Source organism: Vigna unguiculata, chromosome 1 (assembly GCF_004118075.2).
Source record: "Vigna unguiculata cultivar IT97K-499-35 chromosome 1, ASM411807v1, whole genome shotgun sequence".
Lineage (NCBI taxonomy): Eukaryota > Viridiplantae > Streptophyta > Magnoliopsida > Fabales > Fabaceae > Vigna > Vigna unguiculata.
Window position 1 is genome coordinate 26,608,993 of NC_040279.1, and position 72,089 is coordinate 26,681,081.

The 72,089-nt window shown below is 33.7% G+C and overlaps 6 protein-coding genes and 1 long non-coding RNA gene across 14 annotated transcripts in view; 2 read left to right on the forward strand and 5 right to left on the reverse strand.

The window, feature by feature from the left end:
* LOC114190439 (protein PHYTOCHROME KINASE SUBSTRATE 4) overlaps window positions 1-952 on the reverse strand; it is a 1,692-nt gene extending 740 nt beyond the window's left edge. The window contains exon 1 of the mRNA XM_028079327.1: window positions 1-952. This exon is cut by the window's left edge and continues 740 nt beyond it. Within this exon, the coding sequence (XP_027935128.1) occupies window positions 1-715 (715 nt within the window). The 5' untranslated portion in view covers window positions 716-952.
* Window positions 953-8,248: 7,296 nt separating this feature from the next.
* On the forward strand, window positions 8,249-10,861 carry LOC114179957. Its single transcript, XM_028066478.1, has 3 exons — window positions 8,249-8,712; window positions 9,814-9,961; window positions 10,269-10,861. Exons 1-3 carry the CDS (start codon window positions 8,326-8,328, stop codon window positions 10,493-10,495), a joined length of 762 nt encoding a protein of 253 aa, XP_027922279.1. The 5' UTR covers window positions 8,249-8,325; the 3' UTR covers window positions 10,496-10,861.
* A 573-nt stretch (window positions 10,862-11,434) lies between these two features.
* LOC114191213 lies at window positions 11,435-23,124 on the reverse strand. 5 transcript variants are annotated; one of them, XM_028080456.1, is made up of 14 exons: window positions 23,003-23,124; window positions 22,105-22,357; window positions 21,371-21,413; window positions 20,751-20,777; window positions 20,546-20,635; window positions 19,780-19,940; window positions 19,154-19,319; window positions 18,945-19,067; window positions 13,229-13,348; window positions 12,864-12,884; window positions 12,601-12,659; window positions 12,376-12,466; window positions 11,993-12,091; window positions 11,435-11,802 (listed from the first exon to the last, which is right to left on the reverse strand). In XM_028080456.1, exons 2-13 carry the CDS (start codon window positions 22,332-22,334, stop codon window positions 12,041-12,043), a joined length of 1,182 nt encoding a protein of 393 aa, XP_027936257.1. In that variant the 5' UTR covers window positions 22,335-22,357; window positions 23,003-23,124; the 3' UTR covers window positions 11,435-11,802; window positions 11,993-12,040. The 5 variants fall into 5 exon arrangements, with proteins under 5 accessions (XP_027936257.1, XP_027936213.1, XP_027936417.1 ...); XM_028080412.1 differs by having other exon boundaries at window positions 22,105-22,365; window positions 23,003-23,122; XM_028080616.1 differs by having other exon boundaries at window positions 23,054-23,072.
* Window positions 23,125-28,124: 5,000 nt separating this feature from the next.
* LOC114173895 lies at window positions 28,125-29,852 on the reverse strand. Its single transcript, XR_003602630.1, has 3 exons — window positions 29,762-29,852; window positions 29,571-29,647; window positions 28,125-28,429 (listed from the first exon to the last, which is right to left on the reverse strand). It is a non-coding gene; the product is annotated as an uncharacterized LOC114173895 (long non-coding RNA).
* A 1,064-nt stretch (window positions 29,853-30,916) lies between these two features.
* On the forward strand, window positions 30,917-33,191 carry LOC114168410 (probable aquaporin SIP2-1). The gene is made up of 3 exons (XM_028053249.1): window positions 30,917-31,322; window positions 32,485-32,745; window positions 32,843-33,191. Exons 1-3 carry the CDS (start codon window positions 31,038-31,040, stop codon window positions 33,005-33,007), a joined length of 711 nt encoding a protein of 236 aa, XP_027909050.1. The 5' UTR covers window positions 30,917-31,037; the 3' UTR covers window positions 33,008-33,191.
* A 6,748-nt stretch (window positions 33,192-39,939) lies between these two features.
* LOC114173988 (magnesium-protoporphyrin IX monomethyl ester [oxidative] cyclase, chloroplastic) lies at window positions 39,940-42,302 on the reverse strand. The gene is made up of 5 exons (XM_028058706.1): window positions 41,771-42,302; window positions 41,457-41,521; window positions 41,031-41,358; window positions 40,772-40,870; window positions 39,940-40,526 (listed from the first exon to the last, which is right to left on the reverse strand). The coding sequence occupies exons 1-5, from the start codon at window positions 42,293-42,295 to the stop codon at window positions 40,263-40,265; spliced, it is 1,281 nt and encodes a 426-aa protein (XP_027914507.1). The 5' UTR covers window positions 42,296-42,302; the 3' UTR covers window positions 39,940-40,262.
* Window positions 42,303-43,759: 1,457 nt separating this feature from the next.
* On the reverse strand, window positions 43,760-49,412 carry LOC114173996 (probable protein S-acyltransferase 4). Of its 4 annotated transcripts, none has more exons than XM_028058726.1 (6): window positions 48,688-49,402; window positions 47,848-48,036; window positions 46,921-47,229; window positions 45,894-46,109; window positions 44,548-45,116; window positions 43,760-44,161 (listed from the first exon to the last, which is right to left on the reverse strand). In XM_028058726.1, the coding sequence occupies exons 1-5, from the start codon at window positions 48,778-48,780 to the stop codon at window positions 44,583-44,585; spliced, it is 1,341 nt and encodes a 446-aa protein (XP_027914527.1). In that variant the 5' UTR covers window positions 48,781-49,402; the 3' UTR covers window positions 43,760-44,161; window positions 44,548-44,582. The 4 variants fall into 4 exon arrangements, with proteins under 4 accessions (XP_027914527.1, XP_027914543.1, XP_027914535.1 ...); XM_028058734.1 differs by lacking the exon at window positions 43,760-44,161 and having other exon boundaries at window positions 44,217-44,800; window positions 44,873-45,116; window positions 48,688-49,398; XM_028058718.1 differs by lacking the exon at window positions 43,760-44,161 and having other exon boundaries at window positions 44,217-45,116; window positions 48,688-49,403.
* Window positions 49,413-72,089: the final 22,677 nt, after the last annotated feature.

Consider the following 72,089-nt stretch of genomic DNA (forward strand, 5'->3'; position numbering starts at 1 on the left):
TGTGAGAGTTGGAATTGTGAAACCGTTGGGATTTCGCAGCCGCAATTGTTGCTGTTGCTGTTACTGTTACTGGTACCGGTAGCGATGCTGGTGTTTGGTTCAGAATCCACTTATTTGGTGCGATGTGATTAGCAACGTTGTGAAGTTCGTAATTTCTTTCTTGTTGTGATATCTGAGATTTGGATTCTTGAGCTGATTCTTTGATTTGAACTGATTTTTTCCCCGTGCAAGGACATTTTCTCCGTAGGAGCCAAATGGATTTGGAGTGTTTGCGGTTTCGAAGGTTTTTAGGGTTTTGAGGGTTTTGCATTGAGACAGGGATTGCACCGGGAGGGTGAGACAGCAGCCCGGTTTGGCTGTTCCAGCTGGCTTCTGAGGAAGCCGTTGGAGTTGCCGCGTGGAACGAGCGTGCTCTGTAGTTTCTGATGTGGGCGTAGCCGTCCACAGATGATGAAGCAGAGGAGTATCTGGTGGTTTCTGTGGCGATGACATCACCCCTCTCTGGAATTCGCTCCATGGGAGAGACTCTGCTGATGCTAACCTTTTGAATGTTATTGGTGTTGTTGCTGCCACTATCATCGTTGAAGTATTTGTGAGCATCGAATATGCTAAGCTCAGAGATGGCGTCTTCAACAGGTCCTGTAGTTATTGTTGCCTTGTTATCGGGTCTGAGATAGGGTGAGAAAGATGCGTCAGTATCTCTCACGGTCTGCATCACTGTTGCTCTTTCAATGCTATTAAAAAATATATATATTTTTGTGACTGATAAAAACTGAGCTGTTGTATTTGGAATTCCTTTGGTCTGATATATATGTGTTCAGGTCTCTCTGTTCTGACTTGTCCTGACACCGATTAATTATGATGAGGCTGTAAAAACTAGAAACATCGTATGCCCTTCTCTGTTTTTCTTTTTTCTTGCCTCTGTAATGAAACAAATTCCCCCAACCTATGATCTGACTCGCTCGCTTTTTCGATGAATAATGAGTAAACAACAAAAGTCTGAATTTTAAAAGCGGAATGTCCTGACTAGATTATGATATCTGTGGAGATAGAGTGATGGAATGGCCAATTATGTGTGATACTTCATCATTTGGATGCATCATGGCCATCTGTTAGTAGCTATCTCTGTCTACAGAGTTAATCATTGAGGAAAGGTTCTATGCCTTTAATATGTATCCTAAACAACAACTGTAGTTTGGACTATCACATTGCATAGTAAAAAGAAAAAAATACTACAAGGAGAATTTATGTTTTCTACACAATTTTAAAAGTGAAATTATGTTATTCTTAGTTTCATGCTACACAATTTTAACCTCACTTTCGACAAAGTTATTGTTCGTTTTACTTTTCTCCATTACATCCAGTAACTTACACACTTCTTTTTCTTTCTTCCCTCTGCCCTTCTTTTATATATATTTTGTCCAAAGTTTAAGTATAATTAAGATTTGTCCAATTTTAACAGGTGGTTGATTCTCCGTGTCTGTAAGGTTTTCTATCAGGTACATTTTATTCGATTAAGAGCGTGCTGCTTTTGAAATAGAGATGTGCAGATATTGTCAATGCTTCTTGGATTCCTAGTTGTACTACATATCAGAGTGTTATTTATATGTGCAACAAACAGGGTGCTACACCTTAAATCCAATGGGTAGGTAGAGCTATTATACATATATACAGTATGCTTTATCAAAATATAATTAATGTTACTTTAGGACTTTGCATTGATATATGACAGGCTCTTCGAATTAATTATTGACCTCTTTTATTGCTATAACTTGTCTTGGAATGACAGAAGAAAGTTAGGTGCATGCTGCATGCCTCCTTAAGAGCCTCATAAGACTCCAGAGTCCAGGACAATTAAGTTTACTATTTTAGAGACATAGAAATTGCTTGAATCACTTTTTTCCTTGATGGATTGTTTCCTAACTCAAGATCTGTGACTGTTGTTTCTCCTATTCTTTTCCTTATTTTCTAAGTAAGTTTCCTATTGATGTGGCTGCCTGATAAGTTTGGTAGTGCTGATTCAATAAAGTAGGCAAATAAGCACGTCCTATCTGACATCAAACATCAGCCAGGTAGCAACGTGAATGAGTGAGGGTCCATTGCATTTGACATTTAGAGATGAAGGTATGTCTGAACACTTGGGAGACCATAAAGAACTGTCTTTATGGGTTTACCCAATCAATTATCAGAGGTGGATTGATTTTGGAAACAGAGCATGGTGGGTCACCATTAACCTTCTAGGTAACATGGACTGCTTTATTGCCCGCCTTTATACAATTTATGCATGGCTCTTGAGCAGGTGGTGGTCCTCATTTTGCCTTAGGAACAAGATTTTGGTCACATCTTTCTATCAGATAATATAGTTTACTCTAACAATTCTTTAGCTCGTTATCAACATCTTTTACTTGGAAAAAAAATCGCTTGGTTGGTATTGGTGGGTGATGTTACTGTTCCTTTAGTGAGAAGGGATGCTGTCTTTTACACTTGACGCCAGATAAAAGCACTACTAATTTTTTGTTATGTTACTGTTCTTTCTTCTATTCTGCTTTTTTCTTGGTAATCCTGTTAGGCGAGGGAATAAGATTTTCTGAGGAGACTCATTGCAATGCCTAATGTATGTATAATAGGTGGATAGTGTGCCGTTTGTATGTAATATTGCAATTCTTAAATATTATTCTATCGTATTGATCTTTGCGGATTTGTGTTTTGTTCCATCCCAGCCTTTTTATGATGGAGAATTATTAGTTCATAAAGAAACAGGAAAGGGGGAAGGGGGCAATAGGTAACATGATTAAAAAAAGGAAGAGAGGGAGAAATAAAATAAGATGTCAGGGGCGTATAAAGAGTGTATAAAGCATATGCGATTGTGAAAGCCAAAACTCTATTATGATAGGCAAAAGCACTACTTTGTTGCAATTTTGACTTCAAAATTACATAAATGGTATAATCTTGAAGTCGTGTCATTTTGGTTGGTATGACTTCAAAATGGTACGATTTTAATTAAAATTTAAAAAAAAATTACAATGTCTCACCACATTGATACAAGCTAGTATGACTTCATTTTATTTTAGAGAACACTGAAAAATTATACTACTTTTGTAATTTCGTGGTCAAAATTATCTAGAGTTGTGCTTTTGCCTTTATGATTGGTTATGGTTGGTTAGAGAAAGTATAATAGGTTTAGGTTTACATGATAAAAAAGGAAGAAAGGGATGGAGAATATATATATATATATATACACGTACGTGTGTATGAATGAAGAGGGCGAAAAAAATGCGGGTGAGCAAAAGCTCTTTTCTAATGTCATGTCTTTTTAATGTTGATTAGCAAAAATAATTTTCTGTCTAGTCTCTACACATCTGATAGAATTTCCTATTGAGGTTACAGTTAACGGCTTCTAAAGTAGCTATAATTATGAGGTTCCATTAATTGATGATATTCATCAACGCCCAACAAGAAAACCAAACTAGATAATTTCTTGATGTTCAAATGTACATTTTCATGTCTCGCATGATAATTATATTTCCCACTTAACTCCCGCTCTGTCTGATGCTGGTGGTTGTAGTAGCCAGATTTTACACACAAATTATAGATGATTCTAAATAAAGAACTGTTTTGTGATATCAATTAAGGTTAAGGACTAAGTTTGATGCATCAAAACTAAAGATCAACATTTAGCTTAGCTCTGTTAAGGTTCTATGAGCTGTCTATTTTTCGTCAGAATAATATCATGCTGTATGGACTTGATGCGTATTGCTCGTGACGAAGCCACACGTGGGTGTGGAATATAAAGTTCGATGTGACGAGGGTGATAAGTTGAAGAAGTTAAGAATTTCATATATGGAGGGGAGCCAGATATTTTTTACTCTCAACCAGATCAGAATGCATTAAGAAAATAAGCTCATTTCTTGGTGGTTTTTTCCTATTCACAGCTCATTTCGTGGTTCAGTTTCACAAATGCTATCGGAATTAGAGTTTTCAGTTTGATTCTTAGTTACTAAATTTAATTTGTTTTTGGTTTCTATATTTTTTACTTGTTTTACTCAATTGAGTTCTTATCTATTGTTTTTAATTTAATCTTATTTTTTAACAAAAAATTCAATTAAGTTTATTTTTTTTGTAAAAAATAAAAAATTTAATGCGACTCTTCTCATTAAATGGATATTAGCATTCTAGATCACCTTTTACTTAGAAGATGATTTGACTCTACTTGAACCTAACCCACTTTACTTAGAATTGGTCAACCAAAGCTTAGCCAACTTAACATGGTTCCGAATCAATCTAACTTAACCTACACCCCACCTAACCCTACCCCAACATCTTTATTAATAGTAAAAAATTTACTATAGATATCAACGAAACAATTGTGACTGACATCAATTGAAAAAATTTAACTCTCATCCAAAAGAAAATACCATGACATTGGTCATGAAAACTTTAACTAATATGGAACAAAAAATAATAATAGTCTACAAAACAAGATCCTAACAACTTAAGTCACAAAATAACTCCTATTAATATTAATAAATGATTTGAGTTGACATCAACCAAAAAGTAGTCATTTCAAATGTAATATCCCATTTAATAGTGTAATACTACTAAATGAAGTTTTACATAGTTGATAATCCATAAGCAGTTAAAGATGAACACACAACTATACTATTACAGTTATTCGTAATACCATATTAGCATATAAGAGGTTCTACATCAATAACTTCAAGAAACTAAAAGCTAACCACAAAACTACAACCTTTCGAAAGATAAGAGCTAAACCTAGCTCCCACAATCCTATATCTATACAGTTGAATCAACATCTTCTTACCAAGGTAACCCCATACCTATTTCCTCATCTGCTTACACTAGTAAAGGTGATCATTGCAAAAGAAGAATGACAAACACAAGAAACACAAGCACAAGAGAGGGTAAACTAGTTTTTAAAAGAAATAATCATATAAAAGTTAAACTAATTACATCATGAAATAAAATATTCCAAACATTCATAAAAATATCAAACATACAATTACAAACTCTTTAGATTCAATTATCCTAATCTAGGCATTGATGTATGATCCTTGGTGGTTTTTGCACTTGTGGTGATAAAAAGAATATTGCTCGACTTGAGCTACTCTACCTAAGTTGATACACACAAGATCAGTCCCTTTAACCATCATAAGAACCCTGGGGTCATTCTTAATGACAAGACCTCCTTCCCCTCTCACCACATAACTAATTCTACTTTATATGAGTCTTGAATAGGTATTAAAGTATCAAGATAAACCTCCAATACTGATTCCTTACATCAATGCATACACTAAAGGAATTATGGCAAACTCATACTTTCATCCATAAACGTGATTCCACATCAAATTCCAAATACCAAACAATCACCCATTTATGTATTCATCCATACCAAGTAATATCATGTTTGTGATCAATTACAATCATCATATATTTCCATACATGATCATATCCATTAACAAGCCCATCATCATCACAATTTCATACATCATTATACACATGCACATTCATCAATGAATCCATCCAAGATTAATTCATAACCTCAAATAGGAAATATTTTTCACAAAAAGAGAAACCCAAAATAGGACAAACATAAAAGACTAACTTATCTAGCTACATACCTCTAATCAAAGATTCCACTAGTCAAAGTAGCAATTTATGTGTCTAGGATCTACTGTCAAAATTTTAGCTCGATCTAATGGTTAATGAAGCGAGAATCTCATTCTTCCAAGATGACACAGACCAGAAAAAATAGGATGGCGTCTAGTGCTGGAAAAGTGGTGCTCGACACTACAACCCACTGATTTGAGTGCGCCCGATGGTTCAAAAGTGGTGCCCAGTGTCCCCTAGTCAGTGGCCACTGTCTAAGTGGCACCCAATGACACTACAACGACACCCGATGATATACTAACAACGAAAACTTCCTCGTTGAGTTCTAATTGAGTAATTTGACACTTGTTGAGTTAATTCTCATTTAACAAACCTTTTAATACTTGAAAATTTCATGTTCCTAACTCAAGTAGTGTCAAATTAGCGCAATTCAAAGATCTCACAAAGGCATCCTTACAAAAACTCAAAACCAAAGTTTTCATACTGGTCACAATTTTACTGTCACAAATCAACAATCAAAAACACTAATTCAAAATAACTATAAATTAGCTTTCCTCACCTTCAATGGACAACCCAAAATCTTTAAGAACCCCCAAGTCACCTTCAAACTTGCAAAAACTCTACTTCAACCTAAGGACAACATGAAGATGACCAAACCAAATTAAACATACAACATATTAGCAAAGAGTGAAAACAAGGACCTTAGGGTCACATGCAAGCCAAGAAAATTGCATGCATTGCCTAAATAGATTGGATATCGAAAGAGACTGAAGTTTCGACTTACCCGAGTAAAGAATATGTTTAGTTGGACACGTCGAGGGCTTTACAAAATCCCGACCTCTATCACAAAAGAGATGAAATAAGAGTGGGAAGCTAGAGAACAAAGATTGATATGGAAAAAAAATACAAGTTTAAGAATCTATTTTTTCTTTAATTTTAATTATTTTTAAGTGAAATTTGAAATTTTCTAACTTTAAACAATCAAATTACTTTTGATAAAATTCTAAAATTTCATTTTTTTTAACTTTTTTTTATCTAAATAACATATTTTATCTTACTATAAAGCATTAGTTTATCTTAATGAATTGGCTTAATAAAATTTACATTATAAATAGATTAAGTAATAAATTCTTATATTGGATTCAATTATACAAAATAAACTGTTATTATTTCTCTTCCAATAAAACATAAAATAGATAGTTACACCGTAATATAATATATAAATATATATATATATATATATATATATATATATATATATATATATATATATATATATATATATATATATTGTTTTCTTATGCTATATATTTGTCAACCAAACATCATATAAATAGAGCGGGAGGAAAAGTGTGTGCCCTTACAAATATATAATATCACCAAATAGTCTTTTCTTTTCTTTTTTTTTCTTCACATGTATATTTAACAAGAAATAATTCTACTGGAGACATAATTTCAGTACTAAATACACTTGACTAGAACACTGACCATTTATTATATATTTTACAAGAACAATCCCTTTTTATTAAACTCGATCTCAATCAGTTAAGACATATTTTAGAAAAAATAATATCTTATAGGATTAAACAATTGGTAAAAACATCTCATTAAGGTCGCATATAATGAGAACTTGTTAGTCTTCTCAATTGAACTAAAAGATTATCTCATACCACTAATACTATATATTAATGAAGAAAATACGATTTTCCTACAAAATCCCCAAAAAAAAAAAATAAAAATCAACGGGTCAATACAAATGTACTTCTTTTTAAAACATGATATATCATTATTATTTATTTTAAATAGACATCAATAGACTTTTAGCCATTATAAAATTAGAAAAATTTAATTTTGATTTCAATAAAAAATTCGTTTATTCATTTAAAATTTGAAATCACTTGTTTTAATATATAAAATATATAAATTTTAGTTTTAATCACAAAATATTTCTTAATTTTCATTATTCCAAAATTTAAATGAGTTTTTAAGCTTCTAATATTGATTTTAAGATATATACAAAAAGTCATTTCATTAATCTTTACCAACTTTATATTACGATATTACTATTCCTGAATTGGAAGAACATTTGCTTTTTTGTTTAACGTATATGTAAGTAATTAGTACTATATAATTCTAGGATTTAAGATTAATAATTTTAAATCTAGAAAAAAAACATGTTTTACTTATTTAAGATTTTTAAATAACAAAAATTAATAATATTTTATGTAGTGTATATTTTCTTAAAAAAAAAAATCTTACACTCACTATATAGAATAACAAGTGTTTTACTATATATTTTTTTTATCAGAAAAAAGTGTTTTACTATAAACGGCCAGGTTTTAACAATAATTGTGAAATGATAATTTATTGTTGTTTTTAACATCTACACTTTATATACGTTTTTCTAACGTTAAATAAACAATTGTTTTTCTCTTCTTCTCATAAAAGGGTAAATGTAAACTAAAATTTTGTAAAAGTAGATGAGAATATCATTGTTGGAAAAAAAAAAAATCTTATCAACCGTCCAAAAAAAATCTAGGCAACAATAAAGTACTGTACCACACAATCATATTCATAAATCTTAAAAGAGTGGAAGAATTCTTAGTTGCCACGACATGAGCTTCGACCATCACCACACAAAAAAGGGAAAGAAAATATGGCTAAACAAGAGAAACCTTTCTTTGCCATTCATCATCCATGGCTCTTCTTCCTTCTTCTTCTTCTTCTTCTCTCACAACTCTTCTCCATATCTCATCCCAACGTTATCTTCCATGTTCCTTTCACAGCCCCATCACTCTTGCATCATCTTTCAAACCACTTACTTATTCAAAGCAGCACCTGAACCATAGAAGCTGCAATTCCAAGCTCTTGGCTTTTTCTTACAGGTATTTCAATGAAGAAGAAGATGAAGATGATGATGAGAACCACACCTTTGATGAAGCTGTGGCTCTCTTCAATGGAGGAGAGTACTACAAATGCCATGACTATCTTGAATCCCTTTGGAACAATGCAGAAGAGCCCACCAGCACACTCTTTCATGGAATACTGCAATGTGCAGTCGGTTTCTACCACCTCTTCAACCAGGTTTTCTATATTTTTAATCTCTAAATGCAAAATTATAATTCGTTTTTACATTTTAGTTTTTAAATTTTAAAATTATAATTAGTTTTTAGAATGATGTTTGAGTTATTTGTATCATTTTGACACATTTTAGTTCAAATGTGGAATTGAGACACCGTTTAACTAGTTCACAAAAATTATTGTCATTAAGTTATTAAGTTAAAAATGAGTATATCCATTATTTTAAAATTTTAGAAATCAATATATTTGAAAGTTCAATTTTTGCATAAAGATAACGTTTTTTCTCATTTACATATATTTCTAAATTATCTTCACCTATGAAAAATACATAAAATAAGGAATGTTAAGTTGTTGTAATTTTATAATTAAGAAAATGTGAATAGAATTATCATCAGAGTAAATTACGGTGATGCATTTTATTTTCTTTTGATAATTTTTCATTCTTTACCTCTACAATAATATTCTTTAACTATATGAAACATCATATGAGCATTACAAGATGAAGGGTAATGCTCAATACTAGAAAACCTAAAAAACTGTTGATTATTTTGCTACTATTAACATCATACCTTCTCTCATTACAAATATTGGGTATAGACACTTTTTCCATGACGTCGTTTCGAAATTATGGGTGGAATATTTGTAAAGAAATTATGAGGATATTGTCCTCCAAAGGATTATTCTTATATGAAAGAGGGTGTCTCCAAAGAATCTAGTTCCATAAACTATACAAAAACACCAGAGCACTTTGTAAAGGAACACAACCTAGTTTCATCAGATCATGCTATAGGCGTCAAAATTTACTTACACAAATTGACAAACATTTTAAGCTTTACAAAAGTGTTTGATTTTTCTCCTTTAAATGACAGGGATGGGTATCTATGAAGACACTCCAATAAACTCCAATGATTAAGGATTTTCATTACATTTGAAATGATAGTTACTTTCTATAATGATTCAGATCTTGACCCAACATAATGATCAACCCCTCTTTTCAATAATTGTTAACTACTTGAGCTATCTAGTACATCTTTTATTGATATTGAGGTTTTGCATGATCATGAGTTTTACTGTTTTAAAAAAAATAGTTCTTTGGTTTAATAGAACCACAGAGGAGCCATGATGGAGTTGGGGGAAGGACTATGTAAATTGAGAAAGATGGAATTCTCAAATGGGCCATTTCAAAAGTTTGAGAAAGATATTTCAGCAGTTCTAGATTTTATCTATCAGACTCAGATAGAGTTAGCTGCATGTGAGTGCTCTTAACCTTGGATTTTTGGACAAATTTTTCAATAAGGAATTCTTGGAGAAAAATATGAGAAGAACAAATTAAATAAATTTCTCTATAAACTAAATATAGCTGATACATAAGTCAGAAAACAAAGTTTAGAAATGCTTGATGAAAACCTGTGCAAATTAGCTTATACACAAACTTACTTTAACTGACAGAAAAGTTCATTTTACATACAAAAAGTCCTTGTGAAGAAGCATGTGCAAATATACCTCTAGTTTGGTTTTTGAAGAAGTTTGAGTTTGTGTTTTCCCTTGAAATTGAGCAGGTAGTGAGAATGTATGTGTTAGAATGGATCGATCAGAAAGATCTTACGAACTTCTGGGGGAATATGCTTCAGGGAAGCGTGTGTATGATCTAGAACTTTGTAGTGATGCATCAGTGTACATTGTGTTCTGTCCTCAAGGCTCTAATGGTTCCTCTGAAGCCCCAAGAGTAAAGCTTCCTAAGCTTAAGGCTACCATGGAACATCTTGTGCCCTATCAATACAAGTGAACATCTTTTCAAGACACTTTCCATAGATCAAACCACATGCAAATGTTTTCTGTCCTAAAGTGAAAATAGCAGTAACAATATGCAAAAGCATTTGCAATGATTTCAAAATTGGTGCATCTAAGTAACCCAGAAAAGGATAGAAGAAAAGAGTTTATAATTTTTTGGGGAGACTTCTTTACTTATAATTCATCATACCCCCCTTTCTTCCTATACCAGCCATTTGATTTTGCAAGTACCTGAAAATATCATATTTACACTACAGTACACTATACTGAGTTTTTAAAATTGTATCGTAAATAATGCAGAAGTACTTATGCAATAGGAAATATTCAATTCAATTTCATTTTAGATTTTGCTCTTTTAAAAGAAAAAGTTGTGGAATATGCTCTCACAAAACTCTAAAAAGACGTTTCTTTCAACATGTTGGAAAACTTCAAATTTTACCTCAATGACCTTCCATTACCTCTAATGCCGACTTTTATGTGTGACTTAATAAGATAAATTTTCAATTTTAATTATAGAGCATCGTAAACAACTTCTATGATATTATACCTAAATTTTGTTCAAAGGCAAGGGTTGACTAATGTCCATTAATCAAGGAAAGAAAGTGACAGATTTTTATAGAAAAAAAAAAAATACTTGTCTATGTCAAGAATGTAAGCCATTTAACACATGTTTGTTGAAGTAATTAAAAGCATTTAATTAAGCATATCTAATAATTAAATCACTTAAACAGTTTAGAGTACTTGTTAACAAAACCCTCAACTTAAAATTTAACCTTTAAACTAAAAAAATCATAAAACTACCAAATAAGTGTTTAATTTGAAAGCTTGTGAAGACTGGAGCAGAATATAATAGTGATTCAGAGCAAGTCTGATTGACCATGAATACTGACTATACAATAAAGAACATTTAGATATAAAAAATAAAAGTATGTTTCATAACTTCATTGTTTATTTATTGACATAGGTAAACAAAACATAAAGTTCTGATTGAATTGAAGATTGATAGGAAACTCAAAGTGTGTGCAAAATGTCTTCACAAAAGGCCTCAAGTAAAATTGAACTGGTTCTAAGAATGTCTGGCAGAAAATCTCAGGAACCAAAAACATCAAAGTTGAAAAGGAATGTAAACCGGAAGCATCAACCCCATACAAAATTGCTGGCAGATCAAATAAACAGAACCACTTCCTTTTCCTTCTATGGTCATCACGCCAATGATTGTAACAATTAACCAGCTGACAATAACCACCATTCCCCAATTCAGTTTTATGCTCATATTTGTACAACTTGGTGGAGATTGCTAGACTGCAATGAACATCTATGTTAGATTTATGAAAGAATATCACTGCACTTTCTAAATAAAACGATAATTGAAAAGGTAGATAGATAGATGTTTGAAATCCAAATACATGGTGTGCACAAACAGATACCAAATGGCACACATACATGCTTGCTCACATACACACAAGAGAGGGAGAGAGAGAGAGAGAGAGACCTGGAAATCCTTGTTTCTTCCTCAGTACACAAAATTTTGCAATTACCCTTACAGGTATTGTGAGGTCCAATAGCGGAAATATATAAACTGCATTAAAATCTAAAGCAGATATTAAGGTAGACAAATTTCTTCTGTCAGAAAACTCTGCATGGCTCAAAAGGAATTTGAAACTAAATATTAGAATATAATAAGTATATGTATACTCCAATTTTAATGGTCCTTAACTCTTGTGTGCTTGGATTATCAATGTACTAACTTTAAAGTTAATGAGCTAAGCTCTAAGGTTATCTTTGTTGCTCTACATATATAACTTTCTCCATCTGGAACCCACTTCTCTCTAGCAAGAATAATCTGGAAAAGATAAATTAACAAAAAATGGATACAAAGAAATCGAGAAGGACACACCCTCCAGCATCTACTAGCCATGGCAAATTTGGTTTGATTTTTGACCAATCCAAGCTGATCACAAGTATACTGGCATCAAAAGACAAACCAAATGTTCATTAAATATATTTTGATAATTTCGTACCCTCAATACTTTCAGTTGGCAAAAGTCACTTTGGTGCTGAAATTTTAAGTAGAGAAGGTAATATAAACTAGCAGGATACCTGGCTACATAAGTGGAATTTCCAAGTACAGCAAACATGAACATCAAAGGATTGAGACCCTGCAAATAGTAAGAAGCAACTATAAAATCCCGCTGACACTGCTTCATGTAACCAGGAACTAATTTGTTTTACTGCTCTCATAAGAGTGATTTGGTGAAGGGAGGAGACTTATCTTCCATATTTCCTCCCAAAGTTTTTAGGTGCTAAATGATAAACAAGACAAAATGCATAAAGGACCACAGCTTTAATAGTTAGTGCCTAACCTCAGCATGACCCCTTCTGATCTGCAAAATCAATGAGTTATGTATCAATATAAACAATCAGATTAACAAGACAAATCAATCCTTCTTAAAGTGTACATAATTTTGAAATTTTCTATATATTACATAGCAGTTTGTCATGGAAAATACCAAAGTAATAATTTATCTCATCCCTGTCAATAATATTCATATGTGAAATACTTTATAACATACTTTTCCAAGTTTACCATCCACAAGCAGCCTCACAAATGATAGGATGAATTACTACTGTCCCGAAGCAGTTAAACAACAAAAATCTTATCTCAGGTAACACAAATTTTATCCGCTGAATTCCTACCTAAGCTAAGGAATACAATTATATAACTTACATTTAGACAAATTTGAGGCAGCCTTCCACCCAAATATACAAATGTCATTGCCCAACCAAGGAAGGTTCCAATGCTACTGCTTCCAGAAACATCAGTATTTAGCAACTGCTCATCGCCAACCTGCAAGTGCTCAATGAACTGATGAGAAATAGGAAAACGTAAATTTCATCTTTTTTGTTCTTCCTTTTAACATGCATAAAAATTTGGAACCGATTACACCTTAAGAGCTACTTAAAGTGAATCTTTAGTCATCTAGAGAAATATTGTTATTCTTCCTCACTCATAAGCAACTAATATGCAGCAATCACCTAACATTGGCTAGCAATAACCAAAAGGTTTCAAATCACAAATAAAAATAAATAAATTTTATTTGTTGTTCAGGTTATTCATATTTGTAGAAGTAATTAATATATCTAGGCAATCATGATGTGTAAGCTAGGAGGTTGAGTGTTGGATAACCTCTAACCTAGCACCTAGTTGCAGCCTTTAATGTTTCAACTTCTTTGTATCTCCTTCATCATATATATAAATATCAGGAACAGTAGAGGGGATTAATCAAGCCCTCAAACATATTTTGTCTGTTTTAATCTCAACTTGGTATCATAGCGGGTCGATCCCGCTCTGGTTTCCGTCTGGTCTGTTCATCGGCACTTGTTGCCATCGTCTGTGGCTGTCTGCCGCCATCCGTCACTGTTAATCACTGTCTGCAGCTGTTCACTGCCATAAAACACTATCCAAAGCTACCCACCGTCACTGTTCACAAAACCGTCACTGTCTGCCACTGTTCGCCGCCGGCTGCCCTCTCCGGCCACCTTAGTTTTCGCCGACGACCACCGGATCTGGAACGCCTCTTCGAGCGACAGCCACCCCCACCGGTGCCGGAACCAGCCTCCCGTCCACGCGCCGCCACGCGCCCCATCTTCTCCGTTGCGAACAGGCGCGTCGTCTCCGGCCACCTCAGTTTTCGCCGGCGACCACTGGATCTGGAGCGCCTCTCCGAGCGACAGCCACCCCCACCAGTGCCGGAACCAGCCTCCCGTCCACGCGCCGCGTCTTTCTCCGCTGCAAACAGGCGCGAGCAGCCCACGCGCCGCCTTCTTCTGATCGGAACGTCACGGCGCCACCTTCGTAGCTCTCACCGGAGTCTTCTACTGCTGTTCTAACCCTCAAAACTCCGATTCAGTGAGGTCCAGACATCACCCTTGCGAACATCTCCCTCGGTCGTTTAAATATCTCCACTGTTTTTTGCGTTTCTGCGTTTCTGCTCTCTGTTTTTGTTCCCTTGATCAGAAATGGCCTCTGGAAGTGTTATTTCATTCTCTGGAAGTCCTTCCATTACATCCGAGAAGCTAGATGGACAAAATTACTTCTCCTGGTCCGCTGCCGTCGAGATGTGGTTCCTTGGTCAAGGACATCATGACCACCTTGAGAAAGACGGAAGCCATGTGCCTCAAGAAAAAGCCGAACAGTGGAAGCAAGCAGATTTTCAATTGTGTGCATTGTTGTGGCAATCCGTGGAGCCGAGACTGTTAATGTCTCTTACGGCATTCAAAACATGTCACTCGTTTTGGAAGAGGACTCAGAATATCTATGCCAACGATATCCAACGCCTATATGATTCGGCGGACAAGTTGGCATCTCTGAAAATGACCAATCATGACATGATCTCCTTCATGATTGAAGCACAATCAGCCGTGGAAGACCTGCGGATGTTTCTCGAAGTCGACGCTTCTGATGAAATGAAGAAGCTGGACAAATACTATATGGTGATGATTCTTCGCGCCATTCATCCAGACTTCAATCACATTAGAGATCAACTTTTGACCTCTCATGAGGTCCCTTCCATGGACACCCTGATCCAGCGTATGATTCGTGTCCCGAAAGTCCCAACACTTGAAATTCAAGAATTTCATGCTCGAGTAGAATCATCTGTTATGGCCGCAACTCGAGGAAGAGGAGGACGTGGACCTAGAGGAGGTGGACATGGAGGTCGTGGACGTCCTCAATGCACGTATTGCAAGAGGATGGGTCACACTCAGAAAAACTGTTACTCCTTACATGGTTTTCCTTCTAAGACTGCCAATGTCTCTCAGGCTGACACTACTGAGTCCAAGTTCACTGAGGACGAGTATCAAGAGTACCTACGTCTCAAGTCCAGCAGCCTGACACAATCATCTCAAGCCCCGAGTACTTCAACAGCTTGCATTTCTCAATCCATTGAGAGTCACAATTCATGGGTAATTGATTCCGGTGCTTCTGACCACATCTCTGGTAATACCTCTTTGTTCTCAACCATTTCATTTCAAGACAAACCTCATTTTATAACCCTTGCCAATGGCTCTAAAACTTCCTCAAAAGGAGTCGGTCGAGTCATCCTGTCTCCCTCCCTAACTCTAAAATTTGTCCTTTTTGTCCCTAATTGTCCCTTTAATTTAATTTCCTTAAGCCAGTTAACCAAATTGTTCAACTGTTCAGTAACCTTTGATCACAAATCTTTTGTTATACAGGAGCGTGGTTCGGGGAGACAGATTGGAGAAGGATATGAAACCGGCGGTTTATATCATTTTTGGATCTCGTCCACGAGTGTCATGTGTTGCAGCTCCTAGTCCTAAAGTGTTACATGATCGACTTGGTCACCCTCATCTGTCCAAGTTAAAAAAAATGTGTCCTGAACTTAGTGGTCTCCAAACCTTAGAATGTGAATCATGTCAACTAGGCAAACATATTAGATCTGCTTTTCCTAAAAAGTCTCTCTCACAATGTAATTCTAGTTTCTCCATCATTCATTCCGATATTTGGGGACCTAGTCGTATTTCGTCTTTTGGTTTTAGGTATTTTGTTACTTTCATTGATGAATTTTCACGATGTACTTGGGTTTATCTTATGAAAGATCGTTCTAAATTGTTATCCATCTTCACATCTTTTTTACACGAAATCAAGAATCAATTCGGTCGAGTAATCAAAATCTTAAGAAGTGACAATGCCAAAGAGTACTTCTCATCTGCTTTGTCTGCAGTTTTAAGTTCACATGGTATCTTGCATCAGTCCACTTGTCCACACACACCACAGCAAAACGGTATAGCAGAAAGAAAAAATCGACACTTAGTTGAAACTGCTCGTACACTTTTGCTTGGTGCTCATATCCCTGTCCATCATTGGGGAGATGCCCTCTTAACTGCATGTTTTCTTATTAAGCCGATGCCCTCCTCCTCTCTCAATCATAAAGTCCCTGTCTCCATCTTGTTTCCAGATAACCCTCTTTTTCACATTCCTCCTCGGGTTTTTGGTTGTGTATGTTTTGTTCACGACCTGTCTTCAGGTCTAGATAAGCTTTCTGCTCGTGCTCTCAAATGTGTCTTCTTGGGCTATTCTCGTCTTCAAAAAGGGTATCGGTGTTACTCTCTTGAAACCAAGAAATACTACATGTCTGCCAATGTCACATTCTTTGAACAAACCCCTTATTTCTCTTCCTTTGTTCAAGACACTCATGTCATACAACAAGTCCTCCCTCTTCCTGTGGTTGAGTCCCCTATCTCAGATGTCTTTGTCAACCCGAGTCCTCCTCCACCTCCTCCTGAGCCCCCATCCCCACCTATTGATACCTTCCCGAGTCCCGACCTCCAACACAGGACTCTGACAGATAGTCCAATTATCCAAGAATATGGTGAATCCTCGACTTCAGATCCTTCTCCTTCGTCTCTTGCTCCCATGCCTCCTGATGAAGGTAATTCTGGTTGGCCCATTGCTCTCAGAAAAGGTATTTGTTCCACTCGGAACCCCCATCCCATTTATAATTTTCTTAGTTATCATAGATTGTCGCCTTTCTATTGTTCTCTTTTATCTTCAGTGTCTTCTGTTCCTATTTCCAAAAATGTGAAGGAAGCACTTGATCATCCTGGATGGCGACAAGCCATGATTGCAGAAATGCAAGCTCTTGAACACAACCATACTTGGGAGCTCATGCCCCTCCCACCGGGCAAGAAGGCGGTTGGTTGTCAATGGGTATATGCAGTTAAGGTTGGCTCTGACGGTCAGGTTGATAGGCTCAAAGCACGATTAGTTGCCAAAGGGTACACTCAGATTTATGGCCTTGACTATTGTGACACTTTCTCTCCTGTGGCGAAAATGACTGTTATTCGACTCTTCTTTGCAATGGCCGCCATTCGTCATTGGCCACTTCATCAATTAGATATCAAGAATGCTTTCCTTCATGGTGATCTTGAGGAGGAAGTCTACATGGAGCAACCTCCTGGATTTGTTGCTCAGGGGGAGTCTGGTATGGTGTGCAAATTGCATCGCTCTTTATACAGCCTCAAACAATCACCACGTGCCTGGTTTGGAAAATTCAGCTCCATTGTTCAAAGTTTTGGGTTAAGACGCAGTGAGGCAGATCACTCGGTCTTTTACTCACATACTTCTCCTGGGAAATGTATCTACCTAATAGTATATGTTGATGATATAGTCATTACAGGAAATGATATTGTTGGCATATCTCAATTAAAGGAGCACTTGTGTAGGCATTTTCAAACCAAGGATTTGGGAAGCCTCAAATACTTCTTGGGCATTGAAGTGGCACAGTCTAAACATGGCATTGTAATCTCTCAAAGGAAGTATGCTCTTGATATCTTACAAGAAACTGGTATGATTGATTGTAAACCAGTAGAGAGTCCTATGGACCCAAATTAAAAGTTAACAACTGAAGAAGGTGAATTATTCTCTGACCCTGAAAGATACAGGAGGCTGGTTGGAAAACTAATTTACCTCACCATTACAAGGCCAGATCTATCCTTTGCAGTTGGCGTGGTTAGTCAGTTTATGCAGTCTCCATGTGTTGGCCATTGGAATTCTATCATCCGCATTCTAAGGTACCTAAAAAAGGCCCCCGGGCAAGGGTTGTTATATGAAGATCGAGGAAGCTTTCATGTCTCTGGATATTGTGATGCGGATTGGGCAGGATCTCCTATGGACAGACGATCTACTACTAGATACTGTGTATTCCTTGGAGGTAATATTATTTCATGAAAAAGTAAGAAGCAGAGTGTAGTAGCTAGATCGACAGCTGAAGCTGAATATAGAGCCATGGCATCACTAACATGTGAACTTATATGGGTGAAGCAATTTCTTCAAGAACTTAAGTTTTGTGACATCAAGACTATGAAGATGTATTGCGATAATCAAGCTGCTCTCCACATTGCTTCAAATCCAGTGTTTCACGAGAGAACAAAACATATAGAAATAGACTGTCATTTTGTTCGTGAAAAGTTATTGGCAAAGGAAATATGTACTGAGTTTGTGGGATCAAATGACCAACTCGCAACATGTTGACCAAGTCATTAAGGGGACCTCAAATTGAGTTTATTTGTTCCAAGCTGGGTACATACAATTTGTATGCTCCAGCTTGAGGGGGAGTGTAGAAGTAATTAATATATCTAGGCAATCATGATGTGTAAGCTAGGAGGTTGAGTGTTGGATAACCTCTAACCTAGCACCTAGTTGCAGCCTTTAATGTTTCAACTTCTTTGTATCTCCTTCATCATATATATAAATATCAGGAACAATAGAGGGGATTAATCAAGCCCTCAAACATATTTTGTCTGTTTTAATCTCAACTATACTCTTATAGGATATACACAAACTATATTACAAACAGTTAGCAGGATATCAAAACAGGATGATTAATTTCTAATATGGTAATCAAAGTTGTGATTTGCATTACCTGAAAAAGCTTTCGCCCAACATGAATCACAAATTGTTGTCGTGGGTTTGAGCTCATATGGTTAATATTTTTACTCAATGGTTGAAGCAGGTTGATAGCACCAAGAAAAGTTAATGTTGAAACCTGAACAAAGACTAGATGGATTTAGATTTCAATTATGGCACTCTTGTAGTTATGTAAAACAACAGTAGTAGAATTAGAATGTTTACCAAACAAAGAGTACTCTTCATCCTTGAAGCTGGTGCAGATTGTGTTGCAATGGCTGAACCAAGCAAGTTCTCTTGTATTGAATCTAAAGCAGTAGTAGATGCCATTTTCTGTGCTAAGATGGATCCCGCTGTTGGAGTGTGACTCTTAGACAAATATCTTGCTGACCTATGAACTCAAAATAAAGAGTACACTAAATTACAGATTATAAATTTCTTTGGTTGGGAAAGAAAAGCCAACTAGAACTCATTGTGGGAAAAACTGGGCTTATTCACTTCACATTAACACAAAAGAAACCATGCATAGAGACCAAGCCAAAGAGAAAGAAGACAAATATCAACAAATCCTCAGCATTTTGTTCAGGAAATTCTTTAAAAGAAAAGATAACAAATCATTCAATCAAAAGAAATTTAGAGCTCATAGTGGTTAACAACCTGTTGGAACCAGATATTTGAATTTCAAACTAAGAAATCTTAGATAAAATGTCTAGCACTTTTCAGACACAGCCCAAGATTAAGGGAATCCAATATGTTTCTTTAAACTGAACACATAAGGAGAATGAAGTTGACCACGAAAATAGAGCATTTTGCATTTTTTTTAATAGATTTTATTGAGAAAGATTAGTTACCGGTAGAATAATTCCCTTCCGGTACCAATTCTTTGAGGACATGCTGGAAGAGGAATAGGAGAACTCGGAGTGGTGTTTCTATTTGAATTTTCAAGTTTAATACTCTGTTGTTCAGCATCACCAGCCTTTTCCCCTTGTCCAGCTTTTGTGAATGTCTCAACCTGCTCATGTTTAGAATGCTAAAATACAATACAATACCAAAATGATAGAGTATCTAAACTTGTCTAGAGTTTCTCAAAATCTTGTCTTGAGTTTGATAAACTCGTCTAACCTCACAAACTATTAGAGAAAACAAACTTCAATTTTAACATGGTAATAAGAAAATGATAAAACTTTATTTTGTCATCTACATGATGTGGTTCAATAAAAGGGTTGAAAGGGCACATTTAATAAAGTTACTCACAACAGCCTATTATTCCTCATTAAGTTATTATGACTCCCACAGATCCATAAACATGCTTCCTGTTCAGCTAACTTGGGCTTGTTTTATATTGAACTTGTGCTTTCATTTTGATTCCCATTTGAACAGGAATCTGTGCTATACACCATACACACGGAAGCAGAATTTTCCAAGAATCTATCATTAAAGGTTTAGGTTTATTTCATATGAAAAAGTATATATTTATAGAATTATTCAGCTGTTTTCTCCCTACATACATTCACCTTCCTCGAGTATCAGACTCTAGTTGAATGAGGAGGGAGATATAAGGATTCAGATTTTGAAAAGACAATGATAATTGGCGAAAAAAAGTATAGGGACTTGTACCTTGAGCTGTCTCCTGTATTTTAGTTGAGGATATATATGTCCATAGTAAATGGTTTGTAAACCAAGAGCAAGAGTTATAATGGTATAGAGCTGCATTTTAACACATCAGGAAAATGTCACATCAACTGGTTGAGGCCAGAAAGGTGAGATGAAAACATGATTTTGTAGGTACTGAAACCCCTCAATCTTTGGCTAGAGTCCTCACCACTGCCATATATAATTGAGTAAGAAGCTGCATAAATAAGAAATTAAGAATTACTCTGTATACTCTTACTGATTATCCATATAATCCATATCAAGTTCAACAGGAAAAATATTCAGAAAATAGGAAAACAAATGCTCATGATGCTCCCAATGAACACTAATGAACATTACACTCTGTTCTCTAAAACTAGAAAATGAGGATAGTAAATCCATTTATACCATGTGATTAAATTTAAAATGTCATATAGTAAAAGGTTCAATTTCCCAATGCTACAAATACAAAAATTTCCCATTTTTTTTTTGGTAACTATAATAAATAAACTTATAATAAAAATTTTATTACATCTGAATTGTTGAAAGTGTCTTCTCATAGAGCATAGGGACCTTCCCAACTAGAGCCTACTAAGTGAGCAAAATGAAAATAATTCTCTTTTGAAAATTAATTATTTGAGAACAAAATAATTTAGTTGGCTAATGTCTTATCCAACCCATGTATTTTGCTTTTTCTGTTCAATAGTATGTGATTTTTACATATATTGATGTTGCAAATGGGAGAAAGTAACAGCAAACTTTAAAGATGGCTCCAAAAATACAAGCAACATAAAGCTTTAAGACACTCACTGTTGCAGGTTCCAGCAGGCATCCAAGGAGGTTGAATACATCTCTGTAGTGGAAAATAAATTGTATCAGAATAGTTGAACAAGAATTTCTATCACGTATACATGCTAAGTAGCCAAGATAGACACAAGCACATCGATCTCATCCCATGCATGTGTGTATACGGTCTACCCAGGCTAGTTAGACTCATTTTCCTTCTTATAACTGTTAAAAATCTGTTAATAAATAGAAATTTACATTGAGGTTGTGTCGATCAACATATTTGATGATGTTTTCTTCCCTTCCCCTAATGAACAAAAGCATGTACTCAAACTAATCTCGAACCTGAAACTTTGCTTTCCTAGTTTTGACTTTACTTAAGATTAGGTAGGTATATCCTTAAAAGTGAGATTTAAAGGGTTAAAAGGATAAGCTTATTTGAAAAGGTATATAAAATTTTGTCCTGAAATTTTAACTTCAAATTTAAGGGGATACCAAAAAGATTCTTAGCACATAATCTTCAACCCATAGTCCTAAATGAATTCAACCATGGAGTGAACAAGCTGGTTGCACTAATCACACGCATCAACCTATTAATGAAATCTCTTATTAGAGACTTAACTCAACTCAAGGTTGAATGAATTGTAACAAACAAGTTACCCAGCAGAACAAACAAATAAACAAGAAAATGAATAGGTTGAATTAGATAACAAAAATGCGAGTAGCCCTTAGGAAATTTTAGTGAAAAGCCAAGTTACCCAATTATCCATGTGACCAAGAAAGTGAGAGAGAGACCCTCAGTAGACTTTGTTCTATAGTTTGTGATTATTTGAGGTATCTCAGCAACAACCCAAACAACGACACTGATTAAACCCAGAAAGAAAGATGCTGACTCCCTAACACTGCTCATTTGCTCTTTGATCGATTGCAAGCAAAGCTGATTGCTATGACACCACACAGAGAGGATGAAGTTGTCAAACACTCCCATTGCATCAAAGGAGTAACTGATACCTGCAAACCTTAAATAAAGTAACAAAGAATCAGTAACAGATTTTTCGCACATCATTAAAACTCTTGCTAAAACTACAAAATGATAAAAGATTCAGAAAGTTGCAGAAGAAGCATGGTTTTTTAACCGAAGAGTGTTAGCAACACACTCTCAAATACTCGCTTATTGAAAACTATAAAATTAAGAAAGACTCGTTAAATCTGATCCAGGACCACCAAAATTTGTGATTTCTCCAAAAAAGGTGCTTGCTAGTATTTCCCTTGTTTGTATAATAACAGGATATTATATCATGGCAGTAACAACCAAAAGGAAGAAACACAGAAGAAATGAACATTAGGGTGTGTTTATAAAATTGAAATATTTCAATGTACTTGCAGCCACTTGATGAGTTGATTTGGTGTCAGATTTGCTATGAAAAGGAACCTTTAGAGGATCGAATCATGAGTAAAAACTGAATATTCAGAATGCAACAGTGACGAGTTCAGGGTACATTAAATTCAGGATAAAACCATTCAATGCACGTTCATAAAGGAAAAGAAAAAAGGACCAGTCTTTTTGCTTGTGGCAAGGGAGAGAGAGAGAGAGAGAGAAAGAGAAAGATTTATTGAATAAAACGGTGACGAGCACATGCAAAAGCAAATGAATACCCAGAAAAACAAAGGAAAAGGCTGAGATTTGGAGCTGCTTCTCCAACTCACAGAAACTCTACGTTCACAAAGAAGACGAATTCTTCTCCACTTCAATTTAACCACATTCTGATCTCTTTCTAGAATAACTATTCATATTTTTAACTTTTATAATTTATTTAACAATAATGTGTTCTGAAATTTTTCTCATCGATGCTACCGTTTTTCAGGATTTTTTAACTTGGTTTTTAATCTATTATTCTCACCGCTTTTAAAATTATAAAATATTTATTTTAACTTGGTTAAATAGGCTTTGTGATATATTAATACTAAAATAATCTTTTAAAGAAAATCTTATTATACTAAGGATTATAAGTGTGGTTTCATTTTTTTTTTCTAAAAATAAGTTAATATAGTCTTCTTTTTGTTAGACTGACCGTAATAACATTGCAATAGAAACATGTAGTTTGAATAAGTCATTAATTAGTTAAAATTGATTTGTTGATGAAAGTAAAATGTGATACACGTAGTAAATGTTATGTGATATTTTATTGACTCATTCTTTTAAAATGGAACTAAATTTTTAAAAATAGTAGAACGAAATTGAAAAACTTATCATAATATTAGAAGAAAAAAACTTATTTGATCTAAATTTTAAATATAATTATATGTGTAGTCTGTCCTCGCAAGTTGATTATTTGATGAGTTAATTTAATTCAATTCATTTCCAAAAAAAATAGTTTCACCTAACTCACCGTAATTCAAACAAACCGACTCAATTAATTAAAAAATAATGATTATTATTTTTTTCTTCAATCAACTTTTTCTAATATAAAATTTGGAATCAAATTATAATATTGATAAATGATAATTATAAATACTATATATCAATAATACATAGTAAACAAAGATACTAAATAATAACTTTAAATGAAATGTGGGGTGACTAGTGTGTAGGAAGTTGACGGTGTACAACGTTGTAGACGGTGGGGCATGGGACCGTAAGTGGTGACTGGTGCTGAAAAACTGAAGATACTATAGTAGAGGGAGGAAAAAATGACTTATGTTTTGAACTACTTTAATAACTTTATAGTTTAATTAATTGGATTTTGTTCGGATGTATCAGGTTTGTATCTGTTTTAAAAATATATTAATTGTGTTTTAACTTTTGAAAAAAATGTCTCAATTAGATTCTTTTTAAAAAGAGATTATTAATGTTGTTAATGGTGTGTTACATGTCAGTCTTTAGTTTTTTTTTTCTTTAATTTCTATTTTGAAGTTTTTTGTTATCATATGTCAGGTCTCTAGAATTACACGTGACACTAACAATGTCACGTAGCAAGGTATTGTCAACGTGTCAGTATCTCTGTCAAGTGTCATTATCTTGATTTCAATTTAATCTTCACGTATATTCTTTTGATATTTATATTAAAATTTAGTGGTAAGAGTCATGAATGACAAAACATGGGTTAACCATTAAGAAAAATGTAACATGTTATAGCGTCATTTTTAATAAAAAATATGAGTATTATTGAAAATGTAATTCTCATAATTTTTTATTGAAGATGACGTTATAACATATTGCATTTTTTTTAATTGCATGTTTTGTTATTCATGACTTTTACCACTAAATTTTAATATAAATATTAGTAATTAATGTTGTTAGTCATTTTTTATAACAAATATTAATATAACATTTATATAAATGATAAATTTGGTCTTTAAGGGAGAGACACTATTTTTCTATTTTGAAAAAAAAAATTGTGACTAAATTGAAACAAATATATACATATGGGGACTGAATTGAAACAAATAGACATATGTGGAACTAAATTGAAACAAATAGACATATGTGTGGACTAAATTGAAATTAAGATAATGACACTTGGTAGTGACACTGACAGTGTCATGTGTCACACGAAGGACCTGACACATGGTAACAACAAAAATTTAAAAAAAAAATGAGAAAAACCAAAGACTAACATGTGGCACACCATTAACGGCGTTAATAATTTTTTTTCTGACGTTAATAATTTTTTTCTGAAATGACCTAATTAAGACACTTTGTTAAAAGTTAGGACGTATTTGACACTTTTTAAAAAACGAGTAACAAATTATCAAAAGTGGGTATCATCCGACTAATTAAACCTAACTTTATTATATACTCATAAATTATAAATTATAATTATGATAGGTTAGAGAAATATAAATCCATTTGTTCCATCTTGTAATTATCAATAATAATTATCTCCTATCATTATTTATTAAAGCATTTCTATCATAATGTTTAATTATTAAAAATAAATATTTATACATGGTATAAATTAACAATATTCAACAATAAATTACCAAATTTTTTAAAATAACTCTATCAAAATTTAGAACTCACTTAAGTACATCAAGGTAGAGTTATATTTTTCCTTTCCTTTTTTTTATTATTCTAATGATACACCATGAAACAACATTTCATAATTGATAAATTCATGGTATATCTTATTCACACAAATAAAGCTTTTTATGTATATTGTTTTAGATTTTTTTATATCTAGTATAGGTTAGATATAATTACATAAGATGTAAATTTATATTTGTTTATATCTCCAACATAAATTTATGTTTGTTAACGGAATAACATACATAAACTTATATTTGTTAGTGAAACATCGTATGTAATTTATTTTTCTTAAAATTATACCAAATTTACGTTTGTTACTCCACTAATAGATGTAATTTTATGTCTGTTATAGAATTAACTATTACAGGATGTAGGTAGAAGGGGATTTGTTAGATTGATAAGATGATCTAATTTGGTGGTGTGTTCGTTTTACTGGATTGAGCCACAGTTGATTAGAAGCAGCAAAGAAGGATGTGAAAGCAAGGAGGAAAATTCCTAATATGATACCATATTAGTGTTATGTCATGGACCAAGATTGGAAATATTTGCATAGCTCTCTATTGAACTCAAGTATATCGATACAAAGAAAGATCTTTGATAAGGCTGCATTTACAAAAAGAAAGGAGAGCTAATAGATTAACAAAAGAATAGCTAACGATATTAACAAAAAAACTATTATATTTCTAATTATAATACTAACCGATGTAAATTTATGTTTGTTAATGTACTCACATACGTAACTTTCTGTGTACTTTTTTTAATTAAATTGATTTTGGCATGAAACCAAAACATAAAAAAAAAATATTCAAAACAAATAAATATTTATTGAATAAAATAGTATTCTAACTTAAAACAAAAAGCTAACCAAATCTACATACTCGAGGAGATAACTTATTTGGATCATGTCCTTCTTTTATATAAGTGATGGAACCTTAAACACCTAAAACAATGATACAATGTAAGAGTTCCTCAAACAATATCATTTATGCATAAGTTATAAGTGTTTACTTTTAGTTTCATGAATTCCTCCTTGAATGATAACTTTCATTCAATGCATGATGTAGTACCTATATTTGAATGAGCTAATCTACTTATTACACTAAACAAATGAAGGAAAAATTAATATTATACAATTTCTACACGAAATAATTAATTTAAAAAATACATGAAATCTAACCGTAGGTAGGATATATAATTTGAACTTGCTTTTATCTATCATTTGACACAAAATGTTATTTATGTTTAACTTGTAGACACCACACTTAAATTTACTTTTAACCTATAAGGGTCAATCGTAAAAACTTTTTATGTGTCAGGCCTTGTAGGTCATACATAAATATTGTCTTTTTATTTACAAAAATGTCACCGTGATTTTTTTATATTTGTTGCTTATATGTCAAATGTAAATTCTTTAACATGGATGACAATTTTTGTGTTAGGGCCTACAACCATGTTATCATCAAACTTATTGTCATAACGTTATTTATAGTTTAAAAATGATTAACTTTATTTGTTCTCCATAAATATTTGATTTTTCTATTCTTTCATAAGTTTATCATGGAAAGAAATAGATTTATTTTCACGTTTGCTCATTAATGACTTAAGTGATGAGATTTTAATAAAAGTCTTAACATTTCAATTAATCTTTAATCTGTTAATAAAGTTTTGGAGCAAACAAAATATATACTTTAAGTAATATTAGTTGAAAAACAATGTGTTTTTTAGTGTTCTTGTATAGAACTGAGTTGTCTCAAGAGTCTTTGTATAGAACCGAGTTGTCTCAAGAGTCTTCAATCATTTGTCTCTTTTTCGTAGGGATCTCCCTAAATGATGCTCCTAGCTAGGGTGGGTACTTGTAGACACTCTGCCGCTCAAGTTAGTGACACTTTGATATTATGTATGTGTAACCACTGAGTTCAGCCAAATGTCTTACCTTTGGAAAGTAAACCTTATTTTATAGAACCTGACTTTAATCATGAATTTATTAACTTTGAGAGATTGTTTTTATTCTTTCATAAACACCGATAAATCCCATGATCACCTCATTGTAGCTGTCAAGAAATTGGGATTATACATTCATGTTTATACGCTTGTACGTCTGTATATCACATATCCTTTAATTGAGCTAAGATACACCTGCCCCTAACTAGGCTGAGATGTACTCAGCTTCCTCAATGCCAATGGGCCGAGATACTCCCAACCTTCCCACGCACTAGCTTTCCCATGCGCAAATGGTCTGAGATATACTCGGTCTTTCCATACGTACTGGGATGTACATATGTATGTCTGAGCCCATATGTACTAAAATGTATGTTTGTATGCCTAAGTCCATATATATTCTAATATATGTCTATATGTTTGAACCCTTATGTACTTATCCATCAATTGGGTCGAGATGTATCCATCTCTGGTTAGACCAAGATGATCTCAGTTTCCCAATATATTTAGTTTAATCTTTTTATGTTATTTGAATGTTATTTTATATTTGAATGTTATTTTAATTTTGTATGTTAATTTTATTTGTGCTTTAAGAATGATTTGATAATGACCTTATATTTAATGTATCATGTTATTGCCAAATAAATGAAATTTACGTGTTTAGATTAATAGTGAATTTGAAGGCATGAAAGATGAAAGAAATGAAGGGAAAAATCGTAGAAAATGATTTGTTTGAGTTAAGGAAATATAGTGGATAACATGGAAGAGAAAATTTATAAAATCTTGGGAATGATTTTGTGACGTCCCATTTTTAATAGATTACTCTACCAAATAAGCATCACAACATTTTGATAACGAGAACCAATCCGATCAACATGAAACGTACGGAAAGTAACTATTACAGTCATCCATAGGAGTACTTAGAGGAAAACCTGGACATACAACCATGCCATAAGAAACATAAATCTAAAGTTTAACAGTTGTGCAAAAGAAATGCTCTAGGAGCATGGAATTACAAGGCACTAGGGCCATAGAACTTCTTCGAAAGCCACCTCAACGGGCCCACTAGGCTGCACTGCTACCACCATCAAGCCTACCTCCAGAAGCATTCCCATCTGCTCCCACCAATGGTGATCATCGCAAAAGAGAAGACACAACAAGAACATACATAAAGTGCAAGGGTAAGCTAGTGTAACTTGAAACTTATCATATTGTAAAAGAATAAGTGCATAAACATTCACAGGCATACAACACAGAGACATATAAGTCATGTTATGGCAAACAAGCAAGACACTATGACTCAATTATCCGGATACATATATTAAGATCGGATTCACTGGACGCTTGCACTTATAGTGGCCTCTACTGCTCTGCAGAGCCATTGCCAATGGGTTTCACCCTACCACACACAAGGTTAGCCTTTAAGCGTCTAAGGCCATTATCCTGCCAAAGACTAGGGCCTCCCGCTACTCTCACCACTTGGGGTCAGTTTGCTCTACTTGAGACTCACTAACCCTTTAGAGTTTCGGGATGCGATCCTTACTTGAATCCTTATCTTAATATATACACTACACGCCACCATAGAGTCTCCCCACGAAACTCATGGAATTACGCCTATCTCACAAACAGAATCATGTTTCTCATAAAATTCCCACCTCTTTTTGGTCATTCGTCCAATTTTTATGTTAAAACATCACGAAGCCACAAAATCATGATCAATCTCATACTAAGCATGCCAATTTCGTTCATAAAGACCCAAACCCAAGTATAATCACGTACATCATTTTTAGGAGGAAAAAGTCTAACCAATAATTACCACAAATCACCCAAACAGTTAAGAAAACATGTCACACATTCGCAAACTCGCTCAGGCGAGACGCTGGCCTCACTGACGCAGCGGATTCTCGCCCAGGCGAGATGAGCAACATGGGATTTTCACGAATTCTCGCTCAGGCGAGACCTCCTCGCCTGAGCGAGACATGGCGTCGCTCAGAACGTGGACTGGTCGCCTAGGCGAGTTCTCGTGGCAGTGAGCACTCTGCTTCTCTCGCCTAGGCGAGACGAGCTCGCTTGGGCGAGAATAACAGATCTCACCATTGTTTTACGCATGCAAGGCAGAAAAACAACACTACCAACATCCAAGAGCACATGCAACTCAGTTTCATTTGATAAAACACACTACTCAAGCTTATAAACACAGATCAACCCAAAAAGAAACACACAATGACTCGGACTGGCGAATCTAGCTTCCCTTACCTTGTTTGAGCACCAACAACAACCAGACCCTAACTATGTAGCACAACAGCCCCAAGAACTGTGACAGTGAGCTGAAACTGGAAAAAGGAAGACAAAACGAAGTTAAGAGTCTTAACTCTAACTTGATCCACGCGTTTTAAACAGATTAAAGGGGAAAAGGAACGAACCCTGAGCTCTAAAGGTCAGCTTACCTGGAAAAAGGAAGGGTTTTGGTAGCTCGGAGACGAACGGAAGTTGTGCCCTAGCAGAGCACTTTGCTGGAGATGAAGAGAGGGAACAGAAGCTTATTTCTGAAAATGGAACAAAGGTGAAAGGGGTTAGGGGCTGACATGGTTATTGGGTCCCCTTATTGGGCCAACCTTAGGCCCACGAAGGCTAGGCCCCAAAACCCAACTGAAGAGGAAAAAGGGGCTTACAGATTTAATTGATATATTAATATTTATAAAATAAATTTTAAAATATAAATTCAAGATAAAAAATATTAAAATAAATTATCAAATTTTAAATAAATGAAATTTATTTTATTTATTGTTTTAATATTTTAATATTAATTAATTATTTATTTTAATTTAACTGATTATAGTTTCGGTGATATTGATTATGAAATGCAAATAAACTTTTAAAAAATAAATAGTATTGTTTTTCAACTTTTTTTCAAACTTACTTCCTTTTCATTTATGTGTACCTTGATTTTCCAACAAACAGAGGTAAATGATGAAAAGATCAATAAAAATTAAATGACCATTATAATATCAATGAAGGTTACTTAAAAATAAAAATCATTTATTTATTTGAGGTCTCCAGAACATAATGCATATTTTATCATTTATTTATGAATAGATGGACGATGATCAATAAATTGTAGTCAATTATTATCAGATAAACATTTAGTTAACGAAATAATATCTCGCAGAAAGTTTTGCTTTAATTGGTTTTTCTTAACTAAAATGATAAAACTTGTAAAATACGTTCTCAATCTATTTTAATATACGAGACAATGATGAATTTTTTAACATTCTTTAGGTGGGAGTTTTTCATTCTAAAAATATGCTTTTGGAGTTTTTCCACAACAACAATGCAATTGATATCATAAATTGGTGAATTTAACGTTAAAGAAGCTTTAATAGGTCTTTTAATCCTAGTATTTAAGAAGTTTATTTAAGGTAATTTTTAAATTATGTCCTGAATTAAGTTTTAATTTATTTAAAAGAGTAAATGTGAGATGCGTGTTAATTACAGCAGAAAAATATTTTGTCCTGCAAGGAATAATGTTAAAAAAAACAAAAAACATTTATTTATAAAATGTGCCAAAAGACAAGTGGCCAGGTTGAATTTACTATTTGGGAATGCGATTCCTGTGTCATTGTTGGCACCTCATGTTTCTTCATTGACATCCATAAAGAAGAGAAGAAGGAAGATTGATGGGCATGTAGTTCAACACAGTTGTTTATCCTGTAATCTTTCAAGATGGGACGAATCAGCCTTCTGCTTGCAGATTTCGTTCTGTCTTTCATGTGGGTATGCTCCGGTGTTCTTCTTCGCGTCATCGTCTTCAAACATCTTGGCTTCGGTCACTCACCCCTCGCTGAGGTTATCAAAACCACTTTCTCCGTCGCCAACATGTTCTTCTTCGCCTTCCTTGTCAAGATTTCGCGTGGCGGCGCCTACAACCCCCTCACCGTTTTGGCTGATTCTATCACTGGCAATTTTAACAACTTCCTCTACTGCGTTGGTGCTAGAATCCCCGCGCAGGTTCTGCTTTTCTTCTCTTATCAACAAATGAATAATACCCTTTTCGTTTTGGGCCTTTCTTTTCTTTCTCTTTTTTTTTTATTGATCTTGCTCTACCCCGATTTTAAAATTAAATGGCTTGGATTGAATATGCGAAGAACATTGGTGGAAGCGGAATTTTTTATTTGTGGGTCTGTCTGAAATTTTCGTTGTGACGAATTAGCATTGGGACGTATGTGAAAGTTGACCTTTTTTGCCCCCTTTTGACTGAGATTGACTAGGGTTGAATGTCATGCTATGGCTGGTTAATCATGTTCGGTTTTGTTCTTGTTGCCTTGATTGAAAAAAATTTCAGAAGTTTAGTTGGGTTAGATGATGATGATGATACATTTTTTTGTAGCATTGTTGGTTGATGAATTCTCTGAATTGAATTTGTTTGTGGGTTGGTTCTGATGCTGTTATAAGCCAATTGATTTGTTTTTGGAGTTGTTATCTCCGACTAGGCTTTTGTGATTGAATGAGCTTGTTCCACCCTGCACCATTTTTGTTTTTTTACCTTTTGTCTTTGTGCTGTTGTGCCGGATTTGCTTGGCAGTCATTGAACTTAATAATCACGTGTTGGGTGGAACATTTTAGATATTATTTGAATATCTTGATATTCTCAATGTGCAGAAGATGGCTTAACTACATTATGGGAAGTAAACTGTTTGATAGCTAGTTAAAATTTTGAAGCAGCCATAGGGTTCCTTTGAATTTGCTCTGAAGATTCAAACTTCGTGCTTTTCTCATGTTTGGACAGCAAAAAAAATTTCTTGTTATGTTGATTAATGACATACTGACCTTGATTCATTGCCAAACTATTTTCATAAGTTATTCGTTGTGTTGTTATTGATGCATTCACGTTTAAAGTAGGTAAAACTCAAAATTTAGATTCATGTTTATACCTAAACTCCAACTTTGTAGATTGTAGAAGAATACCTTCCGATCCACGGATCCTTAATTTCATGAAATCAATCAAACATCTGATTCTTGTTGGCTATGCTAGAAAGCAACTTAATCAATCACTTTCCTGCAGTTGTTTGTTTTCTGTTATACATCTCAACCATAGCCGTGATTATCTCAAAACTCATCATGAATTGAAGATTACCATTGAAATGTGCATTTTTTTTTTCAATCTCTCCAGGTGGTTGGAAGTATTGTTGGCGTTAAATTTCTCATTGATACCATTCCTGAAGTGGGACAGGGACCACGTTTGAACGTTGACATTCATCAGGGTGCACTCACAGAAGGATTACTAACATTTGCAATTGTAACCATTTCACTTGGACTTGCCACAACAATCCGCGAAAATTTCTTCATGAAGACTTGGATTTCCAGCCTCACCAAATTAACACTTCATATTCTTGGTTCTGACCTCACTGGTGGTTGTATGAACCCTGCATCAGTAAGTACTGCTGCATCAGAAAACTTTGGTCATATGAAAACCACAGAAGAAACCTTTGTTGTTTTGTTGCTAAGAAACCTTGGTTTGATTTGTTCAGGTAATGGGATGGGCTTATGCTCGTGGGGATCACATAACAAAGGAGCACTTCTTTGTATACTGGCTTGCTCCCATAGAGGCAACTATTTTAGCAGTGTGGACATTCAAATTGCTGGTGCAACCTGCAAAAGAAGATAACACAACCAAAAAAAATAAATCTGATTGAAGAAACTTCACTTTGTGCCAAATGTTTTTCCACTTGCTTTCAATTTTTGTTTTGTGTAGTTTGTGGGATGAATATATGGCAAGCCAAGAACATGTACAGTTACTAGATATAATCATGGATCAGAGAGTGTACTGTAATACTCCATGCTCTTCCAATTGTCTAATTCCATTTTTTCACTCGTGCATGACTCGTGTATTCTACTTTCCTTCTCTATCTTATTAACCACAATAAACTGTGTTGACAATGTTATTTTATCATGATATGTTTCTTGATTCTTGGGATTTTCAAAATAAATGTCATTATTTATAAGAGACAAATCATAAGTACTTGTAAGTTGAAAGTCAAATTTGGGTACGGAATAGCTTCTAACTTAATTTTAATTTGTAAAGACATTAATTTCATTTTATTTTTCATCTTTATGTATGAACACAGAAGAATTGAGTCCAGAATTTTACTGTTTTTTTTACCGTCTTTTGCTGAGCATTAAAAATACACTGTGTTGATATTTTAAATATATTTTTAATATATTTTAAAATGTCAAAATTAATGGTAATCAGTGAATTATGAAAGCAAAGTAAATGAATAACACAAAAAAATCCCACAGAGAATCTAATTTCGAATTATCTAACTGGCTTCTGGGATTTTTCAGACAGTTGTTACGTAACATTATTTGCTAAGGACAAAAAGGAGTTATGAAATCGTTGCTTGATTCTCAAATCGCATAATCCACCATCTTTATAATTGAATATTGAGGCATGTTTTTATGATTGGATTTGACTTCAATCTAAAAGATCCAACCTTACATTAAATACCTCAATTATAGAAGTACAAAGTGTTACCCTGCGTTCATGTAACTTGTTCCAAAGTACATTATAATATTTATTGGTGTGTATTTAATGTTATCCGTATAAAGAACATAAATGATTGATTCCTCCGTATAAAGAAAATGTTTCACAATTCCAATTAAATCTCACCTACGCAAATGAACCTCAAAAAGTTGTTTTGATACGTCTACAAGATCACGAATCTCATGGGATAGGTGTACACATGTGGTGTGTTGGTTAATCCAAAACATAAACTATATGTCTTCTCATATCTTATTATAAACAACTTATTTTAATTAGAAATAATAATAAATAATTAGAAAAAGCTTATCACACATGACTCCCACTTAAAATGTTTTTTCAATACTCAAAATCTTGATCTTTAACAATATAAACTTACCTTTTTGAATGTCTCTTTGTCATTATATTTGCTATTTGATCTTTATAAATACAATGTTCCTTCAAATCATAATCATCATTGTAATTATAATAATGATGTTCATTAAGAGAGTGAGTTTTCGTGACTTTCTTTTTTTCATCATAAGAAAGTTCTTCTGTTGCAAATTATTAAGGACCTTATTCTCTTTCAATTCCTTCTTGAGTTTCTCATGCTCTATTTTTATAGATTTCATGTTATGACTTATTCTAGAGTTCATGACCTTCTATTGTTGTAACTTTGGGCTCATATATTTCAAAATGGAATAATTTGTGTAGCCAAGTCTCCTCTATCACAAATGAGTGTCTTGCTTGGAAATGCTTGGTCATCTTTTTCCTTCCATTCAATAAGAAAATTTTTATCTTTCATTTGGATAATCATTAACTCACTTGTAGATGGATAAACTCTGGCTCAATTCATGTTTCCCACATTCAACAAACTCCGGCTCAATTCATAATATAAAAGAGAGAAGAATAGAAAGATCATATGGCTCAAACTAAACATAGTAACTCTTTTTCTTACAAGTGTAGAGACAAGAATCAACGTTGTTGGTAATTAAGAAAAGGAAAAAAATATTTTTACACCACTGTTCACAAATAACTATATATCATTTGACACCAATTTTTTTAATAAAATATTATTATCTAAATGAAATATAACCTGTTTGTATCTTTCTAGTAACTTTATGTAGAGATCACTCATTAATATTACACTTGTTCTGAAAATATTATTTTGACCCTTTAAAATTATTGATGAAGATCCATTTAAGGGGGCTAAATTCCGTTTTAAGACGGAATAAGTTTATGTTTTAACAATGTAATCTATTCCAGAAATAAAAATGTCCTTCAAACTTATCCCAGCTTTAAACTAAGTGAAAGTCTTATTTATTTAGCCTTTGTTTGATTCACCTAATTATTGTTGCTATTCAAGTGGGAGAGAGACAGTGAATGCACAAAAGATAAGGGATTTTTTTATTTTGATTTGAGAACAAATTAATGAAAGTTGGTGGGATTAGTGGGCCACTATAATGTTCAAGCCATGAGAAATGCATAAAAAACCAACCAAGTACATGTCATTTTTTTCCACTTTTGTCTTTACCTTTCGACAGGTCACGGACCATTATAATGTTGTCTTTAAGGATTTAAGAAATATTTCTTCTTCTTGGTAAAACTTAAATTATTAGTGATTAACTGAAAAATAATATTTAAATGATGAGGTTAATTAAATATACTTTTCCTAAAGTAAAATCATCGCTCTGTCATGAGAGCTTTTACATAACTTGTTCTAAAATGGCTATGTAATAAAGGAAAAGGTGTGCTCAATTGACTAAAAAGCTCTATTTTTTTTCAAACAAAAATGTAACCATTTTGGATAAACAAATTTTAGAAACTTCTTCTTCTCCATCTTTATTTGATATCACAAATTAAAAATATTACTTAGAACTTTAACTAAAGTTTATAAAAGTACTATAAGTCAACTTTATAGTTTTATTTTTAACTCTAAGTAAATTTTAAGATGAAAAGAACAAAACCAAATGCCATCAAAGGTTTTTTTTTTTTCATTTCATATTAAAATATTTGAAACAATTTTAAAAAAGTTGTAATAATTTTGTTATTAATTTAAAAAAAAATTATCTTAAATTCCACTTTGAATCTTATAAAACTCACCTAAACTAAGAAAATTTGGGCCAAACCTCTTCAACTTTTAAATTCGAGCATTTCTTCTTGCACCCAATTATATCAATGTACACCCATCGGAGTATTGAAACGAAACAAGCAATTTTCCCTTAACCAAAATTATAACATAAGCCTAGTTTCGTAATCTTTTCCTACGTCATCTTCTCCCATTGCAGCTTGGTGCATTCCCACTCTCACGTTCCTTCTTCAATTCTTAGAACCACTCTTTCAACCCTTTACTGTGAACAGGAAGAGGTTGATATTTTAAAATAAAAAAATCATTTTCCTTGCTATGTAATTTATTTCAGATCAGATACTATCATAAGTTTTCTAGATTATATAATTTGGAATTTATTGTTAACATTTGTATAGATTTTTAATTATTCAATTTCTAATGTAATTCCAAATTTAGAAATGCATTCTAGATTATACAACCAGAATTTATTATGTTATTGAAAATACATTTAAGAATACAATTCAAAATATATTTTTTATCTGAAATTGTATTTAAGATTACACAATTTACAATATATTATATACCGAAAATACAATTTGAATTTTGAAATCCAAAATGTAATTTTGAATTCAGAAACACGTTATGAATTACACCATTCAAAATGTATTATGCTATTGAAAAACAATTTGAATTTTGTAATCCAGGGTTTAATTTTTGGATTTAGAAATACGTAATGGATTACATAATTTGGAATGCATTTACTTATTGAAAAGTATAATCTAGATTATGCAATCAAGAATATATTTTTTTGTTTTTTTGTTTTGAGAAGTGAGTTTGTTAAATTATGTTTTTTTATTAATATGCAGACTTATAACTAAGATAAGAGGTGATACATCTCATGATGATGAAGGTAGGAAAAGACCTACAATGTCAATCTACAAAAAGAGATTGTGAGCAAGTTGTTCAAAGTAATGTTATTAGTGTGATGGCTGCACCTATAACAGGACATGATAGCTAAGACAAATTTCTTGGTGGACCTACTTATCGTTATTTACTTACTAGTGACTTTTACTAATCATGTTACTTAAAACTATGAGTATGAGGTAAGAAATAAAAAGTACACTTAATTGTTATATTTGGTTATATTATTTATACTTATAAACACAAATATTTTTTTCGTTAGGATTAACAGGAATTGAAGTTGGTTGCTTATGATTGCAAGTTAAGTAAACTTAGGATGTTTCATTGGTTAATTTAGACAGTGATTTTTAATTATAGGTTGTTGCCGTTATACAACATAAGTTATAAGACGATTGATAAATGATTGGTTTTTACCTATGTGGAAAGATGTCATTAGGACACTAACACTATCCACCTTTCCTTTAATGAGATGACAGTGGATAATGTCTTGAAGTTGCTCCATATTCCCATAGTGGGATAATTTTGTATATATGTCACATTCGATTTCATTACAACTTCAATAGTGTTCATTTAGCAAATTCAACCTTGCAAGTTACAAAACAAACAAGAATGTGGAGTCGACAAATTTTACATGTTCTTTAACAACAAGTAATGAATAGATACAAAAATACCTATTTGTTGTTGTATTTCCCAAATGCACCACATTGTATATCCAAGTCTTAACAATTTTTTTCTTATGTAGATTAACGCATACATCATTCACATATTCAAAAAATAATAACAAAATCCATGAGTGCATCATAATTTGCACAATGCTTCATAGTTATCCATGCATCCATAACCACTTCCCAAGCTTGCATAAATCCATTAGCAATTTACATCTTGCTTTAACATTATTCTTAATGTGGAATAATCATAAAAGGTTAGAAGCTTAAGGAAATACAATGTGATTGCATTTATTAAAGTAATGTCTCTATCACTAACACTTGAGAAAACACAAGTCTAAAAAACAACCCTTAAGTCTTTCAAGAATCCAAACATTGTTGTTTTCTCGTTCACTTGCTAACAATACAAAAATAATGGAGAAAGTTAATCTATGGAGTCACACTTACCATCTCAAGCAAAGATGATATTTTTTTTTTGTGCTGTTTGTGTGAGTTTCTCATCCGGAATATAATGTAATATGCATTCAACAATTTAATTGAATTAGGATGAGTCCAAAAAATATCTATGACAACCTATGAAAACTTAGTACACCTACTCTAATGAATATAATTATCACACTTTAGCAATATCATTAACTATTTTATTTCAATGCTAGATTATCTTTGTGATTTCCTATATGCATATTTGACATTGTACACTTGCTTTATTGTCATGACATTCTCTTCATTGTTCTATTTCAAAGAAAGTAATATGTTTGTCGATTTGACTAAACTTTTAGTCATGTAAACAAATATGGAATGCTCATTTGATTTTAATTTGCTATCATAAGGGTGTCCAACTAATTTATCGGTCTATTCATGATTATAACTCCTACGTATAACCTTCAACACCCAACCTTCTCCATTGCAAACTGGTTTATCACATAATTTAAAAGAACAATCACATTTTCTTGTACTAGTTACAATGACCTCGAAATCATGTTTTTATTTCCTATACTTACCATCCTTTTGATATCCTGACAATACATATGTTTTTCTAAACCTCAAAATGACAACAATACCAACCTTATGAATCCAGTGAAAAAGTCATCTCACATACCAAATACTTACACAACTATATTACAACATAAGTATATGTCCTTTGTCACATTTGTCTACACAAATACATGAAATTCTACTTACCTCATTTGTTGTATCCAAAATCAGTTTTCTCCTATCAATTCATCTTCATTTACTATAAATTTCATTATATCAAACTTGTCCATGTTAGATAACTTATCTACTTCCTCAAATATTTGGATCCAAAATTCAGATTGCACTTTTATATTCAATTATCATTCTGAAAGTTGTCTGTGTAGTAAGTAAAAAAATGTAATATTTGAAAATGTGCTGCAATTACACAAATTAAAAATAAAATAAGAACAAAATGTTCAATAAAAAATAAATCACAATTTCCAATTCCATAAATACATTTTGCCTTACAAATTTGTTTTCTAAATTATACTTTTAGAACTCGAAAATATTAATTTTTAACGTTTCAGAAATTCGATAATTATCCAAATTATATAATAAAAAATGTTAAACATTAATTATTCTCACCAAAATCCCAATGCACGGACAACCATCACGAAGCACCACCACCACAAGCACAATTGCCAGCCACCAACCACCACCACAAAACACACATGAACCTTCACACGACAGTACAAACACTACAACACCCCCAACACACAACACTTGAATTTATTTCTAGAAGGGTAAATATGGAATTTTAAAATTTGTGGTGCCGATTGAAATCATGGGAGTGCGGGAAGAAAGGACCTCAAAGTAAATGCCTTTGTGTCCTCTCAAATATAAGAAAAGTAGCTACTAAAATAATCTATTGAAATGATAATGAGAAGGTCTCTAATACTGTCATTGAACTAAAACTAAATTCATAAACTAATTGAAAGCGATTACACGAAAACATTTTTTTTGTCTAATTAATCTTTTAACTTGAACATTCTGATCTCTAACTAATAATAAATCGATTTTTGGTGTTTTTTTTTTTTTTTAAATTGGCCAATGTTTTGAGAACAACATATAATCATTTTCTGTTTTTTTTTTTTGAATATCTCTTGTTGCTAGTTGCTTTGCTGACACCTATATCAGATCCTGCATTTTATTCAAGAAATCACTCATGCATCAACTATGTAAATATTTTCTACACACTCATCCAATCATAAATTTTCATATATTGTAAATCTATTCATTTTTTTCCTCTAGCTACCTGAAAATCATACTGAAATAATGTCTAATTAGTATTAGTTGACAGTAAAAAATTTACACAATGACAATGAACATCTATTATTTTATTTAAAAAATGTAGAGAAACTACACTGAATTCAAGAGTGTAGGATTTGCTAAAAGTGTAACAAAATTAGGAAAACCAAAATAAACAATTGATGAGTGGGGTTTGAGGGAAATATGATCAATATTTGCTGTTAAGACAAGTGCATTCAATTGGAACATAAGAGTGAGGAAAATATCGTTTCCTGATAAGTACCTCATAAGGCTAAGATTCCTAATGAACTTCTATGAATCCAAAATGGAGATACAAAAGGAAGATTGGAGAAAAAAATATGATTAAAACTAAAAAGGACCTCATCGTGGTAAACGTTTCCTCACTGTCTTATACAACCATAATTTACTTTGGCAGCAATACTAGTAGCACTGAAGATGAACATTTTGATGGAGATCAGAAGAACATGGAGAACTTAATCAAATTATACACAACTTCAGTACACAAGTTGTGGTTCAAACTCTGCCAAATCTACAGACCCTGATTCAATTGGTGGCATTAAATATGCAGCCAAGATTTCAGACACCAAGGCAGCAACCAGTGGAATCCTCTTCAAGTTCTTCACCAACTGTATGTCATCACTCTCACCAATAGCGAGAATCTTCTCGTTTATCTCCACCATCCTGTCCAACTTCCTCTTGAATTCTGGGTTTTCAACATCAAGAACAGCTGGGAAAATCCGAGCCGTTGTGCGGTTTGTCTGCAAAATCATTTCAGAAATGAAGCTTCAGTAACTGCTTGTAATTTATGAGTTCATCATTTGTTCTTTGTTGATAAACTCTTACTGGTATAGTTTTCTTAATGCTAACTCAAAGGTCCATTATTTTCATCTTATCACACCATGTTACTAAATTCATTCATATTGGGACTGAATAGAAAGAAAGAGTAATGGAAGGCAAAACAAGAACAATAGTGATCTTAACAAGTATGCAGACAGAAGGTAACCTCAATGATGACATGCATGTCAAACTCTTTTGTGTTAAGTCCAATGCCTTCATAGAAAGCCGTACGTTGGCAATCATTAAGATACATAGTGACATAAACCTGCAAAACAAATTTGAAAATTAAGTTTTAAGCATAGTTAAGAAGGATAATGACTACATCCTAGTCTCTATTACATTCTTATGCTAGGAAAATTTGGCACTACATGTTGAATTCATCATAACAGTAGTAAGTAAGTACTAAGCAAAGGAGAAAAAAATACCGAGAGACAGAAGAAGCGAGCCCACAACTTTGCCTTCCAATCGTTTAGAAATTGTGGCTGTGCCTTCATAAGGGCGGAGAAGAAATCTCCATGCCTGTTCTCATCCTGGCACCAGTTCTCAAAGTACTTGAAAATGGGATAACACTGATACTCAGGGTTGGCCTTGAGATGTCTGTAAATGGTTATGTATCTCCAGTACCCAATTTTCTCTGACAAGTATGTAGCATAGAAGATAAATTTGGGCTTGAAAAACGTGTATTTTCTAGCTTTGGTCAAGAAACCCAAGTCCAGAGCCAAATTGAAATCAGATAAACCCTTGTTCAAAAACCTGCACAGAATCAAAATGAGGTCATGCAACTACAAACAAGATATCAAATAGAAAATGAAAGGATAGTTAAGAGATAAAGGTCAAAGGTGTGGCCATACCCAGCATGCCTGGCTTCATCCCTGGACATCAGAGAGAAAATCTCAGCCACCACAGGGTTGGTTTTCTGCAACATCAACATCCCAAGCAATAAATCAGTTCAAGAAAGAGACACCAAAATTGCATAAAGCACAACATTGTCCGAGATAGTTCACTATAAAGACATGGACTGTAGCAGAACTACATCAATAGACCAACATCAGAACGACAGAATCCTAGTACTTAGAACTGCAACAGCTATGGAAAAGAACAAAATTTGTCTGAATGACACTATCTAGTTGAATCAGAGTGTGAAGAAAAGAAAAGGGAATGATACCTTGAGCCTCCTTCCAAGCTCTTTGTAGAGAAGGAAGCCAGAGAATTCAGCAGTGCAGGACCTCTCAAGGAACTCGACGAAGATCTGTCTGAGGGAGCCTTCGATTTTGTCAGCGGCTTCCTTGAACTCCTTGTTCCTGACAAAGTGGGTCTGGTTGTAGTCAGTCTTGAACTCCTGAAGCAAGGCCACAAACTCCTCTTGGTTGAGGTTCTTGTTGATCTCAGTGTTGAAAAGGGTCTCCATCTCATCGAAGTCGGTGGTGTAGAACCTTGGCGTCAGAAGGCTCTCCTTGATCACATTCTTCCCTTTCTTGCTTGCCTTTGCGGAGGTGGATGGTGGTGGGGTAGCGGTGGCAGACATTCTTATGCTGCTGAATTTGGAGTATGAACCTATTCTGGGGCTGCCAAATTTCGGAGTCACATTGGAAATTGGTTTCACAAGAGCCATCTCTGCGGCCATGTTCGGTTTGTTGAGGATGCTACAAAGGTTTGTGTTTGAGGTTGAGGACCAAGGACTAAGAAGCATGAGGGACAAGAACCAATGATGTTATAACTTGGATTGGGTGTGATAGAATCTCATCCAATGAAATCTTTGAAGTTTAATTGAAACTTGACACGTGGCAGGTGGTGTAAGCTTCTTCCTGCTTTATGATTGGTTGTGATGATTACATGTAGATCACAGCCTGTGGCTTTTCTTTTAAGATTGGATACTTCTTTATGATTGTTTGGTTGTGATTTTTACACAAACAATTACACAGAAAATCAGAAAAAAAAAGTGTTATGTGAATAATATAATTCTTTAAAAAATGGTTGTTAATTTTTTATTTTAATTTTTGTTCAAGAAATTGTGCTACGTTGCAACAAAAATAAAAGTGTTGTATCAAAGTCATCAAATAAATCTATAAAACACTGATTTTTTTTTCTATGGGCGCAAAGACAGCACCAATAGCAGTTGTTGAGAGACAGAGCCTACAAACATGAATAAAGACCACACAAAACTTGGCCAATGGAACAAAAGCACAAATGTAAAACAAAAGCTTGACCACAGAAATTCCCTTCTTTTTGTATTTTCAGTGTATTTAACATTAAAAATCGAAAGAAACTATACAATATCTTCGTTTTGAGTAAAGATAATATATACAACTTTGGGATAATATAACAAATTTTTGGATATGATATTGTCTTTTTTTTTTCTTAATTGTCAGTACCACATCTTAAAATAAAATATGTTTGAGAAAGCAAAAGAGTAATCACACCAATAAATGTTTTCTCATGCTATATTTTCATTCCAATTTTTCAAAATTTTACACAAACATTACATTTATTTTAAGAACGTTGTATTTAAGTACCTCATAATAGAGATTGTTGTAATGGGGGTAGAAATTATAAAATGTAGATATAGTTTTAGAAAATCTAGAAAAAGAAAATACTCTAAGCAAAATAACAGTGCACACTTTCACTTACTTCTAACTCTCCATCTATAAAGGAGGGGGTAACTACTACTCTAACATTAGCTAAAATTTATAAAAAATCATAAATTAATTTATTAAATAAGTGACATTCCTAAAAAACTTGTGACTTTCAATAAATTTTAGTAAGCAATAAAGGTATTCAAAAGAGTTTGATAATACTTTTCATAAAAGAATAGGTTCACTGAGTCAAAAATAAGTATTGTGAGTTTAATAAAATAAAACTTAGATTCTCTATTGGATTTTTATGTGTTATTTCTCTGTTGTGTTTTTAAAATATGTTATTTGATGTTTTAAAATATATTAATATTTTTAAAAATATCAAATAATATATTTTTAATGTTCTAACAGATTGTAAAAACAGAAAAAATTCAGTAAAGAATCTGGACTAGTATTTTCTTTTTCTAATCCTAGATTTAATTTTAATTAAGCCGGAGGTTCCCTCAAAAAAAGTTTTAGGATGACATGATTCTAACTTTGTTAAGTGAATGGCATTGAAACCTATCTAGCGATGACCTAAGGAGAGAAAAACACAATTGTTACAAAATGAAATGAGTGCACTACTTACAGCAAATCTAAATTTCTAAAGTAAATAAAAAATCATAAAATCTAGAGATCTAGACAGAGGATTGAGTGGAAGAGACAGGCACAGAAGGAGCACCTATCATAAACTTAGCCAGACAATCTTTCTGCATTATTTTGAATGCAATTGGCATTTACAGCTTAAAACAAACACTTGCCACACTTTTATGCTAAAATGAGAGAGAAAAGTGCAAGCTCAATCTCCCCATTTCCAGCATGAATAGCATCAATGAACTTGCATGAGTCAGCACATTGAAAATTCTTACAAAACCACAAATTGCTGCAAGTGTGGATGGAAGGAACCAAACTATCCTCAGTGTTTTACTTCACCAGCACCAAACCTGAAACAAAGGCCAGTCAAGGAAGGAAATGTCTTAATAGTGAAACTAAAATCACTTTCTCTTTTTGTACAAAACCACAGTATCCTTCATTGGAGACAGTCCTGTTTGAATCAGATGAGAACATTACAGACAGCATAATTCAGCACAGTATCATGCTCAGGACTCAAACTTCAAATCATTGGTTAAACTGGAACAACAACTCCATAGCAATTACTTCATAAGAAATGCACTTTAACTGAATTTAAGTATGGTTTTAGAACCAACCACCTTACTTTATCTCATGTCAGAATATACACTTTTGAAAATGATGAAGCTTAAGGAACATCTCATCCAGGAGCATCCCAAAATTTTCCGGAAAAAACAAGGATGAAGAGTGAGAAGACAACCTCTATGCATAAAAACTAAAAGCTGGCATTGTGGGTTAATGTGATTGATTCCAGCTATTAGTTCCATCAGAAGTAATGTGTCTTTGAGCAGAGTCTCTGGTTCTTCCTCCAGCATGGGAGCTTTGCACATACTCTTCCATTTCATCTTCACTTATGCTTTGGAAATTCAAAACCGTTGCATTGGATGTTCGTGTGGAGCCTTTTGCATCATCCTCAATGCTGTAGAACGGATCGAAAGACGGCTGCCCCTCATCTGCAAACTTCATGTCATCATCAAAATTATCAAAATCAAAATTTCGCAGAAGTTCAGGAATAGGTAAACGACCATCTTCTGCACGCATAGATCCCATTTCAAGGTCAATTTTCTCCTTTGGGGTCAAGATTCCATGTGCAATGTTTGGAGTCACCGATCCCACCATCATGTGTTCATCCTCCACAACAAATGCTCGGAAGTTATTCCTCGAACCAGGAATCCTCGAACAAAGTGTTTCATTTATATTTCTGCATGATCCCCTATTGAATGGGTTGCCCTTTTTGTCATACTGATATCGGAAGTTCTCATAAGTTGTCTGCACCACAACAACAAAAAACAACAAATTTTATGTAAACATTATGGACAAAGATTGTAAAAGAGAAAACAATGTTTAACACAGAAGACAAAAATCATTGATTATCGAAACTTGAAAAAGCATCAAATCCACTTCTTATAGAAAGCGAGATCAAACTACTTATAGAGTTTGATCAACAAGCAATTCACCAACTGTACAACAGGTACCCACTAAAACAGAAAGCTCAAAGCTTTATCTTTTATCCGTTACAAACAGAAAGCTCAAAGCTTTATCTTTTATCCGTTACAAACTTCAACCAGTAAACAACAATCTAAATTTAAGCAAACAATGGATCAAAAATAATGGCCATGTGGACAAGTGAAGAACATTGCATACAAGTGTCCCAGTAAGCTGCTTATTAAACTCAACTCTAATCAGCAGAGTCACTTTCAAGTAGAAAGAAAAAGAAGCTATCTTGAACATGAAAATATCAGTAAAACATAAAATTTTGATCATTTTAGTCATTATTAAATTTATTTCACCCTCTTCTTATTCATATTCATCTTATTTATAACCAGTAAACTTGTAGTTTGTTGTACCAAAAGCAGTGTGTCACTTAAACATTAATTAAAAATCCTAAACTTCTAGTTTTTTTTTTCTTGTACCAAACAATTTCTCTTCAATAAATCCAGCTAAATTATATGTTCCTGTTAGTAATTTGATGCTAAAAAAATTAGCAACTACTGAATAAGAAAGGGTTAAGAGCTGTTTCATATTTTTGTGAAGTAAAATAATCACCTGGTTTGTACAAATGAGATAGAAATGGAAAGTTGTGAGGCCACCAACAAACCAAACAGCTATAAAGCAGTATATCATCAGAAAATCTGCTATATAATCACGTGATATTGTCCTCCAAAAATTTTGCCGGGAAATACTGATACAAGTGAACACGAAGACGTATAGGCACAAAATGGTTGATGTCAAAATGAACAAGAAGAAGTATCGATAGTTACGCTGCAATTATGTCAGAGAACTGTTAGTTCAAGAACTGAAATGAAGTAGACATTTGGGCAGTATAAAAAAAAAACATGTTTCTGTTTCTAACAAATGAAGCCAAGGAAGACGGGTCTCCAAAAAGAAGACGAGTTTACAATTTCTACATTGGTATTACTCCGAGGAATTTAATTTCTCAGCTTTTGAGGAAATGTTATTGACCAAGAAAACTACAACCACATACTAGCAGCTTGTATAAGAAATTAGTAGTTTTCAATGAAAACATTTTAAGAAGATCACGGAAACATTACACGATAAATGTAAATTAAATTATCCATCTCAATGTTAAGCAATGTGTCAAATAATCAAGAGGATATTGCAAAACTAGTTTTCAACTTTATATGAACTGATATTTGAGTACTATGTCACTCAATCTAAGGTGATCATCACTCTAATCAGACAAACTTTCAAAAAGGAATAGCACACAGATCAAAGAGGTCTTCATATTTTTTCTCACAGAATAAGAAAATAACATAATCCAGACAGATTCAATTGTACCGTTTTAGTGCAATTGATTATATCTATTTTTGGAGTGTTTAGAAAAATTTGTAACATTGCAGAACATAGATGTCATGGCAATTATAGACACATACTAACATCACTCACTTGTGATGTAGTCATCAAATAGATCAGAAGAACAGTATTGCTTACTTTCAAGTTTATTCAGCTTTCAACTGATATCCCAGTAGCATAAAAGAAATTTGGATAAAAACATGTAACAATATCTCATTGAAAGTTTGAAACTTCACTTGTTACAGTATAGTGGACTTACCGTTCCAATGCACTGACCAACCCAGGGACAGTGATGATCAAATCTCTCGACACAATTGTTGCATATAGAACAATGAGAAGTACGAGGAGGGCGATAAAGCAAGCACGTATCACAGAACTTTACTTTCACTATGTGTCCATTAACAATAACATCTTTAGTTCGAGGTAGTTTCAGATGAGGGGTTGTGCCATTAATCCATTCCATGGAAGGGGTAGGTATATCAAATGTATCATCAAATTCAGGAGGTCTTGAATTTCTAGGAACAATTCCAGGATCTCTCCCAGAAGTCATGAGGAGGAAAATTAAATCCTGCATGAGTTATCAGACATATCAGCTTTTATATTCAAAATAAGAAAGGAATGCTGATCCTATAAGCTATGATGAAAGAATAAAATGAGAAGGGAACAAGGATAAACCAATCATGAGTATGAAAATGAAGTGACACCATTATATTTATGGATACTTCTGACATTAATATTAGTCAGAATGTTCTTTTTTCTCTTGTATGTTTTATATTTTTTTTCTTGATGTTGGAGACGTGAAACATTATTTGGCTTTTACCAGATGGCTTCAGTTTTTAGGAAACTTGGTCTTTCAAAATTGACAAAAGTATTTGACGTTGGGGAAAAAGCTATATATTTTGTCAAAACTAAAGAGATAGAAGTATATTCCCTTTGCCCTTATTTAAGCAGACACAAACTACTTACATGACATTAAAGTTCAGAAAATAAGTGGATCCTTAAATATCTTGTCTTGCTTACGTATCAGATAACCCAATGTGTATAAACTATGCATATTTCAAAATTGGATTACCATTCTGTAGCTGGAAAAAGACAATACACAAGAGAAAATGGTAGAAAGATGCATAAGATGACAACTAGTTTATGTATGTAAACTCTCCAGGAATTAAATGCCAATGGTATTTACCAAAACAGTGAGAACTCCACCCACAACCACTACAGGAAACCAAAATTCATGAGAAAGGTCATCATTCTTCTTGATTAGAAGATATAATTTTACACAAAATGCAATTGCAGGTGCAGCAATTAGGAATGTTGTAAGAAACAGGGAAGCTACATCTGGACCAAATATCACCCTCCCACCACAGAAAAACTTCTGAAAAAAGTCAAACAAAGAAGAATTAGTAAAGTATAACATGCTTGTTATTGCTGCAAGATATCCAATCACATCTACATAATATTCTATTACTTTTCAGCCCAAAACATCAAGGTAAAAACTTCCAAATGGTAGACATATAGAAGCTTAAAAAATCCACAGCCATGTCAAATTCATCTACTGAAATGAAATTTTGACCAAAAGAAAAGTGTTCCCATTGAAGTTGCACCGGTACATCAATAGCTTAAAATCATCAAAACGTCATCGATTCACATTTGCCGATTAAAAAAGCAAATAAAGAGAAAAAATCACGGATTCACATTTACATAAAAATGATTACACAAGATTAATCCCCGATTTGCAAGCATTAATTTTTGTCCTATTCTAAAGCGATCAAGCAAGCATCGATGCAATTGAAATTCACGACCAAAAGCAACATTCATCATGTTGGAAGAAACATTCCACAACTAAAAAGATATTGAATCATAACCCAACAAGCAATCTATTCTTTAAGAAAAAAATCAACAAAACATAATTGAAGCATAGATAAACATGAACAACAATTCAAACAAAGATTGAATCATGACCAAACACAATCCAGTTGTGAGACATGAAAACCAATTCAAAACAAAAGTTGAGATATAATCTCACGTTGCCTCCCCTCCAAACTTGATAGACCCTCCTTTGTTGCTGACCCACATTGCTAGGAGAAGCCCCGATTTCTGGATTTCTGTTTCCAGCCATGGCAGCAGCACCTCGTGTGTCACCCAAACTGCACTCTTTCCTTGTCAAAACCCATAAACCCAATTCAAGTCCCGACCCAGAAAAAAAAATCCTCTTAAAAATCCAAAATGTTCTGGCTTTCCTCCTACGAGCCTCCTTCTGCAGTGGAAAGGGACAATGCAGATGGAAGAGAGAAAAAGAGGAGAGAGAAGAAGAGATAGAGATAATCAGAGAGAAAGAGAGAGAGAGAGAAAGAGAAAACAAAGAGATGTATGGAATGGCAGCAATTGAGAATCAAGCTGTGACAGCAAATCCAAACAAGAAAAATTGTGGGGTTGAAGGGATCATTGGAAGATGACAATCTCCATGATCCTTTTCTAATCAATCCTCGCTCAAAGTTTCTTAGCTTTTCTTCCCTTTTCTTATTATTATTTTCTTCTCTTTCTCTCTCTCTCTCTCTCTCCCTCTTCTCTAAGTTTTTTTGTTTTCTCTTCTTTCTCTTTCTCCCTTTCTCCTTCGAATCCAAAGTGCTGACAGCTTCGGGGGTGTTCTCGGACGGATTTCCCAATCCTTCGCGGCTTTTACGCGCGTAATGTTTCTTTTTCTGTTACATTACAACACTACAACCTTTCCTTTTCCGTTGCTCACAACATTCTTAAATGCTGTCATACCAATGTGTTTTTTCCTTTTTTGTTTCCAAAATACATCACCAATCATGAAAATTATCGATTAAGTAACACTCATAAATATTTATTTATAGTTTATCATTAAATCTTCCTAACAACCTTCTTCTGAAAAAAAAAATGTTCTCTGTGTATTATTTTTCTCATAAGTATAAATATTAATAAAGCCATTTGCAATAAAATAAAAACTTACACGATGAATAAAAAAATCATATTTATTTTTAAGAAATGAAAAAAATGTCGAAAAAGCAAAAGGCCAACTCATGGTACTGAAAAAACAAGTCACATGTAAGATAAATCTGTTCTGAAAATTTAATTTTAGAGTTCATTAAATTTAAAAGAAAAGACATTTTTAACTAGCTGTATAGAATGTACATTAAGGGAGTAAACTAATTACAGTAATTCCCCATAAATCTTACAAAACATTATAAGATGTAATGAGTACGTTTTACAAAAATCAGAAGAAGAAAAAAATGAAAACAAGAATCTGAAGCAATTCTTTCATACATTGTTGTGGGAATTGGATAATGGAGATAGGTTTAATGGGGAATATTTAGTTAAATCAGTTTAAAAATGTACAGAGTGATTATAAATGCTATTTTATTTTAATATTATAATTCTTGACTTATATCTATTTAGTTTCGAACTATAATTTGCAGTGAACATTATTATTATTGTGAGAAAAAGTTTTTATCTTCTATTTGTATTCATGTATCTAACATTATTCTGTAATATAAAAGGTCAAAAACTTCCAATGGCCGATGACTAAACACCAATAAATGATTAAGAAAGAAGATATTGTTTTGTCCCTTTGTGTCAAAAATAATGTATAATTAACCAATCCAAATTAATTACTCCATCAATTGATCTACTAATAAAAAGATGTGCAACCAGTTGTATTTATTACCAAAAATAAAAAAAAAATGATTTGTATGAAAAAATAACACCAGTGATGTAATGATTGAACTCACAATTAGTATAATTGTGAAGATTAATCTTTCCATAGATATAAACTTTATTAATCTCTTCATAAAGAACTTCTGTTGAATTGCTTGGAAACTAAAGAAACTTTAAATTATGAAGGATTACTTTTTACTTTGTTTTATATTTTCTTGATTAATGGTGATTTTGTGGAGGGGTTTAAACCCTTAAAAGTGAGTGATTCATTTGTTTTTAAGAAACATAAATGTTATGATGGATGTTGGTAACCAAATTGCAATAAAATAAGTGGAGATGATGCATATAATATAGATATGAACACATTGATAATGGTGGGTGCCATGTATGTCGAAATTACCAAGATAATAAAAAAAAAAACATTTTCTTGGAGATAAGGAGTGTGTATAGAATATGCTTTATAAATCAAATCACAACATTGTAGACAGACAGATACCATGCCAATTGAATGGTGGAGCCACATATTATATTATTTATCTAACTTTAATACATACATACATACATATATATATATATATATATATATGTATGTATGTATATATATATATATATATATATATATATATATATATATATATATATAAAAGTGTCTTTGTATGTGTATAGTGCTTTGAAGAAGGTGACATTTGGCACAACGTGACATCCAATATGAAACCAACTAAAAAGACTTGCTTGGTTAAGTTTCAACTTCAATTTACAACTCACAAATCTGAATATAATAATGGTGTTTTCTTTTTCTTTTGTCTCTTTTTGGTGAATGTTGTTATGGATTAAAAAATGTGGCTATTAAGGTCAAATTTAAAATAATATTGGTTGTTCCTAGGATTTGATGACATGCATGCTGGCACATTTTAATATCTAATAGAAGGGTGCATTAGATTAATACAATATAGGGAAAAAATCGAAGAAAAAAAAAAGCTTGCAAAAGATTAAAGAAATGGCAAGCAATTGTAACAAAAACATGAGAGAAAATTTAGTGTTACCGAGTTGAAGCAATCTTTTTAAAGTTTACTTTTATATATATATATATATAGATGAAAATTTTTAGGATTTTTTGAAAATATGAGATATATGATATAGATATATTGTACGAAGGAACTTGTTATATTTTATTGATATACCTTATATGTAGAGCAAAATGTAACTGAATCTCAAATATAAAATACTTATATCTCGATCTTAATTTATAATAATAACTAATATCTAAAACTGAAATATATTTCTAAAACTGGAATATTCTTAACAACTAATTTAAATAAAAAATATACTAATTAAATATTCTCAACATTTCTCAATCGTTTAGTGTTTGATTTTCTCCTCTTTTTGTTGTTTTTCTCTTTCTTTCATGGGAAGACGACTTTATTCAATTTGAAATTTGTATTTTTTCTCCTATAAGTATCATCTTATTTGTCAAGTGTGAATTTAATGGTAATAACATTGGACCTTTGATGAATATTAAAATGTGGGCATTCATCGACTTTTCTCACTTGGACATCAAACTTCTTCAAGAAATATTCATCTTCTTTTGATTTTGATCATTGGATTATACTTTTTTCATTTGTAGTCAATTCCTCCTTCATCAAATCCAAAGCATATGCTTTGTCTTTCATATGGACTTTGAATACTTCTAGGCTTTTAGCATCTTTGATCACATAAAGTTTGTTTTCGTAGTAAACCTTATAACGTTTCTCTAACATTTGAGCAATACTTAACCGATTTTGAGTAATCTCAAAAACATATAAGACATAAAAAACTAATTTGATACCTGAATGAGTTTTAATTGAAATTTTTCTTGTACCTCTCACATTAAGTTGTTCTCCATTCCCAATTCTTACTTTGGAAATATATGATTTTTTGAGCTCCTTGAAAAATTTCCTATCATGAGTTATGTGGTTTATACAATCAATACCTATAATCCAATCTTTTGTAGATGTGTTGGTTGTGACACATGATGTTGTAAGGAGTAGTTCCTCCTCTGACTTATCCTTTACAACCTTAACATCTTCTTGATCATCTTGGAAATTGCATACCTTTTCCATGTGTCCTAATTAACCGCATTCGTGACATTTTACATTTGGCCTCCACCAACACCATTTGGTTTGATGGTCTTTTTTCTTGCAATAGGCACAAGATGGAAAAACTTGTGTGTTGTTGTATTTGCTCCTTCTGTTGTTTTTTTACTATGAGAGCATTCTCTTCCATGTGATTTAAAACACCTTCAACTGCATGATCTTCTTTCATTAATCTTTTTTTGTTCTTGTGCTTGCAAAACATGTATCACCTCTATCAAAGTAATTGTAGACAAATCTTTTGTGTTTTCTAAGGAAGCAATAGATGATTCATATCTTTCTGGCACCGTCACCATAATTTTCTCAACGAGTTTAGAATCTGGAAACTCCTTTCCCTACAATTTTATCTTGTTGGCAATATCCAATAATTTGTTCGAGTATTCTTTAATTGTCTCAGACTCCTTCATCTTTTGCATCTCGAACTCTCTTATCAAGTTTAAAACTTTCATACTTCGAATCTTCTCGTTCTCGTCATATTCTCCTTTCAAATAATCCCAAATTTCTTTGGGAGACTTTAGGATCATGATCTTGGTAAGGATGATTTGTGAAACACCTGTAAACAAGCAGGACTACCTTTCTCCTCTTTTTTTCCTTGTTCATTTTTTATTTGAGCCACGGTGGAATTTTTAGGCAAGGGAACATCATCTTCCTTCATGACTTCCCATAGATCCAGTCCCTCTAAATATGTTTGTATTCTTACCGCCCATAGATCATAGCTTTCACCATCAAAGAGTGGAATAACAACTTGTTAGGTATATAAAGTATGTCAATGCTTATTTATCTAATCTTGGAGTAGAAGTTTTAATAATACTACTATATAATATATTTATTATATTTTATGTCCAATGTTTACATGTCAAACGTAAATTTATGTTTAACCTATAAAGACCAGACATAAAAAATTCTTTTATTTTTCTCTTTTATAGGTCAGACGTAAATTTATTTGTAAAATAAAAATAGAGAGCCCCTTTCTCTCTCACATTTCTTCATATGCGAAACTTATTGTCAACTATGTGAAAGTGAGGCTTCCATTAATGACTAGTAGTTATGTTTTTTACATTTCTCGTGTGTGGTTTTTGGAAAATATCTTTCTATTTGATTATTTTTTTACATGTTAGTTTCCTATACTTCTCACTTTAATTAATGTGCGTGACTATTTTGGAGAAAACCCAATCATATTTATGCATGGATGTACACCCACGAATAATGATAATGACATGGCAAAAGCATAGGATGATCCTCTTTCAAAGCTTGTGATTGTATTGCCTAGACAGAGAAGAAGACAAATAAAGCTACAATGAGACTTCAGAGTATTTGGGCTCGAAATTGTTGTACCCTTTTACATTTCCTTTCCTGATGCAATGGTGGTGGTCGGTGGAGAACAAATATTAAACATTTGTATCATCCAACTATGGTGCATGTAAGTAGTTATGTGTCTTCTATATTTACCATATTAAAATTACCACATTTAACTTATAATTCATTGTCTAAGGTATATGGATGCAATGAGTATGGAGCAAAGTCTATCACAAATGTATGGATTACATATGTTCTTAGCCCCAATCCATTCAAAATTTTGCAACACAAAGGTCCAAATACAACAATATATACAAACATGGATGACCACTTTACACAGATGTGTTTACTTGACTACATACATTGAAGTGTTAGTCTTACTGAGTGTAATTTCGTTTTGAAGTTATGATAATTATTTAATTAACCATTTCCCCTTCATTGTAGGTCTCATTGACAAATAAAAGTAATCATTCCTGAATATGCCTAGTTGTTTGGTTCTGTTATCTTTACTGAAAACCTATCCTAAAAAACTTTATAAGAGTAATGTTACAACTTTTATATCATCAAATTAGGATACACCAATTATGACTAACATGTGTTCAATTTAACGAGAGTTGTGGTTGACACAAAAGTTTTTATTAAAGGAACAAGCAAAGGCAAGTTCAATCCTAATGTTAGATATCATTTAATCCTTAAATTAATTATTTTTGTATAGAAATTGTATGATATTAATTAATATTTTTCTTCATTTATTTTGTATTGGAATTTTTACTATGTAGTGGAAATGTTCTACTTGAAATGTATATTGTGTTATGGATAGTTTCTAATTTAGAGGTTTTGGTTTCGATCCAAAACCAATTAAATAATAAAAAACACACATATATTTATGTTTGTTTGTACACCAACAAACATAAATTAACGTTTGACATAGTACTAACAGACATAAATTTTTAACTCAATTGAGTCCCTATTTTAGAAAATTCGTTGCAATCAGTTCCTTTCCGTTAGTTGTACAATAACGGTGTTAATTATGTGCCATGTGCAACACGTGATTTTTTTGATTTTTTGATTTTTAATTTTTTTTATAATTTAAAAAACAAATTGTGACGTGTCAATCTGACATTGTGTCACGTGGAAGAGACAATGTGATGTGGCAGTGACAGTGCCACATGTCACTATTGGATGTGACAAGTCTCAATGTAGTCCTTGTATTTGTTATTTTGTCTCAATTTGGTCCCAAATTTTTTAAAACTGAATCAATTTCATCCCTATATCAAATTTAATTTTTATCTAAATTTTACAATGGTATTTTTATTATAATTGATATTTTTTTGACAAAATTAAATTGATTTAAATGTATATTTTGCATTGAACTTTATTTAAATATTGTTTCAAATATTTATATATCAATAATTTATAGATAAATGCTTTAGTTCCTAAGAATGCTTATCAAGCTTTTAACATTAAAGATATATGCTCTCTTGTGAACAATTTTTATCCTTTAGATTTTAGTGAGCGACACAAGATTATTGTTGATACTCCTAACCATCCATATTTGACCAATTTATCAACCATGCTTGAATTATGTCAATCTTTGACAAAAACAACAAGCCGAGGGCAATTTACTTGAATGATGGTCTAATTTGTTCTATTTTAACTCTTCATGTTTCTATAATTACAACAGAAAGACCATTGTCTGCGATGAAGATGATCAAAACTAGATTTTGAAATAAAATGAAAGATGAATTTCTTGTTAGACAATATGATTATTTACATTAAGAAAGAAATAGCAAAATTTTTTAGTTTTGATTAAATTATTGATGAGTTCAAGAATATATAAAAAAAAAAACAATTATTTAGATATGTGTGATTTCTTTTTGTAGTTACAATTATACTAAATTATATATTAATTTTTACTATATTATTGATAATAATAAAATATATAAATTTTGAATGTACCTAAAATTATAGGCCAAGATCATCCCTTGTCTGGTTTATACAAATGAGATAGAAATGGAAAGTTGTGAGCATACCAACAACCAGACAACTTATAAAGCAGTATATCATAAGAAAATCCGCTAAATAATCATGTGATATATTGTCCTCCAAACATTTTGCCGGGAAATACTGATACAAGTGAACACGAAGACGTATAGGCACAAAAGGGTTACTTTGCAATTATGCCAGAGAACTGTTAGTTCAAGAACTGAAATGAAGAAAGCATTTGGGAATAAATATAAATTAAACTATCTCCCACTGGACATCTCAGTAATGTGTCAAATAATCAAGATAATATTGCAAAACTAGTTTTCAACTTTATATGAACTGATATTTGAGTAATAAGTCACTTAATTTAAGGTGATCATCACTCTAATCGGACAAACTTTCAAAAAGGAATAGCACACAAACTAACATCACTCACTTGTGTTGTAGTCATCAAATAGATCAGAAGATCAGTATTGCCTACATTCAAGTTTATTCAATAATTCTTCTGAACTGATATACCAGTTGCATAAAAGAAATTTGGATAAAAATATGTTACAATATCTCATTGAAAGTTTGAAACTTCACTTGTTACAGTATAGTGGACTTATTGTTCCAATGCACCGACCAACCCACTCACAGTGATGATCATATCCCTCGATACAATTGTTGCATAAAGAACAATGACAAGTACTAGGAGGCCTATAAAGCAAGCACTTATCACAGAACCCTACTTTCTCTATGTTATCATTAACAACAACATCTTCAGTTGGAGGTAGCTATATCAAATGTATCGTCAAATTCAGCAGGTTTTGAATTTCTAGGGACAATTCCAGGATCTATCACAGAAGTCATGAGGAAGAAAATTAAATCCTGCATCAGTTGTTGGACATATTATCTTTTATATTCAAAATAACAAAGGAATGCTGATCATATAAACTATGACGAAACGATAAAATGAGAAGGGGAACAAGGATAAACCAATCATGAGTAAGAAAATGAAGTGGTACCATTATAACACAAACTACTTACATGACATTAAAGTTCAGAAAATAAGTGGATCCTTAAATATCATGTCTTGCTTACGTATCAGATAATCCATGTGTATAAACTATGCATATTAAAAAATTGGATTACCATTCTGTAGCTGAAAAAAGACAATACACAAGAGAAAATGGTAGAAAGATACATAAGATCACAACTAGTTTATGTAAAATATCCAGGAATTAAATTCCAATGGTATTTACCAAAATAGTGAAAATTGTCCCCATTATCTCTAATATTCTGTCACGATATTACGGATTTTAAATAAAAAGTAAAGAAATATTACGTCAGCTTCATTTATTAAAGCATCATTTTCCAAAAACGCGGGAATTTAAAACTTTATTAAATAACTAAAGTATTCTAAAATCCCAAAATAAAATAATGAAGTTTTATCAAACAGGCCGCAAGCCTTTACAAATTATTTTTCCAAACATAAAATAATACAAAGATAAAACTCCTGAGTTATCCCCTCTCCGTCGCTAAGCTCCACCAGAACCACCTGCATCAACATCATCTGTTCATGTGTACCGCGTACATGATCATCGCCAATCACAAGCAGATAGGGTGAGCTTAACAGATAAATCATATAAAATGGCATACACATATATAACATTTATATATAGGCAACACATCCATCCCAAATGAATTCCATCCGTTTTAATTCATACCGCCTAGCCACAACCAGGTTATTCGTGTTCTACATCTTCTAGTGATTACTTCGAAGTGACTTGTTGCCATACCTATCAGCCACAACTAATAGAGCACGTGCGAGAAACCATGTTACGGATCATACACCGTAACGCCAGGTGGAGTTCCCAAATACGAACATAGTTTGCAACGTCCCAAGACTACCAAACTCGTTAGTCAACTACCGAGGAGGGCAATCTATCTGGACCCATCCGTACTAGCCACAACCAGCACACTCACACCGACAACACTCGCCAACCCGAGCCACAACTCAAGAGTTCCTCGTGTTCATCCGCCATCCCGAGCCATAACTCAAGAGATGTTATTCTGAGCTACAACTCAAGGAATACCACGTGCTTTAACCCCTATCCCGAGCCACAACTCAAGGGATACGTTCCGAGCCACAACTCGAGGAACATTAGCAATCCCACCTTTGAAGCCTCACCATAAGCCTTGTAGATCACGCCCACAGAATCAAGAACACCAATACTGCTACAGTAAAATTGCTTGGCAGGGGACACGTACCACCAGGTACTACGTGCTTCCAGACCGCTTGGAAGGTGTGATGGGTCGAACCTTTATTCATATTAAATATTTAAATTTTAGGAATTTAACATTATTTTCGCGCATAAGAAATTATATTAGTTGCACATATTTGTTTGGATAATCCTAAGTTAAATAACGCAACTAAAATTTGATTTAAGTTCTTAAGATTATGAATAGTGAATATTTTAAGTCATAAAATAAGTCCCAAAATAAGAATTTTGGAGAGAAATAGTTCAGGTACTAAATGCATCCCTAATTCTCATGTTTACACTCCCTTTTTCCAATTGGAATATCTATTTCTAAAAAAAATAAACATTTTTCGAGCTAACTGCACCTTCTATTTTCAAGTTTACACCCCTTTTATGTAATTTAACTTTCAATTTCTGTTATGCACCCCTCCTTTTTATTAAGTTGCACCCCTAATGTCACTTAAAATCTAGTCCACCAGATTTCGCCACATAACAATCCTTCACTTACTAAATTAACCAATGACAGTTTGCCACATCATCAATCCTCCACTAACTTAAATCACCAATCAATGTTTGCCACGTCATCATCTCCTTCCCAACACAAATCCTAACCCTAATCTCTCCTTCTCTCTCTTCCGCACCAACCCATTTCGCAACCGCCACACTCCGCAGCCGCCACCTCCGATGTCGGTCGTCACCGCCTCTCCATTGACCTGACTCCTCCGCGCGAACCACCACCTTCTCGCACAATCTCGCCTGATCGCCAACCTCCGACAGCCGCCTCCTCCACGCGAACCACCATCTTCTTGCACAATCTCGCCGGCTCGTCAACCTCCAACCACCATTGCACTCGCGTTGGCTCCGTCGCGCCACTATCTCCATTGTCTGCAACAACCCCAAACGACATTCCACTTCATCTTCTTCGTGCCTCTTTCTTCCTCCATCATCACGTTGCCGGAAAACTCCACGATTTCACCATCTTTGCACCTCGTCGAGCTCGCCGGAACGCCTCATTTACGTCACGCCATCGTCAGAAACGCAGCCCCCACTGGTGTCGTCGGAGTTCGCGCCTGTATCAACCACCACTCGAGCTCATGTCGGAATCCATGGCTGCACCCTCTTCTCGCACGAGCTGTCGGAACCTCACCCGCATTCGCAAACACGAAGGTCGTCGCACCTTCTTCTTCGCAGCAACGTTCATGGTATCACCATGCTCGAACGCAAAGTCGCCACACTCGATCCTTCAATGGCAGCACCACCGTGACCTGTCGCCACGAGCCCCTCGCGCAACCACCATTCCCGCTCGAGAATGTACACATGACGCCACTTCCCCGCGACAACCGCAGACCCAACAACACCTTCCGCGTCAACTTCGCAACCACCACAACAACCACCATAATCTCGCCTGAACCACTCACGGCAGCCAAACCCTAATGGGGAGAGAGAGACTACTCTAGCATGTGGCAGTCTCTCAATGGACCATCAAAGAGTCAACACTGGTCAACCAGTCAACTCTGGGCAAGGGCGGTCAACATTAGTCAAACATGTTATTTTTACACTATTTCTGGCAGGTGGTTCCTTTGCAGGAACCCTAAATGGCCTAGCAAGGAAAAGATAGACTGGCGGCAGTTCACCACCAACCAGACTAATTCTAGAAATTTCGCAGAACCATAAAATTTAAAATGGAATATACAATTCATACATAATCATACCATACTTAGCATGCCAATCAGACTTAAAATAATCAACACATGAAATTACCCTATTTAGCATGCCAATCACATTTAAAATAAGGTATACGTGTAACGTACTCTAATCATCATACCAATCAGAATTAAACATAAACTTAACGCGTAAAACTCCCCTAATCTGGTTTCCTTGCTTAAAACGCAAATGCTAGAGTTCCCCCTTTGATCACCAATGGTCTCCTTAGCACCACTTCAATTTAGCTCCTCTAATTCACTTACTAATCATTATTTTTTCTTAATTTAGTGCACCTTACAAAGCTCTCAAAAATCCAGCCTCCAAACCCCTCTATTCTCTCACAATTTGTCTTTTAATGGTGTCTTAATTAACAATAATGAAGGGAAAACGAAAATGACATTAAGACTGATTTTAATTGTCATTCAAAGTCACTTATGAACTGTTTTCCCAGCCTCCCTTGGCTGCTCATTCATCTAGGGTTTTCTCCACCCTTTCACCTTCATGCCAAAACTAATTTTAGCAAAAAGAAAGTTTAATATAGAATTACCAAGGTTCAAACACATGACCATGTCAATGCCAATTCAATGCACAACCATTCAACCAAATATTGTTTCATGATATTTAATATAATTCTATGATTATATTATCACTCAACATGATCAAGCATATTATTAAAAATAATAATAAATTAAATAACACACAATTGGCATACATAGGACTTAATCCCAATCCTCTCACACAATCAAAGTACTCTCAACCATTTGAGCTAATACTTTTCCACATCATATAAATGAATAATTAATGCCTTAAAGGCTCCCACTACCCGCACTTATTAATTAATTATTTATTTAATTATTTAATTTTCACGGGTCTTACATAACCACTACAGGAAACCAAAAGTCATGAGAAAGGTCATCATTCTTCTTGATTTGAAGATATAATTTTACACAAAATGAAATTGCAGGTGCAACAATTAGGAATATTGTAAGAATCAGGGAAGCTACCTCTGGACCAAATATCATCCTCACACCATAATTAACTTCTGAAAAGAGTCAAACAAAGAAGAATTAGTAAAGTATAACATGTTTGTTATTGCTGCAAGATATCCAATCACATCTACATAATATTCTATTACTTTTCAACCCAAAACATCAAGGTAAACACTTCAAAATGGTAGACATATAGAAGCTTAAAAAATCCACAGCCATGTCCAAATCATCTTTTGAAATGAAGTTTTGACCAATAGAAAAGTGTTCCCATTGAAGTGGCATAATAGCTTAAAATCATCAAAACATCATTGATTCACATTTTTCGACTAAAAAAGCAAAAAAATAAAAAGCATCATGGACTCACATTTACATAAAAATGATTACACAAGATTAATCCCCGATTGGCAAGCATTAATTTTTGTCCCTAATCTAAAGCGATCAAGCAATCATCGATACAATTGAAATTCACGATCAAAAGCAATATTCATTTGTAAGCATAAATAGAATATGATCCTAATATTGATTCTAATGATCAATCATAAGCAATATCCCATACTGATAATCATGTTGTAAATAGTAAACGGAAGCGTACCTGAATTGGCCATAACGATGATATTAGAGCACTACTGATACAATGATCTTCCTCTTGTAGAACACCTTTATTTCCCTTTGGGGATAAAGAGAAAGGAACAGGAACTTGAAGAGTACGTTATGACTCTATGTGTGCTCTCAGAAGGGGACCACGACCATTTATAAATTGAATTACTTAAGTTTTAGTATTTCTAATTTGGCCCCTCATCAAATTAGAAATTACTAAATGGTCTCTACACAATATTTATTTTCATGACATATGCCTTTAGCCAAATCTTTAATTTAGTCAAATCACTTTATTATTTGGCTTTATAAATAATGGCCCCAACACATTTAATTATGTATCATATATATGCATGACCTAAAATTACTAACATCATCATGTTGGAAGAAACATTCCACAACTAAAAGGATATTGAATCATGACCCAACAGGCAATCTATTCATTAAAAAAAAAACAAAACATAATTGAAGCATGGGCAGACAAGTTCAACAATTCAAACAAAGATTGAATTGTTACCAAACATAAATCATTCATGATCAAAATCCAGTTGTGAGACATTAAAACCAATTCAAAACAAAATTTGAGATATAATCCCACGATGCCTCCCCTCCAAACTTGACAGACCCTTTTTTGTTGCTGACCCACGTTGCTAGGAGAACCCCCGATTTCTAGATTGTTGTTTCCAGCCATGGCAAAACCACCTCGTGTCCCACCAAAATTGCACCCTAATGCCTCAATAAGACCCATAAACCCAATTCAAGTCCCGACCCAGAAACAAAAATCCTCTTAAAAATCCAAAATGTTTTGGCTTGCTTCCTATGAGCCTCCTTTTGTAGTGGAAAGGGACATTGCAGATGAAAGACAGAAAATAGAAGAGAGAAGAAGAGATAGAGAAAGAGAAAACAAAGAGATGTTTGGAATGACAGCAATTGAGAATCAAGCTATGACACCAAGTCGAAATGAGAAAAATTGTGGGCTTGAAGGGATCATTGGAAGATGACAATCTCCATAACCCTTTTCTAATCAATCCCTCGCTCTAGGGGTGATCATGGATTGGATTTTTAATGATCCAATCCACATCCATTTTGGATCCAAATAATTGGATTAGATTTTCGATCCAAATCCATTTTTTCAAAAAAAGTAGATTGAATTTTTTAAAAATCCAGATCCAAATATTTAGATCAAGTTTAAATCCGGATCTAAATATTTGGATCAAGTTCAAAATCCAAAATCCATTTTTCATTAAATAAACTTAAATTAAATTTTTTAAAACTTGTGTCCATAGGGCTGACACCATAGAATTTGGCAGATTTTTTGTCGAGGCCAACGAGACCAAATTTCAGCATGGGATGAACTTGGATGACTTTCGAACGACCAAATATTTTACCTAATACAACTTGGCCAAATATGGCCACATTTGGGCCAGGGTTTGATCAGTCAAATTTTGGTCAAGGTTGACTCCATTAAATTCGTCGGCTGAGACCGACTTGACTGAACAAGCCAATTTTCGATCACAGCCGACTAAGTTGAATATAGTCAAATTTCGTTCGGGACTTACTCGACTGAATACGGCTAAATTTGGGCTAGTGCCGACTCGACCAAATTTTGGTCATGACCAACTCTACTGAATTTGGCCAAATTTAGGTCAGGACCGACTCACCTAAATATGACCAAATGTCGGTCGCGATCGACTCTGCTGGATACGACCAAATTCAGGCCAGAACCAACTTAGTCAAATTTTGGTTGAGGCCAACACGACCATATTTTGACCGAAGCCGACTCGACTGAATTCGACCGAATTTCAATCGTGGTCGACTCTGTTGAATACGACCAAATTTCGATCGTGACCGACTCATTTAAATACGGCCAAATTTCATCCTAGGCCGTCTCAGCCGAATACGACCAAATTTTGGTCAGGGCCAACTCGGCCAAATCTTAATCGGGGCCAACTCGATTGAATTCGACCGAATTTTGACCGGAGCCAATTAGGCTAAATGCAGCCAAATTTTGGTCGCGGTTGTCTCGGCCGAATAAGGTCAAATTTTGTCTAGGTCGACTCAGCTCAATGTGGTCAAATTTGGGTCGGGGTGAACTCAATCGAATACTTCTAAATTTTGTCCAGGACCAGTTGGGCCAAATTTCGATCGTGGTCGACTTGACAGAATTTGGCCTAATTCAGCCAACTTTTGTATAGGGTCATGCCAACTCAATCAAATACGACTAAATTTGGGCTAGTCCGTCTCAACCTTTAGCCTAACCTAACCAAAAATATAAACTGAAAATTTGGATTAGATATACAATCCATAAAATATATAAAATGTAGATCAGATTGATATCCAAATCCAATAAAATGGATTGGATTTTTAATAAAATAAATATTAAATGGATTGGATCATGAAAATTAGATTTTTTGTCCATCCTTAGTTTAATTTTTCATATCATCCTCTACTTCCTTCCGCTCATTTAAGAGTTCAATAAATATAAATTATTGTTGTTATCCTCATAATTTTTATTTTTATGTGATAAATAAACATTAATTATTACTTTTATCCTCATATTTTTATTCTTTCAATTTTATATGTATTTAATCCCATTTTATTAATACATTTTTTTACAATAGTATAATTTAAATTTGTTAGTACAAATTTATGGATTCATTAACAATTTTTTTATTAAACTTCTAAAATTTTTAATTAAATTGTAAGCTTTAAAGTTTAGGAATATAAATTTCAAGGTTTAGTGTTTACGGATGTCTCACGTTGCATGTCTCATGTCGCACGTCTCACGTTGAACGTCGCACATCTCACGTCGCACGTTGCACTTCTCACGTCCCACGTCTCACGTCTTCCGTGTCACGTCTCACTACTCACGTCCCACGTCTCACTACTCACGTTCCACGTCCTAAGTCCCACGTTCCACGTTAGACGTCTCGCATCTCACGTCTCATGTCCATGTCTCACGTTTCACGTCTCACGTCACATGTTTCACGTTCCTCGTCTCAGGTCTCTTAGCTCACGTTTCACGTCTCACGTCCCACGTCACACAGCCCATGTCCATTGTCCCACGTCTCATGTCCACGTCTCACGTCTCACGTTTCACGTCTCATGTCTCGTGTCTCACGTTCCTCGTCTCAAGTCTCACGTCTCACGTTTCACATCGCACGTCCCATGTTCCATGTCCCATGTCTAACGTCTAACGTCCCTCGTCGCACGTCTCACGTCCTTCCTTCCACGTCGCACGCCTCACGTTCAACGTCCCACGTCCCACGTTCAACGTCTCACGTCCCACGTTCAACGTCTCACGTTTCACGTCTCATGTCTCGCATCTCACGTTCCTCGTCTCAAGTCTCCCGTCTCACGTTTCACATCGCACATCCCACGTTTCATGTCTCACGTCTAACGTCTAACGTGTCTCGTCGCACGTCTCATGTCCTTCCTTCCACGTCGCACGTCTCACGTTCAACGTCCAACGTCTCACGTCTCACGTCTCGCGTCTCACGTCCCAAGTCTCACGTCCCACGTCCCATGTATCAATTCTCTCGTCTCACGTTTCACCTCGTTTTACGTCGCACGTCTCACGTCCCATGTCTCACGTCTCATGTCTCACGTCTCACGTCTCACATCTCATGTTTCACGTTTCACGTTGCACGTCTCATGTCCCACGTTCCACGTCTCAGGTCCGACGTCCCACGTCCCACGTTTCACGTTTCACGTCCCACGTCTCACATTTCAAGTCTCATGTCTCACGTCCCACGTTTCACGTCTTACGTTCCACAGCACATATCCCACGTCTCACGTCTCATGTCTCATGTCTCACGTCTCACGTCCCTCGTCTCACGTCCCTTGTCTCACGTCTCTCGTTTCACACCGCACGTCCAACGTTTCCCCACGTATCACGTCTCACGTTTCCTCACGTATCACGTCTCACGTCTCAAGTCTCGCGTCCGTCGTCGCACGTCTCACATTTCACATCCTACATCTCACGTCCCACTTTCCACGTCTTCCGTCCCACGTATCACGTCTCTCGTCTCACGTTTCACCGTGTTTCACGTTGCATCTGTCACGTCCCACGTTCCACGTTTCACGTCTCACGTCTCACGTTTCATGTTCCTCGTCTCATGTTTCACGTCGCATGTACCACATCTCTCGTCTCATGTTTCACCATGTTTCATGGCACGTCTCACGTCCCACGTTCCACGTCCCACTTCCCATGTTCGACGTCCCATGTTGCACTTCTCAGGTCCCACGTCCCATGTCTAATGTTTCACGTACCACATCTCATGTCTCACGTCTCACGTATCACGTTTCACGTCTCACGTTCTAGGTCTCAAGTTGCACGTTCCACGTCTCACGTCTCACTTCTCACTTTTCACGTCTCACGTCTCTCGTCTCACGTCACGTTTCACATCTCACGTCCCACATCAAATGTCTCACGTTCCACATCAGATGTCTCACATCTCACGTCCAACGTCTCACGTCTCATGTCCATGTCTCACGTCTCTCGTCTCACGTCTTTTAGCTCACGTTTCATGTTGCACGTCTCAGGTCACAGGTTCCACGTCTCACGTTTCACTTCTCAACTTCCACTTCCCACGTCCCACATCTCACGTCTCAAGTTCTACGTTGCACGTTCCACGTTCTATGTCTAACGTCTCACGTCGTACGTTTCACGTCTCTCGTTCTACGTCGGACGTCTCACATTCCACGTTCACTGTCCCACGTTCCAGGTCTCACATTCCACGTCCGACGTCTCACGTTTCATGTCTCATATCCCGCGTCTCACGTCACACATCCCATGTATCACGTCTCTCGTCTCACGTTTCATCTCGTTTGAAGTCGCATGTCTCATGTCCCACCTTCCACGTCTCTAGTCCGACGTCTCACGTTTCACGTTTTACGTTTCACGTCCCACATATCACTTCTCTCTGCTCACGTTTAACTATGTTTAACGTCGCACGTCTCATGAACTACGTACCATGTCTCATGTCTAGTGTACTATGTCTCACGTCCCAGGTTCCACATTTCACATCTTGCATCCCACGTCTCACATCTCATGTTCCACGTTTCACGTTTCACGTCCCATGTTTCACGTCTCACGTCTCACGTCTCATTTCTCACGTCCCACGTTATACATTCCATGTCTCATGTTCTGCATCTCACGTCTTACGTCTCACGTCTCACGTCTCACGTTTTATGTCCCACGTCTCACGTACCATGTCACACATCTCTGTCTCACGTCCCACGTTGCACGTCTCATGTCTCACGTCTCATATCCCAAGTCTCACGTCCACGTCTCACGTCTCACGTCCCACATCTCACGTCTAACGTCTCACGTCTCACGTCTCTCGTCTCTCGTCTCACGTCTCACGTCTCACATCTCACGTCGCACGTCTCAGGTCCCACATCGCACGTCGCACATTGTACATTGCACGTCTCACGTCTCATGTCTCACGTTTCATGTCGCACGTTCTCACGTCTCACGTCTCTCATGTCTCTCACGTTCCACGTCACACGTCCCATGTCCTACTTCCACGTCTCATATCTATCACGTCTCTGACGTCCCACGACTCACGTCTCACGTTCCACGTCTCGCGTCTCACGTCCCACGTCCCACGTCCCATGTCCCACGTCTCGTGTCTCACGTCCCACGTCCCACGTCACACCTCTCACGTTCCACGTTTCACGTCTTATGTCTCACGTCCCACGTCTCACGTCTCACGTCTCACGTCTCACGTCTCACGTCTCTCGTCTCACGTCTCACTTCCCACGTCTCGCGTATCACGTCCCACGTCCCACGTCACACGTCCCACGTTCCACGTTTCACGTCCTACGTCTCACGTCCCACGTCTCACGTCTCACGTCTCACGTCTCACGTCTCACTTTGCACGTCCCACATCCCACGTCTCACGTCTCACGTCTCACGTCCACATCTCATGTCCTGGTCTCACGTCCTATGTCTCACGTCTCACGTCTCTCGTCTCACGTCTTTCGTCTCACGTCTCTCGTCTCACGTTTTTCGTCTCACGTCGCACGTTCCACGTCCCACGTCTCACGTCCCATGTTCCACAACTCATGTCTTACATCCCACGTCTTACATCTTACATCCCACATCCCACGTCCCACGTCTTACAATCGAGACCGATTTGACAGAATTCGGCCAAATTTTGTACAAGGTCACGCAACTCAATCAAATACGACTAAATTTGGGCTAGTCCGGCTCAACCTTTAGCTTAACCTAACAAAAAATATAATGTGAAAATTTGGATTGGATATTTTGGATTATCCATTTTGAAAATCTAGATTTCGAGAATTGATATCCAATCCATAAAATATATAAAATGTAAATTAGATTGATATCCAAATCCAATAAAATGGATTTTAAATGGATTTGATTTTTAATAGAATGGATATTAAATGGATTGGATCATAGAAAAAATGGATTGGATTATAAAAATTGGATTTTTTTCCCACCTTTACCTCGCTCAAAGTTTCTTAGCTTGTCTTTCATTTTCTTCTCTTTCTTTTTCTCTCTTCCACTTCTGGTAGGGATGGCAACGGGGCGGGGACGGGTTTCACTATCCCATACCCATCCCCGTAAAAAAAATTCATCCCCATCCCTATACCCAAATCCAACGGGTATCAAACTTTTGTCTCATCCCCATTCCCACCGGGTAACGGATATAATCTCGTACCCATACCCGTACCTGTTTTCTTACTACTTTAATATTAATTTTAACTAATTTTCATAAAATAATAAAAATTACGGTAAAGGAAACATAATATTATCAAATATTCAATATTAGGAGTATGGTTGTTTCTTTGATATCAAATACTTTGAAATAAATTATAATTGTTTACATTAGAATACCAAATAAAATTTAATGAGAACCAAAACATTTATTAAATTTGCAAACATTAATGAAACCTAGTTGATAAACTTTAAAAATATTTTTTAAAAAAACTATAAGAGGAAAAAATATTTTTAAAAAAATATAAAAGGAAAAAAATATTTAAAATTAAAATATATTTTAAATGTTTGTTTACTTCAATTTTTTAAATTATAATGAATCTATATTTTATACACTAATAAAAGTTATAATACATCACTTGATCAAAATGACACAAAGAACAAATAATAAACATAATAATAAAATTTTAACATAGATCTTGTATCTTTTGAACCACAATATATGTTGGATGGTGGTAAAAGAATATTCATGGCAATTACATTAAATTTTTATATTGTAGTAAATAAAAATTATTTATACAATTTTAGTGAAAAAATTAAAGTAATATTGTAATGAGTTAAAAAATAAAAAATAAAAAATAATTAGATAAAATTTATCGAAATAGTATTCTACATGATGAAAATAAAGAAAAAATAAAAATATTAAAAAATTATCAATGTGTGTCTTATAAACAATTTGGAGACTATTGGAAGGAATCACACAAAAGGAAACAAATATATAATTAATGGTATGATAAGATGAAAAATATCTTAGAGATCTAAGAAAACTTTTCAAATATCAACATATATACTCGATGGTTGATAAAAAAATGACGCAAAGAACAAATAATAAACATAATAGAATTTTATCATAGATCTTGTATCTTTTAAACTCCAATATATGTTGGATGGTGATAAAAAATATTCATGACAATTACATTAAATTTTTATATTGTAGTAAATAAAAATTATTTATACAATTATAGTGGAAAACTTAAAGTATGATTGTAATGAGTTAGAAAATAAAAAATAATTAGATAAAATTTATCGAAATAGTATTCAACATGATGAAAATAAACAAAAAAAATATTAAAAAATTAACAAATGTGTGTTTTATAAACAATTTGGAGACTATTGGAAGGAATCACACAAAAGAAAAAAAATATATAATTAACGGTATGATAAGATGAAAAATATCTTAAAGATCTAAGAAAACTTTTCAAATATCAACATATATACTCAATGGTTGATAAAAAAATGACGCAAAAAACAAATAATAAACATAATAAAATTTTATCATAGATCTTATCTTTTAAACTCCAATATATGTTAGATGGTGATAAAAAAATATTCATGACAGTTACATTAAATTTTTATATTGTAGTAAATGAAAATTATTTATACAATTATAGTGAAAAATTAAAGTATGATTGTAATGAGTTAGAAAATAAAAAATAATTAGATAAAAATTATCGAAATAGTATTCTACATGATGAAAATAAACAAAAATAAAAATATTAAAAAATTAACAAATATGTGTCTTATAAACAATTTGGAGACTATTGGAAGGAATTGCACAAAGAAAAACAAATGTATAATTAAGGGTATGATAAGACGAAAAATATCTTAGAGATCTAAGAAAACTTTTCAAATATCAATATATATACTCAATGGTTGAGAAATAACAAAAATTGTTTTAGCGAAATAAAAGAGTTCTTGAAATGAAATAAAAATTAATAATAATAAGTAAAAAAAAAATTTATATTACCAAGTAAATGAAATGTTTATGCTATTAAACACTTAAATTAAGAGTATTAAACATTCTCATGTGAAAGGAAAATATACAATAAATAAAAATATTAAAAAATAATAGAAATATTCAAATGTTAAACATAATTTTTTTTAATTGACATACATCATTTTAACATAATTACATAAAGATTATGATAAGATAAAAAATATATTGGAGATGCGAATGAGTTTCATGACAAACCAAATATTTAGAAGAAATAAATATATATATATATATATATATATATATATATATATATACATACATATATATATATATATATATATATATATATATATATATATAGGGTTACTTAATTAATTGTGAATATTTTAATAATTTAAACGAGGATGAAGATATGGCGGGGACGGGTATTATGGCGGGGATATATTCATCCCCATCACCATCCCCATACCCAATTGAAAAAATCGGAGATTCCCCATACCCATACCCATACCCAGTCAATGCGGGGATTCTCCGTCAAAACGGGGACGAGTTCGGACAATACCCATGGGGACGGGTTTATTTGCCATCTCTAACTTCTGGTGCTCTTGGACGGGTTTTACGCGCGTAATGTTTCTTTTTCTTTTAAATTACAACACTAAAACCTTTCCTTTTTCGTTTCTCACAGATTCTTAAATGTTGTCATACTATCGTGTTTTTCTTTTTATTTTTTCGAAGAATAATAATATTTTGATATATTTATTTTTTTTCTTTGAACCCAATTTTAAAATTATTATATACATCATTAAAAAAATTAAAATAAATAATCAAAAAATATTGAAAAAATATATAATTAAAAAATAATTGAAGTGATAAATTAAAAATAAATAAATAAAAATATCATTATTCTTTTTCAAAATACATCACCAATCATAGAAATTATAGATTAAATAACACTCATAAATATTTATTTGTAGCTTATCATTAAATCTTCCTAACAACCTTCGTCTGAAAAAAATTATGCTGTCTCTCTGTATTATTGATCTCATAAGTATAAGATATATGCAATAAAATGAAAACTTACACGACGAATAATAAAAACCATATTCATTTCTAAGAAATGAAAGAAATGTAAAAAAGGAAAGAGTTTGAAAAGTGGATTACAAAATATAAACTTATTTTTTGAATTTTAAGAAAGTTTTTTTTATATGATGAAAATATTTAAAAAAAAAATTGAAATCATTTAGTTTATTTATTATAGAATAAAGTGCCATGCAATATAAACTAAATATACTAGCTTAACTCTTCGATACTTAAGCTACATAAACCTAATCACTTCATTAATGAAAATTTTACAACTCTGTCATCAAAGGATTTATTTCCTTTGGTGGATTGCCTATTTTCTTTTCTTAAGAGGAAACTTCTTAAACTCACCTTCTAATCGTATAAAAGGAAGACTTTTCTTATTTACAAATCAAACTTCAAGAAATATGAAACATATTTTTGTTTTGTATGAGATTAAGTGTCGCTTAGTTTATATTTTTATCATGAAGAACTTTTTTTTTTTGGAAAATCAATATTGTGTCTATCTTGAGATATTCAAGACAGGCGGCTCAAGAATTTAGAAAGTAAAACAAATTTAAAAATTAAGGACTTTTATTTAAAATTTATTTTTAGCCTATTATGTAATTTTTTTTTTATTAATTGTTATAATTAATTTTATTTAATATTTTTTTAGCAGATAATATGACTAATTTATCTGAACTTTCTGGAGATATCGTTGATCTTAAATAAGTTTTTATTATCTTTAGTTGTAAGAAATTTCTTTTATCTGGAACAACTAATACTGGAATTGTTAATATTATTTTATAAGTTATAGGTGCATATGGAAACGAATCAATTCTTTTATCATTTTCTAAATCTATAATTTCTCTTAAGATATTTAATTCTAAAAATAAATCAAATCCATCGATATCTAAGAAATGATCATGTTTTAAAGATTTTTCAATGTTACATTTTTTTTACAAAAATGTACAATTTAATGACTTTAATTTTTTAACATTAAATAAAAAACAAAAATATCTTTATATATTTTAAATTGTTCAAATCTACTTTGATGTGTGGTAATTGTTTTATCTACAATATAGAAAAGCTAATTGATTATAAATGATTATTGAAGAGATTTTACAATTTCATTGTCAACGTTTTTCTCGAATTGTTTCTTTTTGCATCTAATACGTTTTTTTCATAAAACTTAGGTTCTTCTCAACTTGATAGTAAATCTTTTTTTTTCCTAAACTTGAATTATCTTTCTATAAAAGAACCTAACTTTGAATTATGCTTCAAT

Excerpts from the sequence above, each read along its gene's own strand:
- LOC114191213 (XM_028080456.1), bottom strand. The coding sequence starts at position 22,334 with ATGGGAGTGTTTGACAACTTCATCCTCTCTGTGTGGTGTCATAGCAAT. Across the intron at positions 21,414-22,104 it reads TTGGTCACATGGATAATTGG|AGATGTATTCAACCTCCTTG; the intron begins GTAACTTGGCTT and ends TTTCCACTACAG. Across the intron at positions 12,467-12,600 it reads AATTCCACTTATGTAGCCAG|TATACTTGTGATCAGCTTGG; the intron begins GTATCCTGCTAG and ends TTTTGATGCCAG.
- LOC114173988 (XM_028058706.1), bottom strand. The coding sequence starts at position 42,295 with ATGCTTCTTAGTCCTTGGTCCTCAACCTCAAACACAAACCTTTGTAGC. Across the intron at positions 41,359-41,456 it reads GATGAAGCCAGGCATGCTGG|GTTTTTGAACAAGGGTTTAT; the intron begins GTATGGCCACAC and ends GATTCTGTGCAG. Across the intron at positions 40,871-41,030 it reads CTCGCTTCTTCTGTCTCTCG|GTTTATGTCACTATGTATCT; the intron begins GTATTTTTTTCT and ends TTTGTTTTGCAG.
- LOC114168410 (XM_028053249.1), top strand. The coding sequence starts at position 31,038 with ATGGGACGAATCAGCCTTCTGCTTGCAGATTTCGTTCTGTCTTTCATG. Across the intron at positions 31,323-32,484 it reads GTGCTAGAATCCCCGCGCAG|GTGGTTGGAAGTATTGTTGG; the intron begins GTTCTGCTTTTC and ends CAATCTCTCCAG. Across the intron at positions 32,746-32,842 it reads GTTGTATGAACCCTGCATCA|GTAATGGGATGGGCTTATGC; the intron begins GTAAGTACTGCT and ends TGATTTGTTCAG.
- LOC114179957 (XM_028066478.1), top strand. The coding sequence starts at position 8,326 with ATGGCTCTTCTTCCTTCTTCTTCTTCTTCTTCTCTCACAACTCTTCTC. Across the intron at positions 8,713-9,813 it reads TCTACCACCTCTTCAACCAG|AACCACAGAGGAGCCATGAT; the intron begins GTTTTCTATATT and ends TTGGTTTAATAG. Across the intron at positions 9,962-10,268 it reads TCAGATAGAGTTAGCTGCAT|GTAGTGAGAATGTATGTGTT; the intron begins GTGAGTGCTCTT and ends GAAATTGAGCAG.
- LOC114173996 (XM_028058726.1), bottom strand. The coding sequence starts at position 48,780 with ATGGCTGGAAACAGAAATCCAGAAATCGGGGCTTCTCCTAGCAATGTG. Across the intron at positions 48,037-48,687 it reads AAGTTTGGAGGGGAGGCAAC|AAGTTTTTCTGTGGTGGGAG; the intron begins GTGAGATTATAT and ends GACTTTTTTCAG. Across the intron at positions 47,230-47,847 it reads GTGGAGTTCTCACTGTTTTG|GATTTAATTTTCCTCCTCAT; the intron begins GTAAATACCATT and ends TAACTCATGCAG.